Source organism: Lycium barbarum, chromosome 6, assembly GCF_019175385.1.
Source record: "Lycium barbarum isolate Lr01 chromosome 6, ASM1917538v2, whole genome shotgun sequence".
Taxonomy (NCBI): domain Eukaryota; kingdom Viridiplantae; phylum Streptophyta; class Magnoliopsida; order Solanales; family Solanaceae; genus Lycium; species Lycium barbarum.
Genome location: NC_083342.1, coordinates 31,933,037 through 32,004,944, shown reverse-complemented (window position 1 = coordinate 32,004,944; position 71,908 = coordinate 31,933,037). Strand labels below are relative to the sequence as shown.

The following is a 71,908-nucleotide window of genomic DNA, read 5'->3' as shown; positions in this document are numbered from 1 at the left end:
GATTCTAGAAGCTAAGAGAGATTCAATCCTAAAATCTATTAATCCACAAGTACAGAAGATAGAATCAATATTCAGAATAATAATAACCAATTAGATTAGAGGGTTTAATGATTAATGACCTAGGTTCCATAACCCACTGATGTGCCGCGGATTTGTGGCACATTCGACGCCATTTTACTATGAATTTTGGTTGTTTTCAAGTAAGTCTGATTCATGTTAATATTTTTTTGTTGAGTTTTAGGAAGACGATGGCCCAAAAGAAAAAACAAAGAATAAAGAAAAAATTGGCCAGAAATGAAGAATCGACGGTCCGTCGATGTCACGACCCGTCTTGAGGGCCGCGACGAGCACCCGGTGCTAGCCCACCCGGGCGCCCCTTAACTTACACTTATGCTTACATCTAGGTGAACCATACAATTAAACATATATATCTATTCATTCATCATTCTAGTCCCATTGGACGACAATGCCTTTATATCATAATTGGCATCTATGCCACATCAACGTACATGAGCCGACGAGGCTATCAAAATGATATACAAAATATAGGCCGATAAGGCCAGACATATCTAACCATATACACTACGAGCCTCTAAGAAGAGTATAACATATCACATGAGCGGGACAGGACCCCGCTATGCCCATAATTATGTACACAAAAGAATAGGTACCCAAAAGTTATGGCTCCGAATGAAATAGAGCTCTGTTATGTAATCTCTGAGTAAACCGCTATGGATCAAGCCTGTCTCCCTGTGCACCTGCGGGCATGACGCAGCGTCCACAAACAAAAGGACGTCAGTACGAAAAATGTACTGAGTATGTAAAGCATGATCAATATCAATATAGAAGCATAAATAGCAACACAAGAAATAGCATAGAATGGGAGATGGCAATATTATCGTCATATGCACTTACTTGTCTTTCATAGGAACTTTCCGTTGCTAATACGTATTTGTGTACATACATCATTATTCGTATTCCATAATAGTACCCGTACCATATTTGTGCTCGGATTCGTATACATGCCCTTATTCACATTCATATACATAGTCATATCATATTCATATTCACGTCATATACATAATCATATCATATACATAGCATTTACATAGCATACCCGACCACGTAGGATCGGTGTTTCATACATGCTTGGCCAACCAAGGCTCAAGGTTACTCATACCTGGCCCTACCAAGGTTTCAGGGTTACATCTACCTGGCCCTACCAAGGCGTCAGGGTTATCCGTACCATCTGCAGAGGTGTGCGCGTGTTTCGTAATCGTATACATACTTATTTACATATCATACCCGGCCTCATAAGCTCGGGGCTCTATAATAGTCACTCATAGATACATACACATAATGGCTCATAAGCTTCATTATTATCAACGTCATTATCATCATCATTGTCGTCGTCGATATCATTATCACTATCATTGTCATTCGTCACATCCATCTTTATAGGCGTACTCGTTATACGAGGACATTAGTACAATTGTAGCGTATCAAGAATCGTGAGCTTGCTAGCTCGGAAGATCAAATCAATTGAAGGATATCATACTCTTACAGAAGATTTAGATGTTGGGCCAAAGAACCATGCCTTATGAAAGAAGGGTTAGCCTTACATACCTTTCTGTTGCACTATTCTACACTTGCGCGTCCTCCTCCAATGCTAGCGTTTCTACCTTCATTGAAGTCATACCGTATCTCAACTCCCAAACGTCAATAATAAATTCACGATGCCATAACAGTAGCCATTACTCATTCATATTATCCATATTTCTAGACTTACATTCAATCCATCCATAACCATGGCCATAACACACACGACGTCCATTTACATACATTGTTCATCTCATGTTCTCGACATCATTTATATCGTATTTACATCACAATACATCAAGACCCATAGCTCAATTCATACTATTTCTCAAAATGACTGTTATATCCCGTATTTTTTGAACGTCAGATTATTTGCTGAGGTGGGACCCACACATCGAGATTTTTTTTGGGACATCTGAAAATTCATATGAATCACATATGAGAAGTTAAACACAACTCAAGAAGGACCCTTGGGCCAAATCAAAGTGGAAGTCCTCCAAATGAATATTTTTAAGAAAACATTTTCGGGTGATCTGACTTCAAGGGGAAAAAACGGTATTATAAGTTTGGAATTTGGAAAAATACCAAGAAATAGAAGTTGTAGATAATTGAATTAGCTTTCCAACCATAGGTCATGGGTCCCTAGGTGAAATCGGTACAAGGAGATATGAACGGTTTAAGGTCGAAAGGTCAGTGGGCTAGGCCCAACTCGGGACCAAACCGAGTTGGCCCAAAAAAATCAAAAAAAATAATAAGGCCCAAATTTGTGAGGCCCAACCAGCCATGGTTATGGCCCAAGCCCATATTAAATAAACTTTGGTCAATAAATAAGATGACTAAGTCATCTTTATCACACAACCTCTAGAATATTCAAGAAGTTGAAGAACAAGAAAGAGAAGGAGAAAGGTTGAAGGCCATTTTGGCCAAGGGTAAATTTCCAAGGAAATATTGATAAAAATTCTTCAAAAATCAATCCCTACCAAGTAAAGGGCGCTTAACAAGGTGGAGTTGTTGTTGGAGCAAGAAAGATTCAAAATCATACAAATTGCCAAGTTGTAGTCAAGTGAGAAGTTGAAGAAGAAAGGTGAGTTTTGATCTTTCTTTATGTGTTATGAATGGTTTATATGTGTTGTAGTATGTTAAAATGGATGAAATTCATGAAAGAGATAAAAATATGGGTGTGGCCGTGAGGTATGGAACATGTATATGTGTGTAGAAATTGTGTTTTAATTAATTTATCTAGTGTTTGGTTGTTATTGTTGTGAATGATATGTGGAAAATGGAAGTGGAATAAATTTGGAGAGGTTGTAGTGTGTATGCTTGATGTTGGTCGTGTAGTTGTAGGGTAATATGGAAGAAAAGGAGTCAATTCTATTTAATGTTTTGGTTGTAGTTGAATTGTGGATGCTAGATTGCTAATGAATGCATAATAATCTTGTGAAGTTGAAGTAGGTGGAGGTTTGTTTTAGAAGTTATGTGAATTGAATGTAATGTTCTTGCATGCATGGAAGGTAATGTGGTTAGTATGATGTTGTTGGAAATAGATCATGAGGTTGTGATTGTTTTCATTAAAGTTAGAAAGTTTTTGGAAGAAGTAGTAAGTTGATTGAATATGGAAGTTGTTAGTATTGTTGTTGTTGGAATTGTGGTTGATATTTTGGCCGGGTTTGAATTCCCGGGATTGTTGTTGATTGAAATTAGCCAAGTTGAACTTGGTGGGATGGAGTATTTATAGGGGAAGTGCTGCCGAAATTTCGGTAGCCAAATGTTTCCTTAAGAATTCAACTCTAAGTATCCTAATAAGAGTTTTGGTAAACATGACCAATTTGCAGATTTTGACGAGATTGCAATGTGAATTCGGAATAGCAAAAGAAGCGGAAAGAGGTATGTAAGGTTTCACCCTTCTTTCTATGACATGTCTTAGACGTAATAAGTTGGGTACGCGCCTCGGGGACAACTCTCTTCCCCGGAATCCGCATCCAAAGTTTTCCACTTTTTGTTCAATAGAATTGAACTAGAAAGTGTGCAAATGATGGAAAGACCTCTTAAACCCCTAGAACTTGCATAAGTGGGACCCGATTACCCTAGGACCCTCACAAGTAATGACATGACACGTAATATATGTAAATCATATACGTCACCCCATCCGGCCCGAGGTGGGCCCGCTACTCTCGGATTGTTTCCTTACAGTCTTGCTTGACTTACTTGAAGTGAATCCAAAGGGAACCTTTGATCCCGATTTCGTTACCAAATGATAAATACTATGACTCCTCTAACGAGGGCACTTCCATGACGATAATGATAACAATGATGTTAGATAAGAGAATATGCCTATGATACGTACTACCAGAACGACTCTATGACTAAGATGACTAAGCTAAGTATCTTATGTAAACATGAAAATGATAAACTAATTTTTGAATATTATTTATATTTCCTAGCTATGACTTTATTTTCTAAAAGATTTCAAAGTCTATGAACTGTCATCTATGATGCCCCGATTTCATTCTACGTTTACTTTAATATTATTCCCCGTTGATAGTCTCACCTTAAAATACTCGTTCCTTCAAGGTGAGACAAAGCGATCACGAGTATTCTATAATGTAATCGGAGGTTACCGACTTTACGTCACTCCGATGACTACATGATGCTTCTTTGGGCTCTCCTGCGTGCATATGAGATATATGTTTATAGGATACGTAAATGCATATAAGACATGTAAATGTATGTAGGATATGCGTATATATCTTTAAAATATGCACATGATAAAAGCACCAGAGCGCTATAGACGCTGATGTACCTACATGACACACGTATATGTATATGATAAAAGAGCTAGAGCGCTATAGACGTTGATATATGTACATGATATATGCATATGTATACGGGGGAAATGGAGGTAAGGACAGAGCGTTATGAACGCATATCCACCTGATCAGTTGGCATTACATGATATGATATCGTCCCGGACGCGGGATGCCCGGACGCGGGATGCCCGGACGCGGGATGTGTATATTTATGGTTAAATGGATCGGCTGCCGACGCCTCGGCAATATGAGATGTCCTATTTTATATGTATATGTATATGAACAAGGAAAGATTCTTAAAGGAAAGCTAAGTACGCATAGCACCTGCCAAGGGTATATATATATACAGGTTATGTTTCTACCTCAGGACATGTGCTATTATTCTCTTATGTCGTTATTTCCGTTTTATACTTTCCGTATGCTACTATTCATGCCTTACATACTCGGTACACTATTCGTACTGACGTCCCTTCTTGTGGACGCTGCGTTTCATGCCGCGCAGGTCAGCAGACAGGCGGATTTGATCCTTAGAAGCTTTACCAGCAGTGTTGACAGCGCTCCAGTTGTTCCGGAGTCCCACTTTCGTGGTACTATTTTGTGTATGTATTTTCGGGCACGACAGTACTCGGCCCTTTCTATGTATAAGTGTACTATGTCTAGAGGCTCGTAGACAGATATGTACAGTCAGTTAAGTACAGTTAGGTATATGGTGTTTTGGCATGCTAATGTTGATGTATAAGTGATAACGAAGTTTATTAGTCTATATTCAGAATGACGCCGCTAATGTTAATGTTAAAAAAAAATGGCTCTGTTTACATGGCTTGCTAAGAGGTAAAGGTAAAATGATAGACAAGGGGTGCTCGGTACAAGTATCGGGTACTCGTCACGGCCCCTAGACGGGTCGTGACAATGACACTATTCCATATCCATGACTCATTTTTCTATACTCTTCTACAATCCAAGTATTTCAACTCTTAACTACCTTAAACAACATAGAAATATCATGAATCTTACCTTAAATGTTGTAGGAACAAGCTTTAGTTGATAATACTTCACTTTGAGCAAAACCCTAGTTTATCTCCATTTGGATTTCTTGACCTTGGATGATCTTGATGGTTTTCTTACACTTGATTCCCTTGATTTATGTTGTTGATCACCAAATATCCTTGAATTCTTGTGGAATATATGTAGAGAGATGTTCTAGAGAGAAGGGGTGTGATGCAGAAGTGAAATGAAATAAGCCTTGGTCCCCTTATTTAATGACTTAAAAATCTGATTTGAAGTGCACAGTGGTCGTAAACTTGGTTTACGGTCCGTATTCCAGTTTATGGACCGTCCTTCGTGGTCGTATTTAATCATATCAGAACCAGAAACTCAGGCTGAAACATGGTGATTTACGATCACGGTTTACGGGCCGTAAACCACTTTACGGTCCGTATTTCAGGTCGTATTTAACCATTTGATCATTTGGCAGAAAGTTGAAGTTTTGGAAGCCAAAATACGACATGGCAGTTTACGGACCGTATACCACTTTACAGTCCGTATTTCACTTTACGACCAACTGGCTAGAATGCAAACCTGCAGCTTTTCACATTTCCAAAACCTATAATTATTCATTATGGAGCATAACCTATCTCTTATTGCAATTGCCTTCGGAATCTTACTTAGGGTCGTCAAATGTTATTTCTTACTCATGAAAACATCGGATACTCGTACTCCTCGCGGGCCCATTCACTTGGACAACAACGGAGGATTTTTCCGAGGTGTAACAGTCGACCAGTCGACAGACCGTCCTTTGAAGCGTCGATAAGGTCGATTTTCCAGTGATGGCCTTAGTTAAAGAAAACAAAGGACGGAGCTATCGACGACGCGTCGAACTGATCGACGCTTCGTCGTTTATGTCATCGAACAAGATTTGTCAACAAGAAAAGAGAAAGACGGAATACTCAACGGAGCGTCGAACTGGTCGACGACACCGTCGAATGGATCACATCACTGAAGAAATAGAGGACGGAGGAATCGATGGATTGTCGAATGATCGAAGGTACGTCGATCTTGCTATCAGGGGCAACTTTGTCAGTCGTTGTTGTGCGTTTTTGGAGCCTATTTAAAGAACATTTTAGGTTATTTTTGGGAGCCAGTTTTTATTACACACGTGAACAAAGTTCCATTGGTGGGTGAGCATTGATTACTCCACTTTTGGAGCTTAGGGAAGACAATAAGATTCCATTTTCCATCATCTTTATCACACTTTGTAAGCTTTATGTCTCTATTATTGCTTACTACTTTTGTGACCATTATGTGTGAGTAGTTTCTTTAATCAAAGTTGTGGACCCAAATGATGGGTGTTATGTAATGAGTGTCTAACATTGTATATATATATATATATATATATATATATATATATATATATATATATATATATATATATATATATATATATATAATGGGTTATGATGTGTTTTATTATTTCTCATATTCATTGTTAGTTAGTGGTTGGTAACACTTGCTTATGCACAAACCCTAGTTTGTTGGAAAGATAAACTAGGGTGTGAGTTGAAATAATATAACAAGGACTCGGGGCGCTAACCCTCGTTTAATGAACTCACTTAGGGATAAGATGAGTTCTACTTGACATATTTAATCGGTCTTACTTGCAACTTTTCTACATTTGGGAAAATCATGAAAAGAAATACTTTCTAACTATTGGAAAATATTAGGAAGTGCATTAGAGATTAAGTGCATACAAAACCTCGACCCATTAGAAATATATCATATTGATACCCATAGCATAACATCTAATCACAGCGGGGACACAACTTTGGTTCTTTTAATCCAAACAAATTCCAAATACTTCAAAATAGCGAATACAAACTAAACCTATTGTCACGACCCAACCCCGTGGGCCGCGACCAGTGCCCTAGCTGGGCACCTATACGTACCCGATACCCAAATTATCATATTAACAAAATAATGTAATAATAATATTAGTGGACGCTACATAATTTAGCATAAAAAGCAGACTTGGCACACATAGGCCGATAAGGCCATCATAGAACAAAGTATCCCAAACATATGTACAGAACCCACACAGATATATCCACAGACCTCTACAGAACATAACATAATCATAAGACGGGACAGGGCCCCGTCATACCCAGAACAATGTACATATCCAGATAGCAGTGACAGACTGTACCAAAAGATGGGCTCTAAAGAAGAGAGCGCCCCAAAATAGCAGAAATGGGATCCTAAACGTGTGGATCAGCGAACCTGTCGTCTGTACCTGCGCGGCATGAAAACGCAGCTCCCGAAGAAAGGGGGGTCAGTACGAAATATGTACTGAATATGTAAAGCGGAATCACAGAAGTCAAATCATAATGATTTCAGAAAATAAGTACAAAATCCAGAGTGTCAAGTGCATATTTCCAAAACAGACAGAATGTGTACAGAAACATATGTCATATCATATCCGGTCCCTGCCACGGGACTCAGCAGACAGAACGTGGCCACCCTCCCGACGCTGGTGCCACAATACAGAGGAATCAGAAAAAGGGGCGTGGCCCCGTATCATAAAATGTCATATCAAAATGGCCATAACAGATCAGATCAGAATAGGCGGACATGGCACATCATACTCCACAGACCCATGTACGCGTATACCTGCCCCCTCACATCGGGGCGCGGCGAACAATGCAGAGAATCACGCTTGACAACATATCCTGGCCCGGGCTCAGTGTGGGAAACATTGGGACATCCACGAATGGAGTAGTGAGAAACTAATGCAATTTAAAAATATCATAAATGTTTTCAAAGACTCGATGAAGCGTATCAAAGCCAAACAGATCCAATTTTGTCGGACGGGATCATAATAAATGCATTTCGGATATCATAATAAATTACAGAAGTATAACTTTCCCGAAGGCATTCCGGGTGTCAAAATAATTTATAAGATGTAATAGAATATTTAAAACAATGTTCGTTAGGCGATTAGTAGGGTAATCAAAACATTTCTTTCAAAAATTGCTTAAAAAGAAAGCTTTAATACATTAAGGGCAAAACCGGGAATAGTGGGCCCGCCTCGGGACAAATAAGGCGACAGGCTCAAATTATGCCCTCTAAGCTTATGGTATCACCTAAGAAGGTTCTACAAGCATTCTATGACTTTCCAAGTAATTTGGAGCAAAGTTGCATTATTTCAAGAAAAGTGTACCAAAGTAGTTCAATTCTACTGAAGGAAAAACTGAAATTTTCTCTTGCGGATTCCGAGGGCCAAGAGGTCCTTCAAGGCCCGGATCCGACCCTAACACACTAAGGGCATGCCAAGGGAAGAATTGGGGTTGCTTTACATACCTTTCAAGCTCTTTACGCCTTTCCAAACTCACTTCCCGTTTCGTCGAAAAACTGCAATTGGTCAAGTTTACCAATTGTAAGCTATGAATACCAAAGTTTCAACTTAATGCATATTTGTCTACCGAAATTTCGGCAGCACTTCCCCTATACATATAGCACCCCGAGAATTTAACTGGGCTATAAATCATCAACAACAACCCAAACGACAACATCAATATCAACAATGAACATTAAAAACACAAATATCCTTCAACTAGTCATTTTTCTCACAAGTTGACATAACCTTTATTCTAACCCAAACTTTCACTAATATCAATAATTTCACATTCATCAACAATCAAAATCATCACCATATAGTTCTAGAAGCATTTCATATCGTTTTCCTGAAGTTACACACTCGATATACACAATATACAACTTTCCGTCAAAGTCATAACTTATGCAAAACATCAAATCTTTGGCATACAACTTCATAACAAGTTTCCAACTTCCAAATTCATCAATGATCATCATAATTCACAACCAAACAACTTCATTTCCTTAATGTCGGAAAATCATACTAAAACGACATAAGTTTCTACATTCCAATTCAATACAAACTTATATCATTCTAACTTCATTTACATTACAAACATCACAACAACACTTTAACACACTAAACAAACTTAATCCATTCCATTCCAAACCACTCCATACCACACGGCCAAATGCTATTTTCATCAATTCAATCAAATTTATTCCACTTTCATTCTCAACATAAATTCCATCGCATTCACAACTAGAATACAACATGAATTCAACACATTGTGGCTATATAATTAGGACATACCCACGGCTACACACTCACCACACACACCCACTTTGCAAACTTCCATTTCTTCATACAATCAACACATTTCTATATACTACAACACAATCAAAACTTCATAACACAATAAAAAGGTAGAAATTCTTACCTTTTCCTCAAGTCTTCTTCACTTGGAGATATGATCACTTTGGTGATTCTAATGCTTCCCACTCCAAAAAAACTATACCAAGTCACAAAGGAACCTTGACTTAGTAAGAATTCAACAAGAAATAAATTTTTAGAACAAGATTTGTGGGAGTGAAATCTTCACCACCAAACCCGAAACCCTCCTTGCTCTTTTTTTTTTTTGCTCTTGTTTGATCTTGCTTCATTCTTATCACAATTATTCTATGTATATAGTTGAAGTGCTTGGTCACATGACCAAGCACATGACCAACTAAAATGGGCTTGGATCAAGGCCTTAAGTGGCCGGCCATGACACCCCTTTTGGGCTTTACTTCCAATTAAATTTTTGAGCCCAATAGCTTGTGAATCATATTTTGTAATTCCCGAAACTAATTTCCAAAATTCCAAAATTGGCCTTAGCCTTGTCCCACACTTTCATGACTCTATTCTTTCATGCATAACTCCTATGTTCAACAAAATATCAAATTTGACCTTATATCTCAAAAATCCAATATATGACAAGTTTTTTTCCAAACGTGTGAAAACACGGGATATAACACCTATCCTCTACACTATTCGGAATAAAATTAAAGTTTCTAGAGATTAGTTACATATATAATTAGTACATTTTTCTCTCCATATTCCCTGTGGGATTCGACCCCAACCTTGTTTGGGTTACTATATTTGACAACGTCCGCTTTACTCCACTAATAGGTGTAATTTGAGCATATCAAATTTTGGCGCCGTTGCCGGTGAATACGGTTTTGAAATTACTGATTGTTGTGTACTTTTTTTTTATAATGCACTTTTCTCAAATTTGATCCGCTATTACATCCAGTTCTCGATTATGTAGCTCACACACCCCCAGCTTTAGGCTCTTGGCCTCTACTTCACACACATACCGCCCCCAGCTTAGGCGATTTTCCTATTTTCTCTAGTAGTGTCAAGGAGGGAACGGGTGCAAAGATGGAATGAATTCATGAAGCGGAGAAAAGGTTTGTTACGGCTAATCAAGAAAACAAGTCAAAGGCTCAAAATGGAAACTAATAATATTCATATAGAACAGGTTTTGGGCTTTTTAAGGTTAACGTGACTATTTACAAGGAAAGCCGATGATGACTTCACAACCAACTATCCTAAGCAATATAGCACAACCTACCAGGCAAGTTCTAGATCCACATATGGTAACAATGAACACAAGAAGTTCTCACACGCACAATGGCATCAGGATTTGAACACTCAACTCATACACACTCTAATATCTATGATGTCACAAAAAGAACCATACATGTCAATTCATTACAACTTATGATGCGCAATAAACTTTCGGAGGGGTCAATTTCAAATCAATCCATTTTCAAGTTCACAAATATCCTTTTCATTCAAAATTCATGCCATAAGTTCAAAATGCAACAACTATGAAAGTCACAATTACTTTAAATTCCGCCAACATTTCGGGGTTAAGTGTGCTAAGGTGGGAGGATGGGTGACCCCCCCGGGAAGTGTGCAAGATATTCTAAAGATTTAGCCATCAGAGACAAATGAAAAGATAGAATAACTTAAAGGGAAATTAGCGTATACGGAATGGTTGGGGACCATGAAAGGCCACACAGCACGCGATAGGCTAGATTAGAAGAGAGACAGAAAGTACACCACAACTTGGAATTTGGATAGGATTGAATAACGTTTGGAGGTATTTTGTGGACTAGTTGGTAATAATTATATGTAATATGAATGAGTACGATATTTCGTTTGTGATTGTATCAGTGGACACATGCGTCCAACTACTGGTGCTACGATAAGGAAGACCCCAAATTGAATAAGGATACTAAACTCCAAATAACAATAAAGGTAAATGGTACGAGTGCTACGAGATGAGGTGCTATTATTTTCACCACAGATTAAGATTCGAAATTTTAGCACAACAATATTGGGAAAGGAAAGTGTGGGTAAGCGGAAGACAAAGAGACCAAAATGTCGGAAAAAAATAAGAAATCCTGGTAAGGGAAGCCCGAGAGAAATTATTGGCAAGGTACGAGACTATTTGAATAAGAATTCGAAGATAGGCTTATGAAAAGGACAAGATGCGGTCATGTGGAGCAAACGAGGAATGTGTGAGGTTCGAGAACCAATTTTTTTAAAAAATGGGATTAAAGAAATAGTGACTACGACAAGGAATGTGAAGTAAGAATGTTATGTCCCGTGTTTTCGTACAATTGGAAATCGTGAAATAATTACGACTTGTGTGTTATAAGGACCTAATTTAAATTTTGTGAATATGACTATGTTGGTTGTGAAATCTTTGATGCTAAGACCTCGGGGAAGGCCGAGGGTAAACTTGGAATTTCGAAAATTAGTTTCGGGAATTACAAAACGGGACTTTTAATGAATTGGGCCAAGGAAATTGAAATAAACATTTGGGCCCAAAGAGGTGGGGTGGCCGGCCACTAAGGCATGGTCCAAGCCCACTTTTAAAAGTCATGTGCTATGCACATGACCTCTAGTATGGATATATATCAATGTAACACTTAGAAATTATCAAGAAAATCACAAATCATTCCTTTGAGTCAAAAACCCCATTCGGCCGAACCATAGAAAAAAAAAGAAAAGAAAATTTTCCTAGCTTGTGTTGTGATCCAAAAACCTTGGGTTCTACATATTTGTGAAGTACTCAAGACGCTCTCCGACGTGGTATAAATAGTTTGGCACGAGGACGACGTTTTCGACAAGTCGGGTTTTCAAGAAAAGGTAAGAATTTTGCCCCTTTTATGTTATAGAATTGATATGAATGTATTAAGAATTGGAAATAGACGAGAATCCCGTAATTTTAACGTAAATAGAAAGTCGTGGGTGTGTGTTTGTAGAGTGTTTGGCCGTGAGCCATAGAGAGAAAAATTGGTGTGAATTGATCTTGGCTAAGTTGGTATAATGTGTTGTTGTGATCCTTATATCGTAAATGATTGATTGTTGAATTAAATTGGCGGTGGAAAACGAATTCGGATATTATCGGAAAGTGTATATCCTTTGTATCTTTATGTATATCATTGTATATTTTGGGTGCTAGAGACTTTAGATATGAACTTATAATGATGTTAATGAATTCGGAATGAAACGACGTGAGTTAGAATGTTCGTCGTGCACTTTTGATTGTTTTGAAGAATTATGGAACATAATGGATTTTGGTGTAATTTCGGGTATGGCTTGGATTGTAGTTAGATTGTGATTGTATAAGTGTGAATGTGGAAATGAATCCAATTATGTAGATGTAGAATTGGAGTTTTGAAAGTTTGAATGGAAGTTGCCAATTTAGATAACAAAGTGGAATTTTGAAGCTAGAATGGCTTGATTGTTGTTTGTTGATGTGTGGGCTGTTGTTGTTGTTGTATTTTGAGCCGAGCTAAGTCTCGGGGATGTTAGATTTATAGGGGAAGTGCTGCCGAAATTTCGGTAGGCAAAAATTGGAGTTAAAGGCATTTTTAAGCCTAAGAATCTCAATTGGTAACTTTGACCATTTGCAGATTTTTGACGAAACGGGACTGGACTTTTGGAAGGGCTTACGACGTCTGTGAGGTATGTAAAGCTTCCCAATTCTTTATTTGGCATATCGTAGTGTGTTAGTTGAATATGAGACCTTCCGGAGCATTTCTGCTCCTCGAAACCCGATCCACAGGAAAGTTACTATTCATTCAATTCGATTGAAGCCTAAAGGCTCCCTTTTTGACTAGAATGCCATTATTCGTCCGAAACCTATCGAAATGTGGTCGGGTAACCTAGAAATGATTATGTATGACCCTTGGCATATTACTGCTCATAAAAAAATATATGTTCGCCACCTCACTTCGACTCGAGGTGGGTCCGCTACCCCAAATTGCCCGATTTGCCCTTCGGGCCATCTTTGAGAATAGAGTTAAACGTACCACTTCTGATCTTTGGAACATCCTTCCACGGGGTATGTTTGGACTATTCGATGCACTAATCCAGGTTTTGAACTATATGGACCATTTTGGGAATCGTTTTGCAAAATGAAACCTGATGTCGACTAAGTATTCGACTATTTTGTAATAGGATATGATTTATGAGTTTACTTTGTTTTGAAACACTATTTTGAAATACGATTTGCATTTGTTTGCTCACGACTCCGCTCGTGCCTTATTATGATTTCGTTCACCGGTTCCCGGGCCGGTTTTGATTCGTGCGTTGTATGATAAATTCGGCCGTATGCTGTGTTACGGTTCCCGAGGCTTCGCCATAGGGCCCGGTTCCGTTTGGAGTTATGCTGTGATATGGCTCGTGATGCGATACGCTCACCGATGATTATGATTATGTTCGGGGATGTACGGAGATTTGAAACCTTCTGGTGTTATGCTGTGTGTGGTGCCAGCGTCGGAGTGGCGACCACGTTCTTAAGCGTTTGCATGATTTTGTTTGCATAAAATACATGTATATGATTTCGATACAGATTTTGACATACCAGTTTGTACCCCACTTTGACATTTGATTTGCTTTCGGTTTTGATCTATAATTCTGTACTCCGTGCTTTACATACTCAGTACATATTTCGTACTGACCCCCTTTCTTCGGGGGCTGCGTTTTATGCCCGCAGGTGCAGATATCGGTGATCCTCCGCAGTAGGCTTCACTTCTTGCTATTCCGGAGTACTCTTATCCGATTCGGAGTCCACTTTTGGTACAGACTCTTTTGTTTTGTATATATTTGGTATGTCTGACTATTTGGGTACGGCGGGGCCCTGTCTCGCCACATGTCTTTGTTTTGAGTTCGTAGAGGCCTGTAGTCATATATGTGGGGCGAGGGTCCTATGTGTTTATTGTCTGATTTTGCTTTCGGGTCTTAAAGCGGTCTGTTTGATATGATGGCCCCAAATGGCCCTTTTGTATATATTTGTATTTTGACCGGCGATGTCTATTCCGCCGCTTTGTTTGAGTTTGATTTGATATGACCGCTTAAGACATATTTTCGATATAAATTATGTTTGATATAACTTCTTGAAAATTCTGAAATAAGTTTGGATTCGGAAATGAATATGCGATTTGGTCTGGGCACCCAGGTAGGGTGCCAGTCGCGGCCCACGGGGCTGGGTCGTGACAAAAGTGGTATCAGAGCGGTTTGTCCTCGGAATGTCTACAGGCCGTGTCTCGTAGAGTCTTGTTTATCGATGTGTTGTGCACCACATCTATAAACGGGAAGCTACAGGGCATTTAGGATGTTACTTTCTTTGTAATCTTAGATCGTGCGATAGAGCTGTGCTATTAGGATGATTTTGATCTGACTCGCCTTCGTGTTTGCAGTGATGCCTCCGAAGAAGGCAACGGCGGCCCAGAAGGGCAAGGCGAGGATTGGAGAGACTAGCCAGGCACAGCGAGCTACCCGGGCTCGTGTCTATGATTTGCCTGAGGATGTACCTCATTCGGAGGGGTCTGCTACACCCCCACTAGTACAGCCTGGAGCAGGACCTTCAGCAGCTCCAGAGGTCCGTGTACCCGCACCTGAGACTCCAGCTCCTCAGCCAGGGGCGGAGGATAGGACCCTGAGGGAGGCTGTACAGCTGTTGACTACACTGGTAGCAGGACAGGCTCGCAGGCGCGGGCGGAGGGACGACGATGATGATGACAGACGGGACAGCCTGAGAGTTCGGGAGTTTTTGCTATGTGGCCCTCCAGAGTTCTTCGGGTCTAAGCCCGACGAGGACCCCCACGACTTTATTCGGGGGATGCGACGCTCACTGGACTTGGTCAGGGCTTCAGAGACTGAGTCAGTTGAGCTGGCTTCGCACCGGCTTCGAGATGTGGCCACCCACTGGTACGAGACTTGGGAGCTGTCTAGAGGAGAGGGTGCCCCTCCAGCCACTTGGGATCAGTTTGTGACAGCATTCACCCGCCACTTTTTGCCACCAGAGTTACGGCGGGCACGGGCTGATCGATTCTTACGTCTGCAGCAGAGGGGTCGGAGTGTTCGCGAGTATAACCTTGAGTTTGATTCTCTGGCCCGATATGCACCGGCCGTGGTAGCAGATATGTCCGATCGGATGCACAGATATGTTATGGGATTGGACCGGTATTTGGTTGATAGTTGTATGGCAGTGTCATTGCAGGCAGACATGGACATTTTTCGGCTTCAGGCCTATGCGATGGGTATGGAGGACCGTCGCAGATCTGATCCTGCTGGCAGAGATCGAGACAGGAGGCCGCCCAAGAGGGCTAGATCCGTGGGTTATTCAGGGGATTCTCGAGGCGGACAGCCTCAGCAGCAGCAGCAGTATGACAGATATTTTCCTCCCTCCGGCCGGGGTACTCAGTCAGGTAGCCGGAGATTCGATAGTACAGGACCGTCTGGGGCCGGTCAGAGCTCCAGAGTGGCAGGTTCACAGGTACCCAGGGGTCCCAGCCAGGCCAGACCACCCAGGCCCCGTTGTTCTCATTGCGGGAAGTCACATCCCGGGGAGTGTTACCGAGCGACGGGAGCTTGTTTTTCTTGTGGCGGTCAGGGCCACTTTATGAGAGATTGTCCATTGGCTAGCGGTTCTGGTAGTGCTGCTCAGCAGACAGGGTCAGCCGCCGGTTCTTCTTCTGCTCCATCAGTTGCACGCCCTGGAGGGCGAGGTAATTCAGCACCGGCAGGACGCGGTCGAGGCTGCGGTGGCACTTCAGGTTCTAGCGGTCCCTCGAACCGCATATATGCTTTGGCCAGCCGCCAGGATCAGGAGGCTTCGCCAAACGTCGTCACAGGTACATTGCTGGTTTTCTCCAGATCTGTATATGCATTGATTGACCCTGGTTCTACTTTATCGTATATTTCCCCGCTCGTTGCTAGTAAGATTGGGATAGTGTCTGAGCCTATAGAACCGTTTGAGGTAGCTACGCCAGTTGGGGATTTTATTGTAGCGAGACAGATTTATAAGGATTGTTCTGTGACCATTTATGATCGTAGCACTAAGGCTGACTTGATAGAGTTAGACATGCTGGAGTTTGACGTCATTATGGGCATGGACTGGTTGTCTTCCTGTTATGCTAATGTCGACTGCCAGAAAAAGGTAGTTCGTTTTCAGTTTCCAGGAGAACCAGTCATAGAGTGGTTCGGATCTACAGCATCGCCGAGGGGTAAGTTTATTTCATACCTCAAGGCTAAGAAGATGACCCAGAAGGGTTATATCTATCATTTGGTTCGTGTACACGATACTGACGCGGAGGTACCTACCCTTCAGTCTGTTCCGGTCGTCAGCGAGTTTCCAGATGTTTTTCCTGACGAGCTTCCTGGCCTTCCGCCTGAGCGGGAGATTGATTTTTCTATTGAGTTGATGCCAGATACGCAGCCTATATCTATTCCTCCGTACAGGATGGCACCAGCCGAGTTGAAGGAGTTGAAGGAGCAGCTGAAAGATTTGCTGGATAAGGGCTTTATTAGACCCAGCACATCACCCTGGGGAGCGCCGGTGCTGTTTGTCAGAAAGAAAGACGGGTCATTGCGGATGTGTATCGACTACCGGCAGCTGAATAAGGTGACTGTTAAGAATAAATATCCCCTCCCCCGGATTGATGACTTGTTTGACCAGCTGCAGGGTGCTAGACACTTTTCAAAGATAGATCTGCGTTCTGGTTATCATCAGGTGCGAGTACGGGAGTCAGATATCCCGAAGACTGCTTTCAGGACTCGGTACGGGCATTATGAGTTCAGAGTTATGTCTTTCGGGCTGACTAATGCTCCAGCAGTATTTATGGATCTGATGAACCGGGTATTTCGGCCTTTCCTGGATATGTTTGTTATTGTGTTTATTGATGATATCCTGATTTACTCGCGATCAGTCGAGGAGCATTCAGATCATCTGAGGACGGTACTTGGCATCCACCGTCAACAGAAGTTATATGCTAAATTCTCTAAGTGTGAGTTCTGGTTGACTTCTGTGGCATTCTTGGGCCATATTATCGGCGCAGATGGTATTCGGGTTGACACGCAGAAGATTGAGGCTGTGCAGGATTGGCCCAGGCCTACTACACCGACAGAGGTGCGTAGTTTTCTTGGATTGGCTGGGTATTACCGCAGGTTCGTGGAGGATTTCTCTTCTATTTCAGCACCACTGACGAGGCTTACCCAGAAAGCAGCAAAATTCCAGTGGACAGATGCTTGCGAGCGCAGCTTTCAGATGCTGAAGGAGAGATTGATTACAACACCAGTTTTGGCACTTCCAGAGGGATCTGACGGGTATGTTGTCTATTGTGACGCCTCTGGTATTGGGATAGGATGTGTATTGATGCAGCACGGTCGAGTCATAGCCTATGCTTCCCGGCAGCTTAGACCGCACGAGAAGAACTATCCCACTCATGATCTTGAGTTGGCCGCGGTGATTCATGCTTTGAAGATTTGGCGGCATTATTTATATGGGGTCCATGTTGATATCTATACGGACCATAAGAGTCTCCAGTATATTTTCAGACAGAAGGAACTAAATTTGCGGCAGCGGAGATGGCTTGAGTTACTAAAGGACTACGACGTTGATATTCTGTACCATCCGGGGAAAGCCAATGTGGTAGCTGACGCGCTTAGCCGCAAGTCCGTGGGCAGTCTGGCTGATGTTCCATCTGATAAGAGAGATTTGGTTCGTGATATTCATCAGCTGGCCAGCCTCGGAGTTCGTTTGGTGGATTCTGGAGATTCTGGGATTTCTGTCCGTCCAGTTGCTGAGTCATCTATTATTCAGGAGGTAAAGCAGCGCCAGTTTGAGGATCCTCTTTTGATTCAGTACAGAGATGTGGCCCTTAGTAAATCAAAGACTCAGTTTGAGATCTCGCCTGACGGAGTATTATTATACGACGGCAGATTCTGTGTACCGGACGTTGCGGGCTTACGGCGGCAGATTATGGGCGAGGCCCATAATGCACGGTATTCTGTTCATCCTGGTTCCACTAAAATGTATCGGTACCTCAGGTGTTTGTATTGGTGGGACGGCATGAAGAAAGATATTGCTGAGTTTGTTAGTCAGTGCCCGAACTGCCAGCAAGTTAAGATCGAGCATCAGAAGCCCGGTGGATTATTACAGGAGATGGAAATTCCAGCCTGGAAATGGGAGATGATTAATATGGATTTCGTTGTTGGATTACCGCGCACTCCACGCAGGTACGACTCTATCTGGGTTGTTGTTGACAGGCTGACGAAATCAGCCCATTTCCTTCCGGTTCGGACTACTTATTCGGCTGAAGACTATGCCAGATTGTATATCAGAGAGATAGTCAGACTTCACGGAGTCCCTATATCTATTATTACTGACCGAGGTACCCAGTTTACAGCAAATTTCTGGAGGTCATTTCAGGAGGGATTAGGGACTCAGGTGAGTCTCAGTACAGCTTTTCACCCCCAGTCCGACGGGCAGGCCGAGCGCACTATTCAGACGCTCGAAGATATGTTGCGGGCCTGCGTTATTGATTTCAGGGGCAGCTGGGATGATCATTTGCCGCTTATTGAGTTTGCCTATAATAACAGTTATCACTCCAGCATCCAGATGGCTCCGTACGAGGCCCTTTATGGCAGGAGATGCAGGTCTCCTATTGGCTGGTTTGACGTGGGCGAGACTAAGTTGATTGGGCCATATGTAATCCAGGAGGCTGTAGATAAGGTAAAGCTTATTCGAGAATGATTATTGGCTGCTCAGAGTCGACAGAAAGCTTATGCAGATAGACGACGTCGACCGTTAGAGTTCCGGATTGGCGACTGGGTATTCCTGAAGGTGTCGCCCATGAAGGGTGTCATGAGATTCGGTAAAAAGGGTAAGTTGAGCCCCCGGTACATTGGACCGTATCAGATCGTGCGAAAGATAGGCGAGGTCGCCTATGAGCTAGACTTACCATCCGACTTGGAGGCCGTACACCCGGTGTTTCATGTGTCTATGTTGCGGAAATGCATTGGTGATCCTGCCAGGATATTCCCAGTTGACGACATTCAGGTGACGGAGCAGTTATCTTATGACGAGCAGCCTGTATCTATTCTGGATCGACAGGTGCGGAGACTACGCACTAAAGAAGTGCCCTCCGTCAAAGTCCTGTGGCGCAACAATAATCGGGAGGAGATGACTTGGGAGGCGGAGGACGAGATGAAGAAGAAATATCCCCACTTGTTTCCGACATCCGCAGGTAATCTAATTCCTTTTTCAGTTTGTTGTGTTGATTGATAAAATGAATTATGTATGTCATCATTAAAGAGGGACACTCCTGCCTTGATCATAAGACCTTATAAGACTAATCTAACATTCGGGGACGAATGTTCTTAAGGGGGGGAGAATGTTATGTCCCGTGTTTTCGTACAATTGGAAATCGTGAAATAATTACGACTTGTGTGTTATAAGGACCTAATTTAAATTTTGTGAATATGACTATGTTGGTTGTGAAATCTTTGATGCTAAGACCTCGGGGAAGGCCGAGGGTAAACTTGGAATTTCGAAAATTAGTTTCGGGAATTACAAAACGGGACTTTTAATGAATTGGGCCAAGGAAATTGAAATAAACATTTGGGCCCAAAGAGGTGGGGTGGCCGGCCACTAAGGCATGGTCCAAGCCCACTTTTAAAAGTCATGTGCTATGCACATGACCTCTAGTATGGATATATATCAATGTAACACTTAGAAATTATCAAGAAAATCACAAATCATTCCTTTGAGTCAAAAACCCCATTCGGCCGAACCATAGAAAAAAAAAGAAAAGAAAATTTTCCTAGCTTGTGTTGTGATCCAAAAACCTTGGGTTCTACATATTTGTGAAGTACTCAAGACGCTCTCCGACGTGGTATAAATAGTTTGGCACGAGGACGACGTTTTCGACAAGTCGGGTTTTCAAGAAAAGGTAAGAATTTTGCCCCTTTTATGTTATAGAATTGATATGAATGTATTAAGAATTGGAAATAGACGAGAATCCCGTAATTTTAACGTAAATAGAAAGTCGTGGGTGTGTGTTTGTAGAGTGTTTGGCCGTGAGCCATAGAGAGAAAAATTGGTGTGAATTGATCTTGGCTAAGTTGGTATAATGTGTTGTTGTGATCCTTATATCGTAAATGATTGATTGTTGAATTAAATTGGCGGTGGAAAACGAATTCGGATATTATCGGAAAGTGTATATCCTTTGTATCTTTATGTATATCATTGTATATTTTGGGTGCTAGAGACTTTAGATATGAACTTATAATGATGTTAATGAATTCGGAATGAAACGACGTGAGTTAGAATGTTCGTCGTGCACTTTTGATTGTTTTGAAGAATTATGGAACATAATGGATTTTGGTGTAATTTCGGGTATGGCTTGGATTGTAGTTAGATTGTGATTGTATAAGTGTGAATGTGGAAATGAATCCAATTATGTAGATGTAGAATTGGAGTTTTGAAAGTTTGAATGGAAGTTGCCAATTTAGATAACAAAGTGGAATTTTGAAGCTAGAATGGCTTGATTGTTGTTTGTTGATGTGTGGGCTGTTGTTGTTGTTGTATTTTGAGCCGAGCTAAGTCTCGGGGATGTTAGATTTATAGGGGAAGTGCTGCCGAAATTTCGGTAGGCAAAAATTGGAGTTAAAGGCATTTTTAAGCCTAAGAATCTCAATTGGTAACTTTGACCATTTGCAGATTTTTGACGAAACGGGACTGGACTTTTGGAAGGGCTTACGACGTCTGTGAGGTATGTAAAGCTTCCCAATTCTTTATTTGGCATATCGTAGTGTGTTAGTTGAATATGAGACCTTCCGGAGCATTTCTGCTCCTCGAAACCCGATCCACAGGAAAGTTACTATTCATTCAATTCGATTGAAGCCTAAAGGCTCCCTTTTTGACTAGAATGCCATTATTCGTCCGAAACCTATCGAAATGTGGTCGGGTAACCTAGAAATGATTATGTATGACCCTTGGCATATTACTGCTCATAAAAAAATATATGTTCGCCACCTCACTTCGACTCGAGGTGGGTCCGCTACCCCAAATTGCCCGATTTGCCCTTCGGGCCATCTTTGAGAATAGAGTTAAACGTACCACTTCTGATCTTTGGAACATCCTTCCACGGGGTATGTTTGGACTATTCGATGCACTAATCCAGGTTTTGAACTATATGGACCATTTTGGGAATCGTTTTGCAAAATGAAACCTGATGTCGACTAAGTATTCGACTATTTTGTAATAGGATATGATTTATGAGTTTACTTTGTTTTGAAACACTATTTTGAAATACGATTTGCATTTGTTTGCTCACGACTCCGCTCGTGCCTTATTATGACTTCGTTCACCGGTTCCCGGGCCGGTTTTGATTCGTGCGTTGTATGATAAATTCGGCCGTATGCTGTGTTACGGTTCCCGAGGCTTCGCCATAGGGCCCGGTTCCGTTTGGAGTTATGCTGTGATATGGCTCGTGATGCGATACGCTCACCGATGATTATGATTATGTTCGGGGATGTACGGAGATTTGAAACCTTCTGGTGTTATGCTGTGTGTGGTGCCAGCGTCGGAGTGGCGACCACGTTCTTAAGCGTTTGCATGATTTTGTTTGCATAAAATACATGTATATGATTTCGATACAGATTTTGACATACCAGTTTGTACCCCACTTTGACATTTGATTTGCTTTCGGTTTTGATCTATAATTCTGTACTCCGTGCTTTACATACTCAGTACATATTTCGTACTGACCCCCTTTCTTCGGGGGCTGCGTTTTATGCCCGCAGGTGCAGATATCGGTGATCCTCCGCAGTAGGCTTCACTTCTTGCTATTCCGGAGTACTCTTATCCGATCCGGAGTCCACTTTTGGTACAGACTCTTTTGTTTTGTATATATTTGGTATGTCTGACTATTTGGGTACGGCGGGGCCCTGTCTCGCCACATGTCTTTGTTTTGAGTTCGTAGAGGCCTGTAGTCATATATGTGGGGCGAGGGTCCTATGTGTTTATTGTCTGATTTTGCTTTCGGGTCTTAAAGCGGTCTGTTTGATATGATGGCCCCAAATGGCCCTTTTGTATATATTTGTATTTTGACCGGCGATGTCTATTCCGCCGCTTTGTTTGAGTTTGATTTGATATGACCGCTTAAGACATATTTTCGATATAAATTATGTTTGATATAACTTCTTGAAAATTCTGAAATAAGTTTGGATTCGGAAATGAATATGCGATTTGGTCTGGGCACCCAGGTAGGGTGCCAGTCGCGGCCCACGGGGCTGGGTCGTGACAAAGAAAAAGAACGATAAAGCCTTGTGACGAAACAATAACAGAAAAGAGATGACTTGGGAAGGACAAGGATACTAACTTGGTATGGTAGGTTAAAAAACCCATGATACGGAATAAGGATTCACGTAAAGACCGAAAAGATTGATTATAAAGGAAAATATGGTAGAAGATAAGGAATGGGCATCAAGAGAAGTATAACTATATGAGGGACCCTCCCGAAGTAACATAACACCCCATGAGGCCAGTTGAACATTCGAGGACCAATGTTCTAAAAGGGGGGAGGATGTTATATCCCGTATTTTTTAACGTCAGATTATTTGCTGTGGGGCCCACACATCGAGATTTTTTTTGGAACATCTGAAAAGTCATATGAATCACATATGTGAAGTTAAACACAACTCAAGAAGGACCCTTGGGCCAAATCAAAGTGGAAGCCCTCCAAACGAATATTTTTAAGAAAACGTTTTCGGGTGACCTGACTTTGAGGGGGAAAACAGGTATTATAAGTTTGGAATTTGGGAAAATACCAAGAAATATAAGTTGTAGATAATTGAATTAGCTTTCCAACCATAGGTCGTGAGTTCCCAGGTGACATCAGAATAAGGAGATATGGACATTTTAAGGCAGAAAGGTCGAGATGAACAGTGGATTCGGCCCAACCCGATTTCAAATCGGGTCAGGCCCATTTCTATTGTCATTTAATGAAAAGTTTCGGTCTTCTCTCCACATTTCAGACCAAAACACACCCATAAACATTCAGAACATTCTAGAGAGAGAAAGGGAGGAGAAATTTAGAGAGAAATCAATTTTGACCAAAATCTAAGCCCCGAATCGCGAAGCTCATGAAGAGAAAAGTGTTGTACGTCGCGTTGCCTTCAATTTGAGCTAAAAATCAGCCAAGAAGAAGATTGTTGAAGTGGTTGCTGCATACTTAAGGTAAGAATAAGGTCCCTTTTTCATTGTTAACAAGTTTATTTAGAGTTTTAACGGATTAGAACGGAGAAAATAGCGTTATAAACTTGTTATTGTTTTGTTGGGATTTATGAATTAGTTTAGTTATGATGTATAATAATTATTGATATTGTTGTTGTTGGTATTTTTAATGATGTGTGGCTAAGTTGGAATTTCGAGGATTGTTAAGTTTGCAGGGGAGATGCTGCCCAAATTTTTGTAGACAAGTATTGGTTAAGATTGAATTCTTAAAGTTTTATGATTAATATTTGGTAAATGTGACCAATTTTAGATTTTGGAGGAAATGGGATTCGAATTTGGATAAGCGTAAAGGGCAAGTAAGGTATGTAAAGCTCTACTTATTCTTCTCTTGGCATGTCTTAGATGTGATAGGATTGGATTCGAGCCTCGGGGACGACTCTACTCTTCAGAATCTATGTCCAAATTTGCCCCTTTTTCATTCAGTAGAACTGAATTGAATATGTTATGAATAATTGGAAGAATTGCCTAAACATCTGGAACTTGCGCAAATAGGACCCGACTACCCGAAAACTCATACAAGTGACATCATGAAATGTAATATACGTAAAATTATGTACGCCACCTCATTTGACCCGAGGTGGGCCCACTATTCCCGGATTTTTCTTATCTGTTCCGTTTGACTTATTATGAAGTAGAATCTGAAGGAAGCTACTCTTTTTGCTACTATACGACGGTTGTTTTGAATTATTTTGTAAGTCCCATAACGTATTTTGAAATATGAAAACGATTTCTGAAAGCCTATTTGACATAAACCATTGTGACATCTGAAAGACATATATTATGACTATCGCTCAATTTCTTATGTACATGATTTGGCATCTGAATTATGCTATCGAGTCCCTGACTACTAAGCGATAATTGTTTTAACTATTCTATTGAATTCTACGATATTTTGATATGTACAAATAATCTCAGCATTTTTACCTTGACATCATCCGTCGTAACATCCGAAAGGTACGTACTATGACTATTGTCTGATTTCTTTTTATGACCTATCGTTCGGATTACCTTGTCGAGTCTTTTTGAATGTTTTATGATGCATATAGTTTCTCACTACTCTACTCGTGGATGCCTCAATACTTCCTTCACTGAGCCCGGGCCAGGATATGTTATCACGCGTATTCCACTGCATTGTTCGCCGTGCCTCGATGTGAGGGGGCAGGTATGTGTGTACATGGGTTGTGGAGTATGATGTGCCATGTACGCTTATTCTGATATGCTATGATATGGCCATCTGATGTGCTATGATATGTGCACACTTTGATATGATATGATATGATATGTTACGGAGCTATTTCCTAATCCGGAGTATGATGTGTTGTGGCGCCAGTGTCGGGGTGGCGACCACGTCTGTTCACCGAGTCCCATAATAGGTACCGGATATGGCATATGTTCTGACATGCATTATCTCTGCTCTATGAGTAAGCACTTTGATATTCCGATTACTGTACTTACTTTCTGTACTTCTGACTCTGATTATGATTCCTTCTGTTGTACGTCTGTACTCCCGATCCCGATCATGATACTGTCTGTTATACTTCGGTACCTCCGATTTTGATATGTTTTCATCTGTTATATTTCTGGATTCCTGGACCTGATTATGGTTCTGTTTATTGTACTTTACGCTTTACATACTCAGTACATTTTTCGTACTGACCTCTCTTCTTCGGGGGCTGCGTTTCATGCCGCGCAGGTACACCCAGATGAGTTGAAGTTATTACAGAAGATGTTCCAGCGGAGTTGGCAGGCTCCATTTGCTCCCGGAGTGTTGCCGAGTCAGAGTTTGTATATGTATGTTATGAATGCTGGATTTATGTTAGAGACTTTGCAGACAGAGTCATGGGTATTGGTTATCAGTCTGTAAGCGGCTCCATCAGCCGATATGTCATTCTGTGTTATGTAGTAAATTTTATATAACTACGGATTTTGCCTAAAATTGAGAACGATAAAAGATGGATTTCGAAAGCTTAATATGTATTTTACTTTTATCTGATTTTCAGTGTCTGATGAAATTATGCGTGTAATAAGAATTTGTGGGTTCGCTCGGCTCCGGATATGGGGTCGGGTGCCCATCACACCCTAGTGGAATTGGGGTGTGACAATTTCACTATCATTTGAGTGCCAAGCTTGATTGTGGGTGGTGAGCTTATTGAGCAACCAGGTGATGTTAACAAATGACTTGTCCATGAAGCATCCCCCAGCGGCAGTATTGACAGCAATCTGATTCATTGTATCTAACCCCTTGTAGAACTTCTCGGTGAGAATAGCATCCGGAAACCCGTGAGTTGGAGATTGAGCTAGATAGTACTTGAAACGCTCCCATGCCGAATATAATTGTTCCCCCGGAAGCAGTTTGAACTTAAAGATCTTATCTCGAAGTTCAGCCTTTTTGCTCGGTGGAAACCAATTCTTCAAAAATGTATTGGCTAGCTCGCTCCAGGTGTGAATAGAATTGCTGGGAAGCTTTTCATACCATTCCCTTGCTTGGCCAGCCAAGGAATATTTAAAGACCCGTAACCGAAGTGCATTAGCGGAAACAGCACCTTGGGATTGTTGAGCACACACGTGCAGAAAGTTCTTCAAATGTCGGAGTGGACAGTCCTCCGAAGAATTTCGGAAATAACCTTCAAGTTTCAGCAGCTGATAGATAGAACTATCAATTTTGAAAGTAGCATTTCCAGTCCTAGGAGGGACCACAGCAGAAGCATAATCAGTTTCATTGATGAATTCTGTAAATATATTCTCATCTTCCTCCTCTTCTGGTGCAGATGGGTTTACCTGGAACCCACCTTGGTTTTCCTTGATTTCGATTATGTCTTCCTGCCATGTTCACCTGGTTCACCAAAATAGCAAACAAGGTGTGATGGAATAGAAAAAGTTTTAAAGAAAAGTACACAACAATCAGTAATTTCAAAACCGTATTCCCCGGCAACAGCGCCAAAATTTGATACGCTCAAATTACACCTATTAGTGGCGTAAAACGGATGTTGTCAAATATAGTAACCCAAAAAAGGTTGGGGTCGAATCCCACAGGAAATATGGAGAGAAAAAGGTACTAATTATATATGTAACTAATCTCTAGAAACTTTAATTTATTCCGAATAGTGTAGAGGAGAGGTTTGGTTTGTATTCACTATTTTGAAGTATTTGGAATTTGTTTGGATTAAAATAACCAAAGTTGTGTCCCCGCTGTGATTAGATGTTATGCTATGGGTATCAATATGATATATTTCTAATAGGTCGAGGTTTTTTATGCACTTAATCTCTAATGCACTTCCTAATATTTTCCAATAGTTAGAAAATATTTCTTTTCATAATTTTCCCAAATGTAGAAAAGTTGAAAGTAAGACCGATTAAATATGCCAAGTAGAACTCATCTTATCCCTAAGTGAGTTCATTAAATGAGGGTTAGCGCCCCGAGTCCTTGTTATATTATTTCAACTCACACCCTAGTTCATCTTTCCAAACAAACTAGGGTTTGTGCATAAGCAAGTGTTTGCAACCACTAACTAACAATGAATATGAGAAATAATAAAACACATCACAACCCATTATATATATATACAATGTTAGACACCCATTACATAACACCCATCATTTGGGTCCACAACTTTGATTAAAGAAACTACTCACACATAATGGTCACAGAAGTAGTAAGCAATAATAGAGACATAAAGCTTACAAAGTGTGATAAAGATGATGGAAAATGGAATCTTATTGTCTTCACTAAGCTCCAAAAGTGGAGTAATCAATGCTCACCCACCAATGGAACTTTGTTCACGTGTGCAATAAAAATTGGCTCCTAAAAATAACCTAAAATGTTCTTTAAATAGTCTCCAAAAACGCATAACAACGACTGACAAAATTGCCCCTGATAGCAAGATCGACGGACCGTCGATCGTTCGACGATTCCTCCATCCTCTATTTCTTCGGTGATGTGATCCATTCGACGGTGCCGTCGACCAGTTCGACGCTCCATCGAGTATTCCGTCTTTCTCCCTTCTTGTTGACAAATCTTGTTCGACGACACAAACGACGAAGCGTCGATCAGTTCGGCGCGTCGTTGATAGCTCCGTCCTTTGTTTTCTTTAACTAAGGCCATCACTGGAAAATCGAGTTTATCGACGCTTCAAAGGACGGTCGACGGACCGTCGATTCTTCATTTCTGGCCAATTTTTCCTTTGTTCTTTGTTTTAGCTTTTGGGCCATCGTCTTCCTAAAACACAGCAAAAACGTATTAACATGAACCAGACTTACTTGAAAACAACAAAAAATCATAGTAAAAGGGCGTCGAATGTGCCACAAATCCGCGGCACATCAACACCACCCTCAATAACCATTTACCACCATGGATACTAGTAAAGGAAAGGTAAATGCAAGATTAAGGTTTAAGAACTTACCCTAAGATGATTCCACCAAAAGCTCTCTTAAAATCGCCCCAATGCTCTTTAGACTTAGGTTTTTGGTGAATGGAACTATTAATTCGAAATTAGGAATAAAAATTGAGATTCTAATTCAGCGATTCATGCTGGGGCGAACCATTTCCGTTCCCGCGATCCCGCCTAAGCGGTTTCCCATCCGCTGGGGCGGAAGTTCATTAAACAGGTCATGGTTCCGCTCCTGTGGACCAAAGCCCACTAGGGTGGATCCGCAGGGGCGAAACACAAGAACCAGAAATTTTCTGGTTCCACCAAGTCTAACCCAAAACCGTGACAACCATCCGAGACCTCCCAGATACAACAAAACATGCAGACGCAAGTGAAAACATGCTACGAATCTATCTGTTACCTCAGAATTCTCAATGGAGGTCACGTTGACTCGGTCAACCCCAAACGGCTAAAGCAAGTACCCAAAATGCACCCGAAAGCCTCGGGAACCAAACTAGCCACCCCACCAAGTCATAAATGACCCTCCGAACCTCACGGAATTGACGAAATTCTGGAAAAGGTCCGTTTATCCAAAAGTCAACTATTGGTCAAACTCTTTCACTTAAGGATTCTAATTCCTTCAACTTCTACTAGAAATGTCTGAATACCTTGGAAACTGGGTCGAAGGGGTAATATCGTCAAAATATGCATAACGACCGAACGGGTCGTTACAAAGCAGGAGAGGTTTGAATTGAAAAGGTGAAGATTCATTATGATTACCTTCCGTGAATGTAGATTGTAAGGACACAATGAATCAGAGTGCTAAAAATTTTCTTGATACCATGCTTCAAATTCTTTTCTTTTCTTCCGAGCCAAGGTCTATTGGAACAACCTCTTTATCCTATAAAGGTAGGACTAAGGTCTGCATACATTCTACTCTCTGCAGACCCCATTTGTGGGACTATACCGGGTATGCTATTTTTATCTCATGCATATTGATGTAAATAATACTAGAAAATGATGCATGAAGAAATTGATGGGTAACTCAAAAATTAAACTTAGGTACCTCTTTATAAGTAAGGGAAACACATAAAAGAATAAATAAAAAATCACCTCATTCAAACATGAATTTCTTTAAACACAAAATGACTTAGTTATGTGATTAGCTTATATGTTGGTCCCACTGCAATTAACTTTCTATCTTATGTGGGCTGCCTATTTTCTTGGTTGTATTATATAATCTCATTTATAGGAATTGAACTGTATATGCCACTTTACCATTGGAATCTTACTCAAGCTCTGGAAGGTAAGTAGAAGGGGTGATTCAGTCAAGAAATCATGTAAGAAACTTAATATATATTCGTTCTACATGATAATTTGCTGGAAAATGCTGTAAAATAAAAAGTAAACTTGGATTAATAGCTCATTGCAAACAAGATTTTGCAACATATGTAGAGTCAGATACATGTTTTCTGGTCTTTCCTGAAAAAGTGAAGTATTCGCTCACTATAAACGAACCCCATATTTTGTGGTACAAGGCTATCTAGGAAGCTAGCCACCAGAGTGAAGCTCTATTCTTCGTCATGCCTTTGTAAGGGAGGAAAATCTAGTGTAATGAGCCTTACATTGGTGCACACATTATTCTCCTAACTCATGCAATTTGCAGTGAACATTTATAAGCAAAACTATGAGGTAGTTAATGAGTACACTTTCACTAACTTGATTAATCAAACATTTGACATCAAGATTAGAGTTGGACATGGTATCATCCTTCAAGTACTAGAATTTGTAGTTACCTAAATATTTTTGTCAATAATGTGTAAAATTTAAAGTAGAAAAATGCATATTGCTTTTAACCTCCTCCTATTACGGTTTAGTTTTACGCTTGACATCAAAATTACTTCATAATTTGGCCTCTATTTTGGATTTACTTTAGAGTCACAATTTTAATTGATTTATGTAACATACGAAACCAATTTTAAGGTTATTTGTGAAAACAAAAACTTTTAGTACCAGAGTTCGGGTAAGGGTTCAAGTGATTCCCGGGGGAAGGTGTTAAGCACCCGCTATTAAGAATCTGCAAAATGCGGTTGACCTATATGTTTTTAAATGTGGATTAAATAAATGCTTGCTTAAAATTTGTTTAAAAGTGTATGTATAAACCTGGGTTTCTTTTTGTCATGGCATATCAAAATGGATTTTTTTAATGTAAATAGAGCTCTGTTATTTTCGTCAAAATTAAGTTTAGGAGTATAAGAGGGTGTAAATAGTCTTACCTCACTTTTCTAGTCCAAAAACACACTTAAGGTGTCACGACCCAACCGGAGGGCCATGACGGGCACCCGGAGTTAACCTACCGAGCACCGCAAAACATACATCTCATAGTCATATCTGAGTGGGCAATAAAACTAACTCGTAAATATCATAATCTGTAAGGGACACAAGCCCAAAAGCTATATATATATATATATGTACACACACATGTCATCAAGCTGATCTGGACTACACAAGCCGACAAGGCTATCAAAATATGATGATACAACAAGGTATGGACCGAGATGGTCATAGAACCTATAACTGTACATATCTGTCTATGAGCCTCTACATAGAGTGCATAACATAACAAGGACGGGACAGGACCCCTCCATGCCCATATATATACACAAAAAAATCGTACCAACTGAACTGCAGCTCCGGAACAAGTGGAGCGCTCCTATACAAATGCTGAGGAAGCAGCCTAAAGGTCTGATCCGTCTCCCTGTCTACCTGTGGCATGAACGCAGCGTCCACAAATAAAAGGACGTCAGTATGAATAATGTACTCAGTATGTAAGGCATGAATAACAACATAATAAAGATATGAAAGTAACAAGAGATAACAGAGAAAACCTGTACATCTGAATGCCTCTTAAGGTGGATATCATGCATGTTTTCCTTAAAAAAACATTTTCATACATATACATATATCAAAATACCGTACCCGGCCATATAGACTCGGTGTCATCCGTACCCAGCCATAATAAGGCTCGATGTTATCCGTACCTAACTGTAGTGGTGTGCACAATAGGTGCAGCACCCGTCTTACTATAGCGTGGCTTGGTGTGAGAAAATAGCTACATATATATAAAGCATGCATGACAGCCCAAAAGAAAAGCTTTAACTCTATCGGAGTGACCTAAGGTCGGTAAACCTCCGATTATCATTATGGGACCATCATCGTGAACATATCTCACCTTGAAGGAACAATAACAATAAAATGAGATTGACTTCAATAAAATAAGATCAATAACCATAAGACAAGATCAATAATCATGAGACAAAGATCAATAATATCGTAAGATCATCAATAACCATAAGCTTCTAGTGTTTCTGGGAATGGAGTCAATATAGGTATCTTTCGTATAAGTTTATAACAATAGGATCATGCCATAAGAAAGAAAGGGACAGTCTCAACATACCTCGTCGTCTACTTAACCAAACTACTCAATGTCTATCCTCCTGAACTTGCAAATTTACATTCAGGATGATTCATACTAAGGTTAAGTCGTTGAAACTCTCATAAGGTCAAACTAAATTAATTAGCAAGCTAACAAAAATCGGACAGCATTTCCCCTATATGATCTGCTTCTACCAATTCCTAAACAACTCCCAAACAACAATAAAAACATCAACAATACCATAGCCAAGAGATCATATGCAAACTAGACTCAAATTAATTCCAAATCCTCCTTTCAAATTCCATCCATAGCCAATAACTACAACCCAACACCTTATAAACTTTCTTCCATAACTATTTTCACATTTGAGACTTGCTAAGCCTTCATATCAACCCAAAATAAGAAATAAAGTGAGAACCATACCTTATAACTTGAAGAACTTCACCTTACACAATTTACTCCAAAGCTTATTGTTGTAGGCAGTGCGTCCACCAAACAATATATGAGGGATCTGGTTGTGTACCAGTTCCCTTATGCAGTGCAGTAAGTAAATAAGGCAAGATTTTATTGTGAAAAACTCCTTGCTCAAGGGATTAAAAATCACGACCTACCGCTGTAGGATTTCAACTCCACTAACTGAGCAACTTAGGTTACAACTCTATCGTAAGCTAGGAATTAACTCCCATAATCCCTCACCCTTACAATAACGCTTATACAACCCCCACCCTTTACTACCCCTAGCCAAGCTCACTAATACACCTAGACTTACCCAGCCTAGTGTACCACTCAAAGGCACCCTTTGAGAATTCACCATCTTGACTAACTCTAGCCACATACTAATACAACTAAGCTAACTCTAGCCTAGTGTACCACTTAAGAGCTTGTGAAAGAAACCTTGAGAATTTTGGACACCTAGAAACTGCTTCTTTTCACAGAAGAGTAGGTTTACAGTTTAAGCACAAAAGAACAAAGACTCAACAACCTAAGGACCTAAAACATCTTTAGTTCTGGACCTGGTCCTTCGGGTTGTAGTGGCTCTATTCTTGAGAAACATCTTGAAAGGTGGAGATTTGCACTTTGGATAGATAAATGTTGAATTGTGTAACAATAAATCTTCTCTTAGAAGATGATGTCTTTATATAGATGGAGAGAGAGAGAGAGTAGAGGTGACCACTCATGAGATCTGGACCGTTAATTAGTCGGCCTTGATGAGGTACTGTTGTACAACTGCATTGTACTTTTCAGCCACTCACTTTATAGTTGTGGATTTGGACTTTCAGCTTCAGTGACCAGAACCTTTATCTGGAGGAACCTGGTTCCTCATCTGTTCTTCGAAGCAGGTTCCTCATCTGTTCTTTGAACACGTTGTAAGTACTGGATACACTATTAGTAGCTCTTCAATTGCATTGTCTTCTGAGCAGGTTGGAGACATGATCCCATGTGGCCCTTCTGAATCAACATATCTGGTCTCTCATATATGACCAATTCCTGCAGGCATCTGTTCCTTCAAGGAGCATGTTAGATAAGCAGCATATGAGATATCATAAGGTTAACTAAGTTCAGAAAGATGAACCTAATTGTATATGGTTACTTAGGGTTTGTCATGTCTTCAAAACATATCATTTCTTATAAATTTCTCCCTTCTTGATGATAACAAAGCGACATCCTTTGTATTCCCCCTATGGACCAGATCCCTTACCCAGATATCTCATTTATTTCCCCTGAGACTCAGACCTCGAGATTCACAGTAGTATTCTGGTTCTTTGAGTAAGGTTTGTCAAATCATCAAAACATGTCATGGCATATCAATTTCCCCCTTTTTGATGATGATAAACTCATAGACAAAGTTCCCCCTAAGAACCAGATTTGCACTTGTTCCCCCTGCAGATCAGTCCTTCACTTGCCCAACTTGCAGTCCTCTTTCCCTTTTTCACGGTTCCCCTTATCTTTCACACATGTCTCTCTCACATATATTTATTATATTCTTAATATTGTGAGATATATGGAGAGTATCGGGTTTCTCGCTCTCTCTGGTTTCACCAGGTTTGACAAACATCAAAACATACATATAATTAGTTTCCCCCCTTTTTGATGATGACAAATTGTCTCTCTCACATCAGTCTTCCTCCCTTCCCTTCCTCTTTGTTTTCAAGCCTGCACCCAGATTCACTCATTTGATCTTGAAGCCCAAAGTATCTTGGGTCTCATGCAATGATAGAACATGTGAGTTTAAGCTTTTTTTTGTCCATGTAGGCAGCACCTTCTTCCCTTTTTGGAAATTGGTCGGTCAACTCTTGGATTCTTATCAATCTTTTGACCAGTCCTAGATCCAGCCCAACAACTTTTCTTAGGAACATAGGGTCCATCACAAATGATGTCCCACAGCTTAGATCCTCAGCCATGAAAAGTTATGCCTTTTCCCTTTCCACCGTCTATGATATTCTCTATTGGATCTTGGTGGTCTTGTGATAGATTCTCCTTTCTCTAGGCTTGGTAAACTAGCCATGATGAAAATCCTTTCTAGGTGTTAACCTTTTAGAAATAACCCGCTCTGATACCACTTTTTGCATGTTGTGCGTCCACCAAACAGTATATGAGGGACCTGGTTGTGTACCAATTCCCTTATGCAGTGCAGTAAGTAAAGAAGGCAAGATTTTATTGTGAAAACATCCTTGCTCAAGGGATTAAAAATCACGACCTACTCTTGTAGGATTTCAACTCCACTAACCGAGCAACTCAGGTTACAACTCTATTGTAAGCTAGGAATTAACTCCCATAATCTCTCACCGTTACAATAACGCTTATGCAACCCTCACCCTTGACTACCCCTATCCAAGCTCACTATTACACCTTGACTTACCCCAGCCTAGTGTACCACTCAAAGGCACCCTTTGCGAATTCACCACCGTAACTAACTCTAGCCACATACTAATACAACTAAGCTAACTCTAGCTTAGTGTACAAATTAAAAGCTTGTGGAAGCAACCTTGAGAACTTTGGACACCTACAAACAGCTTTTTTTCACGGAAGAGAAGGTTTACAGTTTAAGCACAAAAGAATAAAGACTCATGAACCTAAGGACCTAAAATATCTTCAATTCTGGACCTGGCCCTTCGAGTTGTTGTGGCTCTGTTCTTGAGGAACTCCTTAAAAGGTGGAGACTTGCACTTTGGATAGAGCAATTTTCGGATTGTTCAAGAATAAACCTTCTCTTAGAAGATGATGTCTTTATATGTACACACACACACACACACACACACACACAGAGAGAGAGAGAGAGAGAGAGAGAGAGAGAGATAGAGAGTAGGAATGAGAGAGTAGGGATGACCACTTATGAGATTTGGACCGTTAATCAGTCGGCCTTGATGAGGTACTGCTGTACAACTGCATTGTACTTTTCAGCCACTCACTTTACAGTTGTGGATTTGGACTTTCAGCTTCAGTGACCAAAAACTTTATCTGGAGGAACCTGGTTCCTCATCTGTTCTTCGAACACGCTGCAAGTACTGGATACACTGTCAGTAGCTCCTCAGCTGCATTTACGGCTGAGCAGGTTGGAGACCTGATCCTATCTAGTCCTTTTGAATTAACATATCTGGTCTCTCATATATAAGCAATTCCTGTAGGCATCTATTCCTTCAAGGAGCATGTTAGACAAGTAGCATATGAGATATCATAAGGTTAACTAAGTTTAGAAAGATGAACCTAATTGTATCTAGTTGTTATATCCCGCATTTTGTACATTCGGATAATTCAAGATAATCGCAGGAAGTTAAGGACAAGGTTATATTTGATTCTTGTTTAGCACACAAGTTGCTTAAGAAAATATTGATGTGGAAATATTGAGGAAGGCTAAGGGCAAAATTGGAAATTAGGAAAATAGTTTTCATGAATTACAAAAATTTGTCATGAAATAAAAAGGGCTTGGAAAAAAAAAGGTTGGGCTTGAAAAATGGCCAAGTTGGCCGGCCAAGGGGGAATGGGCCAAGGCCCATATGAAAGTCCAAATAAGTAATAAAAAGGGTGACTCATTATTATTTTATCACCTCCATTCAAGAACATTCAAGAAAACAAACCTTGAGAGCAAAGAGAAGGGCCTTTCGGCCAAGAAAGAAAAAGAAGAGAAAATTTTGAAGCCTTCAATCTTGATCCAAAAAAATAAATTCTTCTAGTATTCCTACTAATTCAAAGGTCCTCTTTAACGTGGTATAATCATTGGAGCAAGAAAAACATCTATTCTTGCAAGGAGCAACTTTAGCCAAGAAGGAAGATAAGTGGAAAAAGGTAAGATTCAATCTTCTTTTATATGTTATGGATGGTTGTGCATGTTGTAGTATGTAGAAATGAATGAAATTCATGAAAATATGGAAGTTGTGTGGTGGCCGTGTATATGTAGTGTGTGGCCATGTATGTGTGTGTGTGTAAGAATAATGACTCAATTATTTTATTTAGTGTTTTGGTTGTTGTTGTAACGAAATCTATGATGGAAATGAAAGTTTGATGATTCTAGTTGAAGTTGTAAGTGTTGGAGAGTTGTTCTAGAAGCTAATGTGATTTTAATGTCACTTTTTGTAGTTATGGAAGGTAATGTTGTTAATGTGTGAATTTTTAGTATAATTCATGAATTTGAAAGGAGAAAATGTGTTGTTGTTGTTGTTATTGCATTTGGGAAGTTTCGGGTGGAATGGCATATTGGTTGGATTATTTTGAATATAGTACGGATTGTTTGAAGTATCCTTGAATATTTTTTGAATGGTTTCGGATTAATACTTGAATGTGTGAGCAAATATGAATTGAACATAAATGAGATGCCGTTGAAGTTTGTAGGAAGAAGTTGCTAATGTTAGTATGCGTTTTGAATCGATTGTGGATATTGCTAGAATAATCGTTGGTATTGTTGTTGATAATTTGGCCGAGTTAAATTCTCGGATTTGTTGTTGATGATATAGCCGAGTTGGATTCTCGGGGATGGTAGTATTTACAGGGGAAATGCTGCCGAAATTTCTGTAGACAAAGTGTTAGTTAAAGATGAGATTCTTGGATATCTATAGCTAATGTTTGTTATTCACTAACATTGTTATAGATTTTGGAAAGGCTAAGACCTAAGTTGGATTAACTAAGGAAGCGGGCAAGGTATGTAAGGCTTACCTTTCTTTCTTTTGGCATGATCTTTATGAAAAGAACAAATGACGTATATGTATGATTGCAAAGAAATTCCTATTCTTAGAGCCACTAGGATGGCTAATATCCTTGATTTCCATAAGCTGTTTCATATGATTTTGATGCGTATCTATGTTGTCCGAAGATCTACTTGATATGTTTCCGATTGGCATTCAAGAGATAAGTGATACGACTAATGTCTTGGTTTTCAAATGATAGCACGTCTGACTATTCCGTTAAGTCTTTGATACATTTTAATATGTACATATGATTCCAAAAGCTATATTTGATTTGATCCATACGATATCCGAAAGGTACTTGATATGATTATTTCTTCGATTCTCCAAAAATGGCTTCTGAAATGTTCGTAGAAGGTTCTGTACTTCAAACGCTCATAACTTTCTCATACTAAGTCGGATTGACCCGAAACTTGTTTCTGAGCCTTCAGATGTCGGTAAGTATACTTATCTATCGAGTCTTGATTTATGTGCATATAGTTTCTCACGACTCTGTTCGTGCAAGCCTCAATATGTCTATTCACCGAGTCCCGGGCCGGGTATGTTATCGTGTGCACTCCACTGCATTGTTCACCGAGTCCGTCAATAGAGGGCCGGGTACGGTACATGCATATGATGATGTGTTGAGATGATGACATGTTGTGGTGGCCAGGAGGGCGTATGATGATTTGATTCACCGAGTCCCTCACTAGAGGGCCGGGTACGGTATGTATATATGTATATGCATGATGATATGATGACATACTGATATGATGATATGACTTCACTTACCGAGTCCCTCACTAGAGGGCCGGGTACGGTATATATATGATATAAAATGTTGACATGCATGACTTTGTTCATCGAGTCCCTCACTAGAGGGCCGGGTACGGTATATGTATACATGTATTCATGATGACATAATGATATGATTTCATTCACCGAGTCCCATAATGGGCCGGGTACGGTATGCGATATGAAAATGTTTGATTCTGATCCGTACTACACAGGTACAGTGGTTTCCTTATTATGATACTTGACTCCCGGAATCTCTATTTCAGTTATGATCTTTCTAGTTATATTTCATGCCTTACATACTCAGTACATATTCCGTACTGACCCCCTCTTCTTCGGGGGCAGCGTTTCATGCCCGCAGGTACAGACGTTCGTGTGAGTGACCCGACAGCTTAGGCTATCTGTTCTGCTGCCTTGGAGTGCTCCCTCGTTCTGTAGCCCATATTTTGGAACATACTCTTCCGTTATATATATGTATGTGTATATTCAGGGGTACGGCGGGGCCCTGTCCCGTCATATGATTCTGTTGTGTTTGTTAGAGGCCTGTAGACATATATGTGGGTCATGGGTCGTTATTGTTCGGTTATGTCTGTGATTTGCGTCTAAGCGGTCCTATTTGCTATGACAGCCTTAACGGCTTGTATATATATATATACTTATGTATATGCTTTGGACGATATGTTCTACGACAGCCTTAGTGGCTCCTGTATGATGTGTTTGATATATGCGACCGCTTAAGACCACATCTGCCCTTAATATCTGTAATAATTAATATATGTTGGATATGGATAAGTCGTTGATATGCTGATTTGGTAAGTAAGTGTGTATGGGTGTCCAGCTCGGGCACTAGTCACGGCCCACGGGGTTGCGTCGTGACACTAGCTCCTTAGGGTTTTTCATGTCATCAAAACATATCATTCCTTATCACATATCCACCACAACTTCAACTAGAAGCAAGAGAACACCTCTTCCATGAATAGCTTAGGGTTTCAAGGTTTGATCTTTTTTAGAAATAGCTTGGGATGATTTGGAATGTTTATGGTTGTTTGAGAGAGCTTAGAGGGTCTAGAAGGATTTGTTTTTGGTGATAAATGAACCCAAGGTTGTGGCCCTTTTATTTATAACAAAAGAGAAAATTTCCACCATCGAGATGGGGCGTCGTGCTGCCCTCCTATCACCCTCGTTTCCTTTGATTCATTCAACCTCCAATCTTTCTGATACTTGTTAGACATAACTTAAACTCTCATATACATGGAACGAACATGTAGAATCTCTTACGACCTTGGCCAAAACTTCACTTTCTAAATCCACGTCGGCTAACTTACGGCAAAACTCAACGTATAAAGTACGGGGTGTAACATCTTCCCCCTTTATGAACATTCATCCTCGAATGTTAGACTTTTAGGGGTCTTACAAAAAGTTTGACAGAGTCTCCCCTGTAACTGTATCACGACCAACCTGTGACACCACAACCCAAAATATACAATGCCACAACAAGAAATAATTGTAATGGCATTACAGGACCAGTAATCATAAGGAATGAAACATTACGTACCTGAAGGCAGTGGTGTCTCTGTCTGGACCTCTTCCGGGAGCGAAAACAAGTGCGCATACCTGGATCTCATATCTTCTTTAGCCTCCCAAGTCATCCCTTCGACATTCCGGTTCCTCCAAAGGACTTTCACTAAAGCTACGTCTTTAGTCCTCAATCTTCGAACCTGTCTCTCTAGAATAGCAATGGGAACCTCCTCATACGATTGTTGCTCAGTAACATGAACATCATCAACGGGTAAAACTCTGGAAGGATCTCCGGTACACTTACGAAGCATCGATACATGGAAGACTGGATGGACTGATTCTAGCTCTGAAGGTAGATCTAACTCATAGGCCATTTGGCCCACCCTACGTACAATCCCGTAGAGTCCAATATACCGGGGACTAAGTTTACCCTTCTTACCAAATCTCATAACGCCTTTCATAGGCGATACCTTCAAGAACACTCAGTCATCAACCTGGAACTCTAAGTCTCATCGGCGATATTCCGCATTAGACTTCTGACGACTCTGAGCTGCCAACAATCTATCCTGGATAAGATTAACCTTCTCTACTGCTTGCTGGATCAATTCTGGCCCTACTAACTTAGGTTCTGCCACTTCAAACCATCCAATGGGTGACCTACTCTTTCGCCCACATAAAGCCTCATACGGAGCCATCTAGATACTGGAATTATAGATATTTTTATGCGCGAACTCAATAAGCGGCTAATGGTCATCCGAGTTACCTTTGAAGGCTAACACATATGCCCGTAGCATATCTGCGAGGGTCTGAATAGTACGCTCAGCCTGTCCGTCTGTCTGGGGTTGAAATGATGTACTAAGACTCACCTGAGTCCGTGCGCACCCCTGTCAGAGATGATAGATACCGGAACACCATGAAGTCAGACTATCTCTTTAATATAAAGCTTCACATAATCCTCGACTAAGTAAGTAGTCCTGACTGGCATAAAATGAGATGATTTAGTAAGTCTATCAACAATCACCCATATGGAATCAAACTTACGCGGGGAACGAGGCAAGCCTGTAATAAAATCCATATTAATTGCCTCTCATTTCCATGCCGGAATTTTGATAGCTTGCAATAACCCATTGGGCTTCTGATGTTCAATCTTCACCTGTTGGCAATTAGGACATTGAGCCACGAGCTCTGCTATGTCTTTTTTCATTCCATCCCACCAATAGACTTCCTTAATATCATGATACATCTTCATCGTCCCCGGATGAATAGAATAACGGGAACAATGAGTCTCCCCCATAATCTGACGACGTAATCCTGTAACATCAGGAACACACAGTCTACCATGATATCTAAGAACTCCATCTGTAGAAATCTCGAATTGTGACTTTTTCTTCTAAGGATATGTATCTCTGTAATGAACTAATATGGGATCCTCGTACTGGCGCTCTTTCACCTCGCCCGAGTCCAATAATCGAACTCCTAGGCTAGCTAACTGTTGAAGCCCACGAACTAACTCCCTTTTCTCTAGCTGAACACACGATAAGCTAAACATGGATTTGCTGCAAAGAGCATCGGCTACTACGTTCGCCTTCTCAGGATGATACAAAAAGCTAACATCATAATCTTTTAATAACTCTAACCATCGCCTCTACTGAAAATTCAACTCCTTCTGCTTGAAAATATACTGGAGACTCTTATGGTCTGTATAAATATCCACATGAACACCATACAAGTAATGCCTCCACATCTTCAATGCGTGAATCACCTTGGCTAACTCTAGATCATGTGTTGGATAGTTCTTCTCATGCTTCCTCAACTGCTTTGAAGTGTAAGCAATAACTTTACCATGATGCATCAACACACAACCTAGCCCAACTCCTGAAGCATCACAATAAATAACTTAGCCCTCCGATCCTTTTGGAATTGTCAAAACTGGAGTTGAAGTCAATCTGTTCTTCAATTCTGGAAAACTACGCTCACAAGCATCAGTCCACTGAAATTTAGTTGATTTCTGAGTCAACTTCGTTAGTGGAACAGAAATAGAAGAAAAACCTTCTACGAATCTCCTGTAATAACCTGCCAAGCCCAAAAAACTACGAACCTCCATGGGTGTTGTGGGTCCTGGTTGAGTCTTCACAGCTTCAATCTTCTGTGTATCCACCAAATACCATCAGCTGAAATAATGTGCCCCAGAAAAGTAACAGAATTCAACCAGAACTCACATTTAGAGAACTTTTCCTACAGCTTCCAGGCCTGAAGAACTTTAAGGACAGCGCGTAAATGATCTGCATGCTCTGCCTCTGATCGGGAGTATACTAGAATATCATCAATTAACATAATCACAAATAGATCTAGGAAGGGCCTGAATATATTGATTATTAAATCCATAAATATCGACGGTGCATTAGTCAACCTAAACGACATTACACGAAACTCAAAGTGACCGTATCTGGTTCTGAAAGCTGTCTTCGGGATATCTTTCTCTCTAACCCTCACCTGGTGATACCCTGATCTTAAATCTATTTTCAAAAACCATTTAGCACCCTACATTGATCAAATAAATCGTCAATTCTCGAAAGCGGACACTTATTCTTTATCGTTACCTTATTCAGTTGCCTGTAGTCGATACACATCCATAACGAGCCATCCTTCTTTCTTACAAACAAGGAAGGTGCTCCCCACGACGATGAACTAGGCTTGAGAAAGCCTTTCTCAAGCAAATCCTTCAGTTTCTTCTTCAACTCCCTCAATTCAGCAAGTGCCATTCAATAAAGAGGAATAGATATTGGCTTAGTATCTGGTAGTACGTCAATGGAAAAGCAATCTCCCACTTTGGTGGAAGACCAGGAAGTTCGTCCGGGAATACATCTGGAAATTCATTAACTACTGGAACGGATTGAAGAGTCAGCAGCTTCGCTTCTGTATTCTAAACTCGGACTAGATGATAAATACAACCCTTAGAAATCATCTTCCTTGCCTTGATATAGGAAATAAACCTACCTTTCGGCAATGTTGTATTTCCCTTCCACGCTAGAACTGGCTCTCCTAGAAACTGAAATCGAACCATCTTCGTGCTATAATCAACATTAGCATAACAAGATGTCAACCAATCCATACCCATAATAACATCAAAGTCTACCATATCTAGCTCAATCAAATCTGCCATAGTATGACGATCACAAACTATAACTATACAATCTCTATATACCCGTCTAGCTGTCACCGGATCACCAACAAGTATAGACACCTCAAAAGTTTAGTCCACTCGGGTTCCACCCCAACTGACTAAGCGATAAGAGGAGTAACATACGATAATAGGAACCCGGATCAATCAATTCATATACATCATGAGAAGATATTAATAGTATACCTGTGACCACAACAGGCGAAGACTCAAGATCTTGTCGACCCGCCAGTGCATAAATGCGGTTCTGAGGACTGCTCGAGCTGGTCGCTCCCCCTCTACCTTTACCGCGGCCTGCTGATGTCTGAGAGCTTTGCCCCGGAGGGCGTACAAATGATGACGAACCAGCTACTGATCCTCTGGGCTAAACTATACCTCTACCACCTCTCAATGGACATTTACACATAATATGACCTGGCTGACCGCAGGCATAGCAAACATCTGAACCCAAACGGCACTGTCCAGTGTGCAGATTACCACATTGAGCACATCATAGTAAATGTCACGACCCAAACCGATGAGCCGTGATGGGAGTCTGACCTCTAGCGACCAAGCACCCCTAAATACTTATCTGAGACATACTGAACATCAAAGGCCCATAAATGGCATAAACTATTCTCATACAAGGGAAACATCAGAACTCTGTACAATCTGCATATATATACATAGCATACGGAAGAACAGTGCAAGCCAGCTAGGCTGCTACATATACTGTACACAAAAGAATAGAAGCCGATAAGGCTACATCATCTGACTATTACATACAACTATCTACAGACCTCTACTGGAATGAAAGCTGTAGAAAGGACGGGACAGGGCCCCGTCATACCCATATGCATACACATCTCAAAAGGGGCATACCAAAACTGACTGTAGCTCCGGATCGAATGGAGCGTATTGACCACTGCTAGATCTAGAGGTCCTACTGAGCTGGACACTTGTCTGTCTCGCTCTACCTGCGGGCATGAACGTAGCCCCCCGAGCAACGGGGAGTCAGTACGGATAATGTACCGAGTATGTAAGGCATAAGAACAACATATACATAAATATACATGAGAATCATGGATAAAATCTGAACTCATAAACTGAAATGACTGACTGCATGTACTTGTATGAACTAGTATCTGCCTAAACCTGCATAAATCTGCGTAACTGATAATGCCTCTATGGGCACATAATATGAATGCTCATACCTATCAATGATAACCGTGCATCTATATGAGTGCGTATTTAACGCCTGATGTATGTGCGTATGTAACGCCTATAAGCTTCTATGGCATCTCGTCATATCATATTGGCTCCTCTGTGGCGATAATCAATATCATCATCATAGTAGTAATGCGTATATAACGCCTGTATCTCTTCTCATACTTTGCATATGTCTAATATTCGCGTGTATAATGCCTGATATGTGTGCGTATATAACGCCTTCTAGTCATGGGTTAATATACATAATATATAATAAATGTAATGCATGAATAAACTGTATACACAGGACTAGCTACATAAGGCTGGACCCATGAATCAAAGGATTTCTCATAAATGGGGCACATGAACATCAAAGACTGAAGTACTCCTAATACTTCTAAGAGTAGAGTAATATGTAATCTCACTTACACGCTTGTTGGATCATATCATAGGATCATGCCAAAAGAAGGAAAGGTTAGTCTTATCATACCTTGAAGTATACACAATCACCCAACTTCTACCTCTTGAACTTGCAAGTCTACAATTAAGATAACATAGGGCGTAATTAGGCTATTTACTTCACTTACTAGCCATCCTCAAATGCGCATAAAGCTCAACGAACTATAGACAATAATTTCCTTGTAAGCTTACAACTCTCCAACTTCTCATTCGATCCCACATCAACTACAATACTCACATCAACACTGACAACACACACACACACACACACACACACACACACACACACACATATATATATCAAAATATACGTAAACCCGTTTCCAATCATCTCCTAAAACAACCCTATATCACTACATTGCCCTTCATCAACTTAACACTTCCACAATTACCTTCTCTTCACTTAACATCACTAAACTCTTGATAACCAACTTAAATATAAGGGTAGAAATCATTTACATACCTTGAGGGGTCAAGAATCCTAAGAATCACTTCAACTTCAACTCCCTAAACTCCACAACTTGAAGAAACGCTAGAAGCAACCTTCTTCTTCACCATGTCAGGTTTACGAGGTCCGGGTCTTGGAAAATCTTCACTAATATGATGGAAAATATTGGGAGAGAATATATTAGGGTTTTCTTATTTTTGGAAGGAGGAAAATATCAAATAGGGTCGTGGACCACTTATTTATACTTGGAAGCCAAAAAGGCTACAGCAGTCCGGTTCGACGAGCGGGTCGACGGCTTGTAGACGTGTCGACGGTCCGTCGACCTGCGCCTACAGATGCATGACTGCGGGATACCATCGATACCGCACGTCGAGGGTCCGTCGAACATGTCGACGACCCGTCGACGATGACTGGTGTCCTGCAGGTTTTTCTGGTTCAGTTCGGATCACGTCGATTCGATTCGTTCAACTTTTAACTCTATAAATTTCCAGGAATATCTGTTGGTACCCTTGTACACGGGGTAAGACGTTTTCTACCTCCAAACTCGGGCTCGGATCTTTATTCTAAGGGCATACCCGACTAGGAAACCATAGGTTCTACCACTACGAACACGAGGAGTGTAACAGTAAAGGTGGCCTCATCTGGCCTGAATCACCTCTATACTGAGATCCTGAGGCAGTGGAACCCTGAGCTGTTCTTGAATAACCAGATTGATCAAATCTCTGACCTGCAAATCGCGGAGGTGCACTAGTCGCTAAATGGCCTGAGTGTCTAGAATACTACTGCCTCTGACCCCCTATGAACTCACTAACAGCACCGGAAGATCTAGCTCTTTTACTTTAACCCATATCATGCTCACGCTCAACCCTCCGCTGCTGTTGACGCTCCTCAAGATTCTGAGTGTGCGCCTGAATGCAGAAATATCCATACCTGTCTGAAGCCAGGCCATCAAGCAGTCATCAATCAAATGCAGTCCCAATCCACTCACAAATCGGTAAACACGATCTCCCATATCAGCTACCATAGCTGGAGCATACCTAGCCAATGAATTAAACAGAAGACTATACTCCCGAACACTCATGTTCGCCGATCTAAGGTTCAGGAACCTATCAGCTCTGGCCCATCGAATCTCTGGTGAAAAATAATGTCGAAGGAAGGCATCTACGAACTCCTGCCACGCGGGTGGAGGTGCATTAAGCCCTCTGGATGACACCCAAGTCTCATACCAATGAATGGCAACATCTCCTAATCTATAGGAAGCCAACTCCCACTATAAAAAAAAAAGATATTTGGCAATAAAAAAAAATTGTTGCCATCGATTGATTAGTGTTGCAAGAAGTACTTTTGGCAACCAAAAAAAAATTTTGTTGCATAAACTTTTGTCAACGACTGTTATTGTAACGATGTGCAACAACTTTTTTTGTTGTCAAAAGTACTTTTAGAAACAATAATCGATACTATGGCAACAAAAGTAAATTGTTTGGCAATAAAAAAGTTCATTTGGCAACAATAAAACTAAGTTGTTGCCAAATATTAATTTTTTGTTGCCATTTCTATACTTTCTTGTAGTGTCCACTGACTCAGTGTCTGAAGCATGCATTACCCGCAATTTCCTCAACATTCTATCTACAAAGTTCTGCGGGTCCTCATCTGGTTTCGACCTAAAGAATTCTAGAGGGTCTAAATTAATAAAATCTCGAACTCTGGCACTGACAGCTCTGTCCCCATAACCCGTACCCCGACGCTGGGCCTGAGCGGCTACTAACTGGGTCAACAACTGAATAGCCTATCGTATCTCCTAACCCAAGGTATCGGGTGGAGGAACTGGGGGTGCTGGAGCTGGAGCTCCTCTATGCTCTTTTGGAGCAGGCGAAGTATGAGAGGACTGAGATGGAACCTCATTCTGGGACTCGGCCTCCCCTACATCTGCAAGCGGTACCTGTCCAATTCTCCTATCTGCCACTAACTTGCCCTTCTGGGTCGCTGAAGCTGTCCTCGTCACAGGCATTACTGAAATCATAGCGCACAGTCAGAAAAAAATCCTTATAACATAGCTCTATCGCACGATATAAATGTGGTGCACTACATACCCATAAACAGGACTCTACTAGACACGGCTCGTAGACAACCCTAGGACGAACTGCTCGGATACCACTTTTATAACGACCCAACCAGAAGGTCATGATGGGCACCCGAAGCTAACCTACCGAGCACTGCAAAGCGTACATCTCATAGTCATATCTGAGTGGGCCATAAAGTTAACTCATAAATATCATAATATGTAAGGGAACCCAGCCCAAAAGCTATATATATATATACACACACACATCATCAAACTGATCTCAAGTACACAAGCTGACAAGGCATCAAAATATGATGATACAACAAGGCATGGACCGAGACTATCATAGAACCTCTAATTATACATATCTATATACGAGCCTCTACATGGAGTGCATAACATCATAAGTGATACACCCCGTACTTTCGGAGAAACACTTATCAAGTTTGAACATAAGTATGTTAAACTATGGCTAAGTAAAATAACTTCGGACTAAAAGGAGCGAAGTATTATTAAGTATATTTTATGAGTGAAGGATGCACATAACGAATTCCGGAAGGTCCTATAAGGAAATGAGTGGAAGAAGTTGAGTTAGTATGACTTTGGAAGAAGATGAGCGCTACTTTGAACGACAAGAATGAGCCAATTTAGGGAAAGAGTATCTTTGCATATAAAGAGTTTTGAAGTAAATAAAAGCATAAAATAAAGTTCATGAAGTCTAGTTTCCAACGCAATAAACCGCTCGTCGATATGACATCGGAGTAGAGAGTTATGGAAGTTACAAGTTAGTCCGGCGGAGCAGGGATTACTCTGCGCGAATGCGCCAGCACAGTGCACGAACGCGCATAGGTGCGTCCAGCTACAGTGAGCGAACGCACCAGCGCAGTGCGCGATTGCGCTAAGGAAAATCCTAGGTCGGTGCAACCAACCTCTAGAAGCTATATAAGGACCAAATCTGACCCTAAACGTCATTTTCTCCACTCCTCTTCATGCAAAAACACTTGAGAGACTCTAAAAACATTGAGGGATCATTTTGTAAGCAGATTAAAGTGACGGGACTAAATACGAGGCTAGGGAAGCGTAAAATATTTGTTCTAAACATCGAATCTCGATGAAGCAAAGGAGGCCGTTGAAGATAAATAAGATTTCAATCTCTTCAAACTTTGATTGAGATAAGGATACTCCCTATTATTGATATTATGAATTATATTATGGAGATTTAGTTGTTAAGGCTTCGTAAAGGCTAGTGATTGGTTAAGACATTAGCAAAACATCGTGTGGGATGTTTTATTGAGTATATTGGTGTTGATGATGATGTTGTTGATATTAGTGTTGCTATTGTTGTTGTTTTGTCGGTATTGTGATTTCGGGCTAGGGATGTAAACAGGGAAGATGTTGCCCGAATTTCGGCAGATGCTAAGAGGATTTAATTTGAAGGCTTAAAACAAGTATATGACGATAAGCCTAACAATAGTATGAATGGTTTTATATGTAGATTGCGAGACCGGAAGTAGGTTGGAAAGTCGAGAAGTGAACTTCCAGGTATGTTAAAGTTGTTCCTTCTTTTCTTGGCATGATTCCATATATGGTAGGAGCGTAAAGAACCTTATGACTAGAGATTTGTCATAGTAGAGCTTGTCATATTGTTGCATAGTTTCTGAGTGTTATGTTATTATTTCTGAGGGGCCATATTCCTTCCCTACGTCCTTGAGTTTATAGAGAAGCAGGAAAGACATGTTACAGTATCCGTATTTTTCAGCATATGTATCAGATACCGCATGATATACATGTATATATTTTCTTTAGCCTAGACACTTGGTCACTGAGATATTTTTTTTAGCCTGGCCACTTGGTTAGTGAGACAGATTGCCTGGCCTACTGGTCAGTGAGACAGATTTCCTGGCCTACGGGTCAGTGAGACAGATTGCTTGGCCAACGGATCAGTGAGATAGATATGCCTGGCCTACGGGTCAGTGAGACAGATTGCCTGGCCGATGGGTCAGTGAGACAGATTGCCTGGCCGGCGGGTCAGTGAGATTTTACAGTTGCCTGGCCACTTGGTCAGTGAGATATATAACAGTATTATATTGCATTTCATATGAAACAGGTCCGGTGAGATAATCAGGGCATTCTTTGGCCTCCAGATTGTATTTCTTTCAGTTCAGTTTCAGTTATCGTTTGCCTTACATACTCAGTACATTGTTTCGTATTGACTTCCCTTTTGTCGGGGGGGCGCTGCGTTCATGCCCGCAAGTTCAGGTAGCCAGACAGGCGATCCAGCTCAGTAGGTCTTCCACTCAGCTGTAGACAGTGCGCTCCGCTTGGCTCGGAGCTGCAGTCCCTTTTGGTATGCTATTTTGACATGTATATATATGGGTATGACTGGGCCTTGTCCCGTCCTTTCTACAACTGTGGTGAAGGTTACTTGATGACAGAAAAATAAGAGCGATGTCGGCTTATGAATAAAACAGAAAGAAGAGTAGGTGGTCGAGTGGAGATCATTCATTAAGTCTATATTGCCAGAGGCTCATAATCAGGACTTAGAAAATATGCTAAGAAGTCCTACAGATTCAGACATACGAAAAATATGAGAAACCAGAATAGCCCGAGAGAAATTAGGAGCATATGAGTATTGAGATTAGGATTTTAAATAATCTTGAGGTATGAGTCTGGCTAGCTCGGCAAAAAGAGGGGAAATGTATTAGAGCCACAGATTCAGGACAATTTAAATAACATTGGGATATGTCGTAAGTGAGGTATTAATAAGAGATGTAAACGATAACTCATGCGTGGCCAAGTTAAATATTATGCGTGCCGTTATGATCGATCTTACGATATGCTAAAGGTATTGATTGAGCTGGGTATTGAAGTTAAGGTAGAAAGTGCTACAGGGCAGATTTATATGGTTTTCCATGAATGTTAAAGTTTGATAATCATGATGAAACAATATCAGAGAGAGGAAGAATACATATACATAAGAGTAAGAAAATTAGGACATCATGAGAAGGAGGGAAGTGTAAGCAAGGGAAGTATGTATCTAGTAAGGGTCAAGTAAAGTTTCTGAGAAAAGGGTTACGGTGGCTGTAGAGAAGAAGAGCTATTTGGATAAAAAAAATAAAAAATAGACGAGAAAGTTTGATAAATATATATATATATATATATATATATATATATATATATATATATATATATATATATATATATATATATATGTGTGTGTGTGTGTGTGTGTGTGTGTGTGTGTGTGTGTGTGTGTGTACAAGTTGTAGTATCATAGTATCATAAAGGAAGGTGAGGACTCGACGCAAGGAGAAAGAAAAGGGTGTACTTCGTGAAGATTTCATGATAACAACAGGAACTGACAGTATATTAGAAGGACCATGATGCATGACTGTGATGCAAACAAGTAGCTAAGAAGAACTACGGGACAATATGAGCTAAGCTAATGAAAGGATGAGTGGTGGGAATGAATGGTATAAAGTATCAACTTCTAATGGTATAGTATAGATATAAATCGGAACTGGGAACTAAGAGCAAGAAGAATCTCAGGGATATTAGTAAAAAGATAGTCATGAAAGAAGATTAGGGCTGGGGGAGCATTGTATAGTTGGACACTCCATAAGGAGTCTAACGAATTCCGATGTCATCATTGATTCATTAGCGTAGGGGACTGTTAGTTATGAAAGAAAGAGGTGACAATAAAGAAAGCATCTGAATTGTATCCGATATGTGTAAACATTTGACTTAGTACAAGAATTCAGTTAGCAAAAAGGAAATAAGTTAAACCATGCGATGAAAGGAACTCCGGCATTATATGGAATAGAGGAGTTAAAGGACCATTAAAGTTAGCCAGATGACTACCAAAGACGGTTAATATTCGAATGTTACTGGTACATGAGAACATCTTTAAAAGGGGAGAAGAACAGATTCAATTATGAGATGAATTACAATATTTCCAAATTCAGAAGAGGGAAATGTACTGGCCTGAAGGAGACAAAGTTCGAGATGTACCGATATATCAAGAATTTAATAAATAAAAGTGAGAATGGTTTGAATACAAGTATAATATGAGACAAATATGGGAAAGGAAGCATGACAAGATGATGAAGGGATTAGCGAATCAAAGAGAATGAGTTTTATCAATGCGACATGTTATGTTTCCAGACTATGGTTCGAATCGCTCGCACTGGAGAAAGTTTGGTTATATTTAAATATGCAGTAACGTACTCCAAGAGGTAACAAAAGGAGTAAGAAGGGTCTGCAAGCTGACCAGGGAATAAGTATAATGGACAACCTGGATTACTAAAAAGGAAATCTTAGCACTAGAAGAGATGAAATTCTAACAAGAGGAATAATTATAGGAAGTTCAATGACCTCCAAAGGAAATAAAGATAGTGTGCCTATGGATAGTAAGACAGCAGTGCTACCTGAGATTAGAAAGTACCTCGCAAGTCGTAAAATCACAAGTCGTCAGTTATATCAAATATGAGAGCATATGTTATAGAACCATATAAGTAATCTTCGTGATCAAATGGCCAACAAAATGGTGTAAGGACAACGATAAGGAGCCAAAGAAGAATAGAGGCTAATTAAGTCTCAAATGATCAGCGGTACAAGAGAATCAAGGACTTAAGAAGAAAGCATACTCGTATTGAAAGGAAGTTATGATTAAGTAAGATTTTATCTTAGTTCCATGTTTATGAGTTTACATTGTAATTATGTTAAGATTCGAGGAGAGGAAATTAGAGGAAAAGTTCAAATATCAATTTGATGATACTTTGAGTTGTAAATTAGTTTGAGCTGTGATTATTAGTATGTTATGAGTATAATCTTGCTACGAGGGATAATAATGATGATGAGGAAGTATTATATACACGTATATAAGGGATTGTGTTGAGGTTTTTGTTATGGATTGATAATGAAAAGAAGTCTGGATAGACAATTTGAAGTAAAATAATCACTGAGAATAATAAGTCATTAGCAAGGAAATGCTATTGCAAATCATCTGAGCGCTACTATAGGTGGAACTATAATGATATTGTAAGAAATTAAAGAGTCCGACCAAGGAATTACAAGGAGATGATATGGTATGTATATAAGGTCGATGAGTACAAAAAGGGATAATCTAAACTAGCACCAGAGAAGCAAGCAAGGAAAGATGCCATATCTGAACAAGAGATTTTGTCTACTAGTAGATAAATAAAGAGCAAGTAAAAAAGGTATAACAATTAAGGGTACCTACAGATCGGTGGGGAGCCGTAGCAATCATGAGCCAAGACCAACTTAATGAGAACAGGACGATAACTGGATATCAGTTGACCACTGGTTACATACATAAGAACATGAGACTATGAAACTTATGGATGAGTTCGACAAAGAGTTAGGGGAATATGAAAGAATACTGATGAGTTCGTATTATAAGAATATGAAGGTCAGTGTCTAAGGAAGGACAAAAATTTCAAGAAATCAATGATAATATCGTAAGCTAGTAAACTACAATATTCGAGGACGAATGTTTTAAGGGGGGAAGGATGTTACACCCCGTACGTTCAGAGAAACACTTATCAAGTTTGAACATAAGTATGTTGAACTATGGCTAAGTAAAACAACTTCAGACTATAAGGAGTGAAGCATTATTAAGTATATTTTATGAGTAAAGGATGCATATAAGGAATTTCGGAAGGTCCTATAAGGAAATGAGTGGAAGAAGTTGAGTTAGTATGACTTTGGAAGAAGATGAGCGCTACTTTGAACAACAAGAATGAGCCAATATGGGGAAAGAATATATTTTAGCATATAAAGAGCTTTAAAGTAAAGGAAAAGCCTAAAATGAAGTTTATCAAGTCCAGTTTCCAACGCAAAAAACCGCTCGTCGATATGACATCGGAGTAGAGAGTTATGGATGTTACAAATTAGGCCAGCGGAGCAGGGATTACTCTGCGAGAACGCACCAGCACAGTGCTCGAATGCGCAGAGGCGCGTCCAGCTACAGTGCACGAACTTGCCAGCACAGTGCGCGATCGTGCTAAGGAAAATCCTAGGTCGGTGCAACCGACCTTTAGAAGCTATATAAGGACCAAATCTGAACCTAAACCTCATTTTCTCAACTCCTCTTCACCCAAAAACACTTAGGAAACAGGTCTATATAGGAGGCTCGGGAAGCGTATAAGGTTTGTTCTAAACATCGAATCTCGATGAATCAAAGGAGGCCGTTGAAGATAAATAAGATTTAAAGCTCTTCCAACTTTGATTGAGGTAAGGATACTCCCTCTTATTGATATTATGAATTGTATTATGGAGATTTAGTTGTTAAGGCTTCGTAAAGGCTAGTGATTGGACGAGACATTGGGAAAACATCGTGTAGGATATTTCATTGAGTATATTGGTGTTGATGATGTTGTTGTTGATATTAGTGTTGCTATTGTTATTGTTTTGTTGGTATTGTGATTTTGGGCTAGGGATGTAAACAGGGGAGATGCTGCCCGAATTTCGGCAGATGCTAAGAGGTTTTAATTTGAAGGCTTAAAACAAGTATATGAAAATAAGCCTACTTGCGAGATCGGAAGTAGGTTGGAAAGTCGACAAGTGAACTTCCAGGTATGTTAAGGTTGTTCCTTCTTTTCTTGGCATGATTCCATATGTGGTAGAAGCATAAAGAACCTTATGACTAGATATTTGTCAGAGTAGAGCTTGTCATATTGTTGCATAGTTTTCGAGTGTTATGTTATTCTTTATGAGGGGCCATATTCCCTCCATATGTCCTTGAGTTTATAGAGAAGCAGGAAAGACATGTTACAGTATCCGTATTTTTCAGCATATGCATCAGATACCGCATGATATACATGTATATATTTTCTTTAGCCTAGCCAATTGGTCAGTGAGAATTTTTTTTTAGCCTAGCCACTTGGTCAGTGAGACAGATTGCCTGGCCTACGGGTCAGTGAGACAGATTTACCTGGCCTACGGGTCAGTGAGAAAATTGCCTGGCCTACGGGTCAGTGAGACAGATTGCCTGGCCTACGGGTCAGTGAGAACAATTGCCTGGAATTAGACAGATATGCCTGGCCTACAGGTCAGTGAGACAGATTTCCTGGCCGACGGGACAGTGAGACAGATTGCCTGGCAACGGGTCAATGAGATTTTACAGTTGCCTAGCCACTTGGTCAGTGAGATATATAACAGTATTATATTTCATTTCATATGAAACAGATCAGGTGAGATATTCAGGGCATTCTTTGGCCTCCAGATTGTATTTCTTTCAGTTCAGTTTCAGTTATCGTTTACCTTACATACTCAATACATTGTTTCGTACTGATGTCCCTTTTGCCGAGGGGGCACTGCGTTCACGCAGGTTCAAGTAGCCAGACAGGCAATCTAGCTCAGTAGGTCTTCCACTCAGCTGTAGACAGTGCGCTCCACTTGGCTCGGAGCTGCAGTCCCTTTTGGTATGCTATTTTGACATGTATATATATGGGTATGACGGGGCCTTGTCTCGTCCTTTCTACAGCTCGTGCTCCATAGAGGTCTGTAGACAGTTGTATGTAGTTGGGATGTTATGTAGCCTTGTCGATTCTTATTTTTGTTGTGCAGCAGATGTAGCGGCCTAGTCGGCTTGCACTGTTATCCTTAGCACGTATGTATATATATATATATATATGCTGGTTGTGAGTCTTTGATGCAGATTCTATTATGTTAATCTTACAGTATTTAGTATCGCTCAGTTATAAACTATATATGGGCCATCGCGTTGCTCAATGAGATCTAGGTACGAGTTTAGGGCTGCTTGGTCAGTATAGGTCGGGCACCCGTCACGACTCATCGGCTTGGGTCGTGACAATAAGGATGGGAAAGAACCCCGCCATGCCTATATACATACATAAAAGAATCGTACCAACTGAACTGCAGCTCCGGAACAAGTGGAGTGCTCCTCTACAAACGCTGAGGAAGCAACCTAAGGGACTGATCCGTCTCCCTGTCTATCTACGGGCATGAACACAATGTCCACAAATAAAATAACGTTAGTACGAATAATGTACTGAGTATGTAAGGCATGAATAACAACGTAATAAAGATATGAAAGTAACATGAGATGAGAGAGATAACCTGAACATCTGAAAGCTTCTTAAGGTGGATATCATGCATGCTTTCCTTAAAAAATAAATCATACATATACATATATCATAATGTTGTACTGGGCCATATAGGCTAGGTGTCATCCGTACCCCGCCATAATAAGGATCGGTGTTATCCGTACCCAACTGCAGTGGTGTGCACAATAGGTGTCGTACCCGACTGACTATAGCGCGACTCGGTGTGAGAAAATAGCTACATATTTATATATATTTATATATATATATATATATATATATATATATATATATATATATATATATATAAAGCATGCATCAGAGCCCAAAAGAAAAGCTATAACTATATCAGAGTGACATAAGTTCGGTAAACCTCCGATTATCATTATGGAACTATCATCATGAAGATATCTCACCTTGAAGGAATAATAACCATAAGATGAGATCAACTTCAATAAAATGAGATCAATAACCATAAGACAAGATCAATAATCACGAGACAAAGATCAACAATATCATAAGATCAACAAGAACCATAAGCTTCTAGTGTTTCTAGGAATGGAGTCAATGTGGGTATCTTTCATATAAGTTTGTAACAACAGGATCACGCCATAAGAAAGAAAGGGAGAGCCTTAATATACCTTGTCATCTACTTAACCAAACAACTCAATGTCTATCCTCAAGAACTTGAAAATCTACATTCAGGATGATTCATACTAAGGTTAAGTCGTTGAAACTCTCATGAGGTCAAACTAAATTAATTGGTAAGCTAACAAAAATCGAAAATCATCTCCCCCATATCACTTGCTTCCACCAATTCCTAAAAAACTCCCAAACAACAATAAAACCAACAAAAATACCATATCCAAAAGATCATATGCAAACTAGACTCAAATTAATTCGAAATCCTCCTTTCAAATTCCATCCATAGCCAACAACTACAACCCAACACCTTATAACCTTTCTTCCATAACTATTTTCGCAGTTAAGACTTGTTAAGCCTTCATATCAACCCAAAGTAAGAAATAAAGTGAGAATCATACCTTATAACTTGAAGAACTTCACCTTACACAATTTACTCCAAAGTTATCCACCACAACTTTAACTAGAAGAAAGAACATACCTCTTTCATGAACTAGTTTAGGGTTTCAAGGTTTGATCTTCTTTCGAAATAGCTTGGGATGATTTGGAATGTTTATGGGTGTTTGAGAGAGCTTAGAGGGTCTATAAGGATATTTTTTTGGTGATAAACGAACCCAAGGTCGTGGCCCTTTTATTCATAACAAAAGAGACAATTCCCACCGCCTCAACTCGACGGACAGTCGATCTGCTCTACGACCGTCGAGTGGTGGTGTCAAACTACCCATCAGATCTGACTCTCTCATGGTGGTTCCACGGTGGGGATCAACGGGCCGTCGACCATTCTACGGTCCGTCGAAATAGGGCGTCGAACTGCCCTCCTATCACACTCGTTTTCTTTGATTTGTTCAACCTCCAATATTTCCAATACTTGTTAGAAATGACTAAACTCTCATATACACGGAATGAACATGTAGAATCTCTTATCAACTTGGCAAAAACTTCACTTTCTAAATCCACGTCGGCTAACTCACGGCGAAACTCAACGTATAAAGTACGAGGTGTAACATAAGGTTTCCCTTAAGTAGCGTTCTACTCAATTTGGTCTAAAGTGGTATAATACTATTTACCCAGATGAGTTTTGAAAAAAATATCCAAGTGTATTTTGTTTGTTTGATTGCCATGAGTTCAACAAAATTGATCTATACTTTGTAGAAGAAACCTTTTTGAAACCAAGTCAAATAACATTTATTTATAAAACTGTGAGTCAACGTAAAGTTCCCTTGTTTATTCAAGTCAATGTGGGCCGATCCCAAAAGAGTTTAAAGGAAAAACTTAAACCATTTATTTTCTTTCAAACAAACCTTTCTTTGAATAACTCTTTTCCAAATTCTTTGTTTCAAAAATCATAAGTTGGAAAACTTGATTTTTAAAAGGCCAAAGACATCTGTTTTTGTTTTTTGTAGAGGGAAAAACAATTTTCAATATGTTTGTTTTATGAAATTAATCATTCTTTATATTTTGTGGTGTCCAAGTTAAATATATCAGGCTTCCTATTCATTGTGACGATATTAGCATCGTTTGTCTATTCCTATTTCATTTAGGTTTTAATAGGGTTTCAATACTTTATACACATATTTGTTCATAAACATGCAATAGGCAATAATATAAAGAAATGGGCTGGTGGGTTTTCTAAGCCCACCAGCTAAAATATTGACCACTTTCACCCATGGTTGGGCCTTCAATTCTGCCACTTTGGCCTAACAGAAAGCGACGTCAATGAAAGTTTGGGCCCAATTAGGTCCACACGGAGGGACATTCATGCAAAATAAAGAGGGAAAAAAAGATGAGGGTTAGAGAGTATCTAAACCTAATAATTATTTTTATTATACACATTTATTTAAACAAATACGAGCAGAAACTTTCGTCTATATACACTAAGTGTATGCGAAGAAAGCAGTGAAGTCCCATATGTATAATTAAGTAGCAATTTTCCACAAGCCCAATATCGTTCAAGCAAACAAGAATGATAAAAGAGGGATTCAACCCAATTAGCCAAAGTCAAATACGAACTTCAGTCAAATAAGAAACAAGAGGGAAAAATAGGTGTGGGCCATCCAATTAACACAACATAAACAAACAGCCTATCATGATATCCTTGTGATATATTGGGTATACACCATTATTGTTACACCTCATACTTTTGTGCGTTGAGTTTCATCGTGACTTAATTGACGCGGACTTGGAGAGTGAGATTATATTTGAGGTTATAAGTTATTAGTCATGTTAATCCTACGAGTAAAAAGGTTTAAGATCATGTTTAGTAGGTGTTGGAACGTTTAGAAGTTAAACTAATCGAAGGAAATATGTTTCATCAAAAATCGGGTTGTTGGCCAAGATACACGGTCCGTACATGGTATGTACAGCCCGTACAATATGAGATACCCACCATACTTCTAAAACAAAAAATAATTGGAAATTGTATATGCTAGATATGGTCCAAATATACGGTCCGTACATTTGGCCGTATATTGAGGCGGTCACTTTTAATTTTTGATCTATTTATTCCGTGGCTCTCATTATTGATTCATTTCTCATCTCCTACAGGACCTATAGACTCCTAAACCCTCTCTCCAAGTTCTCATACCAAGTTAGAGCAAAACTAAAGAGAACCAAGGTGATTTACATACTAAGAAGCTAGTGAACCTTGTTAGATTATTGTTGATCTTCTTATGGTTGATTTAGAGCATCCTTCAAGGTGAAGTCATCTGAAGGTTGGAGTTGTTCTTGTTATTTGAGGTAAGGTCTTGTCCCTCCTTTGTGTATTTGAGCTTGTATAGGTTCTAGTCAACTTGTTTGATGAAGAAATTGTAAGGGGAAGGTGGGAAATCATATTAGAACTTGTTTAGTGTTGCGGACTGTCTTGGGGATATGTTCCTGAGCCATCTTGTGGCTGGAAATCATGGAGGGTAGCTTATGTTGTTATTATTGTTGTTGATGTACTACATGTTTATGAAGAAGGAAAATTGTATAGAATAGTTGGTATATTGTGTAAATTGGATTGTTTTGAACAGGTTCTTGAGTTTTTCATTATTGGGATTTTTAAGGTATAGCTTGATTATATTGTGGTTGTTGTCTTGCAAGTTTTGTAGAAGATAAAGCTATATAGAATTGATGGTTGTTGATGTAAGTCGAGCTTGTCGCTCGATAGACCATAACTTAGGTATTCTTGTGTTGATAGGAGTTCTATTGTTATACTACAATAGATAAGGGATTGCAACTTAAGTTCGTGATTGTGTTTGGATAAATGGCAAAAGGTATATGAAGGCTATCCTCTTTCTTTCGTTGGCATGGAACCGTAACGAGAGAGAGAGAGAGAGAGAGAGAGAGAGTCAAACACCCGTATAAGAGAAACGTATATCATAGAGTCCCTCTATTCATAAGCATTGCACCTTTCCTGTGTTCTACGTAGTCTTGTGTCACGACCCAGCTAGGGGCCGCGATGGGTACCCGAGGCTGACCACCGAGAACCCCTTATTTCCTCACTTGTCAGTCATTTACGCTTCTTTATCATTCATGATTGTACGAAAATCATTTTTGGGTGGAAAACACAATTAGTCTCTATATATATACAAATGCCTCATTAGGCCATCAAAATAATATATATAATATATACATGCATGCTGTAATAAACTTGTGAGACCACCTAACCCACATTACGCATCTACGAGCCTCTACTGACATACTATACATGTAGACGGAACAAGACTCCGTCATGCCCAAAATATACATATGTACCAAAAGGATAATCATAAGCACCTCCGGACAATGGAGTGCTTTCAATCAGCTGACAGCTCCTAAGAATCCGGATCGAGCTCGCCTCCCTGTCTACCTGTGGGCATGAACACAGCGTCCAAAGAAAACGGACGTCAGTAAGAATGTTGTACTGAGTATGAGAGGCATGAACAAAAACAACACATCAAGAAAGTAAAGGAGGCATCAAGTATGGAGCAACTGTACCTGACTGGGAATCATATGAAAAGTAATGCATGCTGACTTACTTTTATGCTTATCATCATATCATGTATGCATATCATATGTATATACATCTAAACTTCCCGACCATATAGGTGCGGTGTGATAATCAGTAACATTAGCCCGCGTCCACGCTTCCCGCGTCCGGGGTACCATCTCATGCCGCCCACTAGTGGTGTCTGCCCATGCCAACTGGCCATGGTGTACCGTATAGCTGCTCGCTTTCGCGGTGACTACCCGGCCAACTAGGCCCGGTGTAATGTGATGATAACATGCTTATTATAAAATACTTATAATAATATGCTTATCATAATGTGCTTATCATCGTGCATGCATAAGGACTCTAGAACAACTGTGTTGTATCGAGGTGACGTAAGGTCGTGAACCCTCGATTCCATTACGAACATATATGAGCATTCTACCTCACCTTGAAGGGATTAGTATGTAAGGTGAGTGTATACAAGGAACAACATCATTTACTTTATAAGAACGCTATATCATATCTCTTGACTCATATAGCTATTCATGATCTTAGGCTCTTGGCTTTCCGGAGTATAGGAGAATCATGGAAAGGGAAAAGAATCGTAATATGGGATTCATGCCATAGAAAGAAAAGGACTAGCCTCACATACCTTTGTCGCTTAGTTAAGCTATCGTTCACTTGTTCTCCTTCAATATCACGTTGTTACCTTCACGAGAGAATACGCATTATAGTTAGTCAATCGACCATAAGAACGCATCGTTATTTCTAGAGAAAATTGGGCAGCGTTTCCTTTGTTTCTACTACTTTTCTCATGTTCTATTTCAACTTCCAAACATTTACAACAACACTCACAATATCGTATCAACATTCATCACTTTTCTATATTTAGCAAAATCCACCATTTTTCTCCAATTTCTCCACATTTAATGGTTTTAGCTCATCATCATAATTTTGCTTACTTCACACTTATTCCCTGGTCTATACGCCATTTATAACATATTCATCATCACAACATATCAACGTTCATGATTCCATTCAACTATCATTCAATTGTGACACTATTCACTCAGTAATGGCTCATTTTCTATGTTCTTCTACATTTCAAGCATCTTAGCTTTCCAATACCTTAAATAACATGATAAAGTCATGAAACATACCTTAGATGATGGTGGAACAAGCCTAGAGTGGAATCACTTCTTTAGCACCAAAACCCTTCTTCACCTCTTTTGGAATTTCTTGAAGGAGATGACTTCCAATTAGGTTTCATACACTTTGTTTCATAGATTTGGTGTTGATGATCATTGATTTCCTTGGTATTCTTGTGGTTGAAGTGTTTGGAGTGTTCTAGAGATTTCTAGGGAGGAATTTCGTGAAGATGAAATGAGAAAATGAACTTGGGTCCCTCATTTTTAATAGCTAAAATCTGATTTTTATGAACAGCGGTCGAAATGTACAGTGGTCGTAAACCCCACTTTATGGGTCGTATACTGGTTTGCGGTCCGTCCTTCGCGACCGTATTTAAGCATATCAGAAACAGAAAGGTTGGTTGAAGATCATGGCAGTTTACGACTCCGTTTACGGGCCGTATTCCAAGTCGTTTTTAACCATTTGAAGCATTTGACAGAAAGTTGAAATTTTGAAATGTTGAAGGACGATGGCACTTTATGGTCCGTAAATCACTTTACGGGCCGTATTCCATTTTACGACCACTGGCAGAAATGAAATTCTACAACTTTCTTAATTCCAAAGTTCATAACTAGTCATTCCCTACTTAATAAAACATCGCACACTCATGCCCTTCGTTGGTCTATTCATTGTTGGCTCATGAAAAATTTCCGAGGTGTGACACTCTTCCCCCCGTTTTGGAACATTCGTCCTCGAATGTTAAACACTCGAGATTCTACGAAAATTCCGCCAGAGTTTCCCCTGTAATTTGACACTACCAACCTATCACAACAACTCATAATATCATCGCCTCACAGGGCTACATCACAATATCATCATATCCGTGGCCACACACAACCAAAAGCATAAAAATGAAGCGTACATACCTCATATCGTCGGCGTTTCGTCTTAGATCTCTCCCGGGGGTTGGAATATGGTACGCCCCGGAAAGTTTGCGTTACCAAGACTGTTGACGGCTTAGTACGAGCTCAAGGGAGAGCAGAGTTATACAAGAACTAGGGAAGAAGATTGTATTATCTGCGTATAAGAGTATACATGTGACATTTGGAGATCGTATGGAATAAATCAGTTAACAAGTTACCTGATAATAGCCCTCGTAACCATAAGTTAAGGTGGAACCCACATGTCGGGATTTTATAAAGGACATATAAAGAGATATATGAGTAGTACATGTGAAGTTGAGCAAGTCCTAAGAAGGACCCATAAGCCGAAAATTAGTGTAAGCCCTCCAAAAGGACGATTTAAGAAAACGTTTTCGGGTGATCTGACTTCGAGGGGCCAAAACGGTATTATAGGTTTCGAATTTGGGAACACTCCCAGAATGAAAGTTGTAGATAATTGATATATCTTTCCAACCATAGGTCGTGGGTTCACAGGAGACATCGGGATAAGGAGATATGGACGTTTTAAGGCCGAAAGGTCAGTGGGCCAGGCCAACCCGAGCCCAACCGGGTCAGGCCCATTACCCACACCTTTTTAAGTGAAATATCAGATTTATCTCCTCATTTTTCATACCAAAAAACCAGAAAATTCTGGAGAAAAAGAGAGAGAAGAGCCTAGAGAGAAAAATCAATTTTGACCAAAATCTGGGCCCCGAATTCCGAAGCCCATGAAGAGAAAAGTATCGTACGTCGCGTTGCCTTCAATTTGAGCTAAAAATAAACTAAGAAGAAGAGGATGGACGTGGTGGCTGTACACTTGAGGTAAGATTAAGGTTCCTTTTCATTGTTAATAAGTTTATTCAGAGTTTTAACGGATTAGAACGGAGAGAATAGTGTGATAAATTCGGTTGTTGGTGTTGTCGAATTATGGATTTAGGCTTGAAGAGAAATTTGGATAAAAATATATGTAATTATTTTGTAGGATGTTGAAGATGTTGTTATCGATGTTGTTGGTATTAATTTTGGCTTCTTTACGGAAATAAAGTTATTAATTAGTCGTATCGCAAATTGGTTGGTTGAGAAAATGGGAAAAATGGTGTGTGGGCTGCTTTATGGCATATGTTGTGTTGGAAATGATGTTATTACTATTGGTATTTTTGTTGATGTTGTTGGTTGCTGAATTGTAATTTTGGGCTCGGTATATAAACAGGGGAAATGCTGCCGAAATTTCGGCAGATTATAAATGAATTTATTTGAAGGACTAAGACAAGCGTATAACGATGAGTCTAATGATTGTGTAAATCCTCTTTAATGTAGACTAGCGAGCTTGGACAAATAAGCGTAGCTAATAGGAGGTGGAACAGGTATGTAAGGCTTACCCTTTCTTTCTTTTGGCATGTCCTAGAGCTAAATAAGGTATGATATGCACCTTGGGGTGACTCTATTCCTAAATTCCGAGATTGTTTATGATTCTTATTCACTTCTTGACATAAGCATGCTTAATGTGGTCGAGTTATTGTATGATGGAATAACGAGTAAAGCATAGAGAGTTCCTGTTCCTAAAAGAGTTCTATAAGGATTAATGTTTCTAACTTTCATAGACGGTCTCGGATTGTTTTGAAACGTTCATAAAGGTTTCTGTAATGATTAATGTCCATAACTTTCATATGTTAACTCGGATTGACTCGAAACGTGCTTATGATCCTTCAAGTGTCGATTAGTGTGTTATTACCTATCGAGTCTTAAAATTGATTTATATGCATATGGTTTCTCACTACTCTGCTCGTGCATGCCTCAATGTATCTTTCACTGAGTCCCGGGCCAGGATACGTTCTCGTGCGCACTCTACTGCATTGTTCACCGAGTCCCTCACAAGAGGGCGGGGATACGTTATATGTATATACACTCTGGAGTATGATGTGTTTTGGAGTATGATGTGTTCTGGAGTATGATGTGTTACGGAGTTATTCCCTATTCTGGAGTATGATGTGTTATGGCGCCAATGACGGGGTGGCGACCATGTTTTGTCCACCGAGTCCCATAATGGGCCGGATAGGACATATCCCATCGACATGCATGATTTGTGTTTTAAAAGTAAGCATTTTGGTATTCTGGATAGTATACTTACTTTTTGTGTTTCTTGTTCCAATTATGGCTCTGTTTACCGTATTTCATATTTTACATGCTCAGTACATATTCCGTACTGACCCCCCTTCTTCGGGGGCTGCATTTCATGCCACGCAGGTGCATACAGATGAGTATAGGGCATTGCTAGGAGATGTACCAGCTGGATTGGCGAGCTCCATTTCCTTCTGGAGTGTTGCCGAGTCAGAGTATTCATGTTTGGTATCTTGATTGATGTTAGAGACTTTGCAGACAAAGTCACGGGTATAGGATGTCAGTTTTGTAAGCGGCTCTGCAAGCCGACGTATCATTATGCATTATGTTACAAATTCCATATGATTACAGATTTTACTTGATTTGAGAACGACAAAAAGAATGGTTTTTGTCAAGTTTTTATTATGCATTTCATTTCGTAACTTAAGAGTCCAGTGAGGTTATGAACATAACGAGAGCTAAAGGGGTTCACTCGGCTCTGAGTATGGGGTCGGGTGCCCATCATGCCCTATCAAGATAGGGTGTGACAGAATAAGTGTAGGTACTTGGATTTCATGCTCTCTTCTGCTTCCCAAGTCATTTCTTCCCGATTGTTGGTTCGCCACAATACTTTGACTCACGCTACCTCTTTATTTCGAAGTTTGCGTACTTGCCTATCTAGGATGGCAATAGGTACTTCTTCATAGGTTAGCTTTTTCGTTATTTGCACATCGGCTACCGGGACAATCTCGGTGGGGTCTCCAACACACTTTCGGAGCATCGAAACGTGGAAGACTAGATGGACTGATTCAAGCTCCGAAGGCAAATCCAATTCATAGGCTACCTGACCCACCTTGCGGATGATTTTGTAGGGTCCAATGTATCTGGGACTTAGCTTCCCTTTCTTACCAAATCTCATCACCCCTTTCATTGGCGACACTTTCAAGAACACCCAATCACCGGCTTGAAATTCCAAGTCTCGTCGGCGATTGTCCGCATAGGACTTTTGGCGACTTTGAGCTGTCAACAACCGATCTTGGATTACCTGGACTTTTTCTATTGCTTGTTGGATCAATTCAGGGCCCACTAGTTGTGCTTCTCCTATTTCAAACCATCCGATTGGAGATCTACATTTCCTTCCATATAAAGCTTCATATGGAGCCATTTGTATACTGGAATGATAGCTGTTGTTATATGCAAATTCAATTAGCGGCAAATGATTGTCCCAACTTCCACCAAAATCCATCACACATGCTCGTAACATATCTTCTAAGGTCTGAATAGTATGCTCGGCTTGTCCGTCAGTCTGTCGATGAAATGTCGTGCTAAGCTTCACTTGAGTGCCTAGACCTTCTTGAAAGGATTTCCAGAATTTGGCTGTAAATTGTGCCCCTCTGTCTGTGATGATAGATAATGGGATTCCATGGAGTCGCACAATTTCTTTGAAATACAACCTTGCATAGTCTTCTGCTGAGTACGTGGTCTTGACGGGAAGAAAATGAGCTACTTTCGTCAGCCTATCCACGATCACCCATATAGAGTCATACCTGCCACGGGAACGGGGTAATCCCACGATGAAATCCATGTTTATCACTTCCCATTTCCAAGTAGGGATTTCTATTTCCTGTAACAAGCCCCCTGGCTTCTGATGTTCAGCTTTTACCTGTTGGCAATTCGGACATTGTGCTACAAAATCTGCTATGTCCCTCTTCATGTCATCCCACCAGTATATCGATTTGAGGTCATGATACATTTTAGTTGCACCGGGGTGAATAGAATACCGAGAATAGTGTGCTTCCTCTAAAATTCGTTGGCGCAATTTTGCCACATCCGGTACACATAGCCTGCCTCGATATCTAAGGATCCCATCTATGGAAACTTCAAATGGAGACTTTTCCTTTTCATGAGATAGATCTCGGTATCGGCTTAATTGAGAATCTTCATATTGCCGTTCCTTCACTTCTATATTCAAGGATGAAACTGTGGGGTTATTAATGCTGATGCCTGTACTACCCGAATCAATTGCATGTATTCCAAGACTTGTTAATCGATGGAGCTCCCGAACCATCTCCTTCTTTTCTGAAGGAACTTCACATAAGCTACCCATTGATCGACGGCTAAGCGCATCGGCTACTACGTTAGCTTTTCCGGGGTGGTACAAAATGTCCACATCATAGTCTTTCAACAATTCTAACCACCGCCTCTGCCGAGGTTCAACTCCTTCTATTTGAAGATATGCTGGAGACTCTTGTGATCTGTATAGATATCGACGTGCACACCATACAAATAATGCCTCCATATCTTTAAGGCATGAATAACCGCGGCCAATTCGAGATCATGAGTTGTATAATTCTTCTCATGTTTCCGTAACTGTCTCGAAGCGTATGCAATCACCTTCCCATGCTGCATCAATACACATCCTAGTCCTACACCAGAAGCATCACAATACACAACATAGCCATCTGGCCCTTCTGGAAGTGTTAGTACTGGAGCTGAGATCAACCTGTCTTTCAACTCTTGGAAACTACGCTCGCATGCATCGTTCCACTAAAATTTCGCCAACTTCTGGGTTAGCTTCGTCAATGGAGCTGAAACAGATGAGAAGCCCTCTACAAACCATCTATAATAACCTGCCAAACCCAGAAAACTACGAACTTCCGTAGGCGTTGTAGGCCTTGGCCAAGTCTTCACAGCTTCTATTTTCTGAGTGTCAACTCGGATGCCATCATCTGAAATAACATGACCTAGGAATGCCACAGAATTTAGCCAAAACTCGCACTTTGATAATTTTGCATATAATTCCCGAGCTCGAAGAATGCCAAGAACAATTCTTAGATGATCTGCATGTTCTGTTTCTGTGCGAGAATACACTAGAATATCATCAATAAATACTATCACGAAGAGATCCAAAAATGGCCTGAACACATTATTCATTAGATTCATGAACACTGCCGGGGCATCTGTCAACCCAAACGACATCACTCGGAACTCATAGTGGCCATACCTCGTTCTGAAGGCAGTTTTGGGAATATCTTCTTCTCTAAGTCTCACTTGATGATAACCAGATCTCATATCTATCTTGGAGAACCACTTGGCACCCTGTAATTGGTCAAACAAATCATCAATTCTGGGGAGGGGATACTTGTTCTTTATTGTTACCTTGTTCAGTTATCTATAATCGATGCACATCCGTAGAGATCCGTCCTTCTTTCTCACGAACAAGACTGGTGCTCCCCACGGCGATGAACTAGGCCTTATAAACCCCTTTTCGAGCAAGTCCTTCAAGTGTGCCTTCAGCTCTTTCAATTCTGCCGGAGCCATTCGATAAGGAGGATTAGAAATGGGCTCAGTGTCCGACAATACATCAATAGTGAAGTCAATTTCCCTCTCAGGAGGAAGACCTGGTAGTTCGTCTGGAAATACATCTGCGAATTCATTCACTACCAGAACAGATTGGAAAGCTGGCGACTTTGCCTCGGTGTCATGAACCCGAACTAGATGATAAATGTAGCCTTTAGCTATCATCTTTCTTGCCTTAAGGTAGGAAATAAACCTACCCTTTGGGGATGCCGTATTACCCTTCCATTCAAGTACGGGCTCTCCCGGAAATTGAAATCGAACCATTTTCGTTCGGCAATCGACATTAGCATAACATGAGGCCAACCAATCCATACCCATAATTACATCGAAATCTATCATTTCAAGATCAATCAAATCGGCTTTAGTCTGGCGATCACATATCACAATGACACAATTTTTGTATACTTTCCTCGCTATTACCGGATCACCAATCGGAGTGAATACCTCAAAAGGTTTAATGGGCTCGGATTTCACCCCAATACAATCCGCGACATACGGAGTAACGTAAGAGAAAGTACAACCCGGATCATTCAAAACATATACATCACGGGAAAATATAGTCAATGTACCTGTGACAACATCTGGGGAAGACTCAAGATCCTGTCGCCCAGCAAAAGCATATACGCGGGGCTGAACGACACCTGAGGTAGATGCTCTGCCTCTGCCTCTACCTACTGTAGTCTGAGGAGTCTGTGCTATCGGGCGTACTGAAGAAGACCCAGCTGCTGATCCCGTAGGCTGAGTCCCAACTCTACCCTTTGCTGAAGGGTAATCTCTCATCATATGACCAACCTGCCCGCAGGCTTAGCAAGCATCCGAACCCTAACGGCATTGTCCGGAATGCAGTCTACTGCACTGGATGCACCGCGGTACTGAGGGTCTCCTCTGACTAGAATCTCCCCTAAACTGAGAATCTGAGGCCCTCGAAATCCAACCCTGTCTTGTCTGAAAAGAACGATCAAACCTCCTATCTGAGAATCTGGGAGGCGCACTACTCGCTGACTGATCTGAGTGCCTAGAATGCATCTGTCTCGGTCCCCCTCTATATTCACTGCTCGCTCCCATAGATCTAGCTCTCTTACCTTGCCTTCTGTCATTATCATGATCGCTTCTCTGCAGCTGTTGTCATTCCTCAAGATTCTGAGCATGTGCCTGTATTCGGGAAATATCCATCCCGTCTTGCAAAGAGGCCATCAGACAATCTCTAAACAAATGTGGCCCCAAACCACTCACAAATCTGTGTACACGATCGCCCATATCGGCCACCATAGTCGGGGCATACCTGGCCAGAGAATTAAACCGCATGCTGTACTCCCGAGCACTCATGCTTCCTTGCTTCAGATTCAAAAACCTGTCCGCTCTAGCTCGGCGGACCTCGGGCGGCAAATAATGGCGAATGAAAGCATCAACAAACTCTTGCCAAACGGGGGGAGGTGCATTTTCTGTCCTCGATGCTATCCAGTTGTTATACAACAATACCGCCACATCGCGGAGTCTATAAGAAGCCAACTCTACCGATTCAGTCTCAGAAGCATGCATAAGTTTCAACATCCTCAGCATCTCTTCAATGAAGCCTTGTGGGTCCTCATCTGGCTTCAACCCGAAAAATTTTGGAGGATTTAAAGTCAGGAAATCACGGGCTCTCGTACTGGGGGAACGATCACTCGGGCCCGCACTCTGCCGCTGTGCCTGGGCGCTAACCAATTGCGTCAATAAATGAATAGCTTCAGTCACTTGTTGACCCGAAGCAACTGGTGGAGGAACTGGGACTGAGGCTCCTCCTTGCTCTTCTACATTGGGCGAGGCCTCATTTTGTAATTCGCCCTCCTCTACATTCGCCAGAGGCTCTCTTTCTGCCCACCTCTTCGTCGTAGCTTTGCCCTTCTGGGCAGCTGTAGCTTTTCCCTTTGGCGGCATTTTGAAATCACAACACACTTTTAGGAAGAATAAAATCTTATGCATGGCTTTATCGCACGATCTCATAGGAAGAAAGATAGTCATCTTCCTAAATGCCCTGTAGCCTCTTGTTTATTAGCGTGGCGCGCAACACACCATAAATAAGTCTTTACTAGACACGGCTCGTGGACACTTCCTAGGACTGAACCGCTCTGATACCACTTCTGTCATGACCTAGCTAGGGGCCGCGACGGGTGTTATACCCCATTTTAACCGGGTTGAAGTAGAGTACAACATATTGGTGATTCCTGTTTTTTTTTTGTTTATTTTAAGGAGTCGCCACCTAATTATTTATGGTGAATTAGGACACCTAAAGTTAATTAAAGTAACTATCTAAAGTTGATTTTATTTTAAAGTCTACGAAACCAAAAAGATCCTAGGTACGGGTTCAACTAACCTAGAGGGAAGGTATTAGGCATCCTCTAAATTCCATTAAAAATGGTTAATCCGACCGGACTTAGAATTAATTAATTAGGCTAAATTCACTTCGGAGAAAAGAAATAATTTGTAACCATATTTCGACAAAATGATTCCTGATCAAGAGTTGAAAAAGAAAATAGAAGAAAGGCCTCAGATGTCCAAATACGTTTTTTGCATAAGAAAAGTAGTTAACCTTTAAAAAGGGACCAGAGCCAAAACGTGGTTCAAATTGAAGGTGAGGCCACTATTATCTGTATTATTTGAAACAAATGTCATTTTCAAATGTAAGACTAAAGTTGATAGAATAAACCCACTAACCTTCCTTAAATTAAATGAGTGAACGAAAATACGAAAAACATTTGTCTCGATTCATTCGAAACAGATAAAGTTTTGAGTAGAGAAAGCAATTAAGAATTAGAGTAAAAATCGTGTTCTTGACTAAAGGCAACTTATAACTGGTCAAATAACTGTTAATTAAAAGAAAAGACTCTACTCGATCAAGCAAAGTAAAACCATTAGCAACTGATTACCACAACACAAATAAAATTGCAGTCACACCAGCAAACAAGCAATATTACGGAATAAAATTAGACGAATTAAAGCCACATTTGGCTACCATAGAAGAGTAAAGTTTTCAGTGGTCCGCCGTTTGGCTAACCACTTTCCTTGTTTTCTGTTCGGATGAATGTCGAGAGGACGAGAGTTGAATAGGAATGCGCATGCAAGGTCCGAATGTCGCATAATCTCAAAATGAGACTATTTGGATAATGAGTCTTTATGGAGACTCCATTTCGCTCCGAAATGTACATGTAAAGAAGGAGAGAAAAATAATTAGCAGCAATTCATTCTCCAGGCAATTTACGTAATTATCATACATGGCAGACTTGACTATCTAAACTAAACAAATTAACCATAGACATAGCTTTGAACAGAAAATGTAAAGCCTGCTTCAAGTAAAGCTAACGTCTAAAAAGGCATATGGATATTTCAACCCACCAGATTTTGTACTAGGGAGACAACTCAAAACATACTGGTGTAAGAAAATTACTTAGTAATTTATTCACTGATTTGTGAGAAATTAGTACAAAATCATGATTAATTGGAAATACTAAAAAAAAAACATTTTCATTCAGTAAGACATCCTCTAAAAAAAACATATCTAGATACTAGTACTAAGACAGTAAACTTAAACATAACCTCTGATATAGTGTTCATGATTAAAGTTTCCAGCAAATAGGAGTTCAGAATTATCCACGAACAGAGTATCCTTTCGGTTCGAAATGGCAAACCATCGTAGGAAAAATGAAGACCAGACTGAAGGATCTAAATCATGATTCCTATTATGCATTTATACTCAAGATAACTTCAACAGGATTAATAAAGAAAACGTCGCTAATGCTGTGATTAAAACTGTTCCTGAATTGTAGAAAGATGTTACTGAATTGTGGAAAAATATTCATGCCAAGTCACGCACAACAAGCAGGTTTGTAAATTCTTTGGGACACAAAGGAATATTTTCAAGAGATCAACAGCTAAACTGGGCATTTAGACCATTTTATACAGGAACCTCAACTGGATGGGATCAGCGTTAACTGATCGCATTTTTAAAACAACCAATCTTTAACCTAAGTAGGAATCTACCAAAAGAAAAAAAAAAAGGGAAATCATTCTAAGGGACCAAACTTGCAAACAAACAACATAAAGGGGAACGAATAGATACACCAAAAGCCATGTTCAAAGTCATGTTTTATTAACCACCCCTAAGATTCGAACAAGGACAGATCTGGAATTTGTTTCCATTCTACAATAAAAACCAATTCAAACTATACGCAGTGGAAAGAGAAATAAAACCAATAAACACTTAAGGCAACTATATCCAACCAAAACCAAATTCATGCTCATACCATCATTAACCTATTCGCACTTAGCTAGTGATTTAATGTATCTTGCCCACTGTTGGAAAGCGAAAGAACTTCCAAATGTATTGTCCCATAGATCATATTTTCTCGAAACCCAACTGTAGGAATCCAAACCCGACTTAAACAGAACACGCCGAGCCTTAAGCTCATATCGAATTTAAACAGTCCCAATTGACTAGTCCTAAGCATACACAATATGCTTGATATCTACTGATCAACAGAAACCAAACAAATACATAAATGTGTGCTAAACTAATTAGACGAAACATGAATGACAAACATATGACTTCATACTTAGAATTTAACCTAAAACATCAACAAAATATGCAAACACATGCTGAAACAAGGACACACAACAATAATAAACATAAAAATGTGCTAATATCTAAACCAATCTAACAGTAACAGTAAGCACAGATTTGAGAGAGATGGTAACAACGAGACATCAAAACATGATTTCTTTTATGCGAACATAGAATCTAAAACTGGAGAAGAACAGGTCGTAATAGAATCAGATTTACCTGTTCGTGGTGCAGTGAAGTGAGTTGTGGAGGTCTCGGATTTATGCTCGAACTCAAACGAACCCGAACCCGTTTAAAGTAACTAAAGTGTCAAAAGGAAAAATGAAAATAGAGTAATTGTTGGTCGCGGCTAAAGTTCACCGGAAAAGGAAAAATCAAGTGTGAAGATAGTTGGGTCTGTGTCCCTCCAAAATACTGAAAATCATTCCTCTTTTAACTGAATAATTCTTCTTCATTTATAGAGTGAGGAGAGAGAGGATCATATGAGAGAGAAGAGCGGGGGACAGAGGAGACAGAGGAGGACAAAGGAGACAGAGGCGTGGGGGACAAGGGGAAGTGGAGAGGAGCGTGAGGA

At 40.3% G+C, this 71,908-nt stretch overlaps 1 long non-coding RNA gene and 1 other non-coding gene across 2 annotated transcripts; both read left to right on the top strand.

Annotated features, from left to right (window-relative positions):
* Window positions 1–23,614: 23,614 nt before the first annotated feature.
* Window positions 23,615–25,696, top strand: LOC132599671 (uncharacterized). Its single transcript, XR_009566933.1, has 3 exons — window positions 23,615–23,863; window positions 24,171–24,221; window positions 25,614–25,696. It is a non-coding gene; the product is annotated as an uncharacterized LOC132599671 (long non-coding RNA).
* A 499-nt stretch (window positions 25,697–26,195) lies between these two features.
* On the top strand, window positions 26,196–26,301 carry LOC132600995 (small nucleolar RNA R71). Its single transcript, XR_009567449.1, has one exon. It is a non-coding gene; the product is annotated as a small nucleolar RNA R71 (small nucleolar RNA).
* Window positions 26,302–71,908: the final 45,607 nt, after the last annotated feature.